The sequence below is a fragment of the Oryza glaberrima genome, chromosome 7 (genome assembly GCF_000147395.1).
Source record: "Oryza glaberrima chromosome 7, OglaRS2, whole genome shotgun sequence".
NCBI classification, from domain to species: domain Eukaryota; kingdom Viridiplantae; phylum Streptophyta; class Magnoliopsida; order Poales; family Poaceae; genus Oryza; species Oryza glaberrima.
Genome location: NC_068332.1, coordinates 12,062,273 through 12,134,361, shown reverse-complemented (window position 1 = coordinate 12,134,361; position 72,089 = coordinate 12,062,273). Strand labels below are relative to the sequence as shown.

General features: G+C 42.6%; 2 protein-coding genes, 1 long non-coding RNA gene and 1 pseudogene across 4 annotated transcripts; 3 read left to right on the top strand and 1 right to left on the bottom strand.

The window, feature by feature from the left end:
• Positions 1-11,731: 11,731 nt before the first annotated feature.
• On the top strand, positions 11,732-17,630 carry LOC127780007 (fatty acid desaturase DES2-like). Its single transcript, XM_052306949.1, has 2 exons — positions 11,732-11,845; positions 16,177-17,630. Exon 2 carries the CDS (start codon positions 16,185-16,187, stop codon positions 17,355-17,357), a length of 1,173 nt encoding a protein of 390 aa, XP_052162909.1. The 5' UTR covers positions 11,732-11,845; positions 16,177-16,184; the 3' UTR covers positions 17,358-17,630.
• A 17,913-nt stretch (positions 17,631-35,543) lies between these two features.
• On the top strand, positions 35,544-38,453 carry LOC127779117 (fatty acid desaturase DES2-like; annotated as a pseudogene).
• A 3,434-nt stretch (positions 38,454-41,887) lies between these two features.
• On the top strand, positions 41,888-58,215 carry LOC127779116 (fatty acyl-CoA reductase 1-like). Its single transcript, XM_052305813.1, has 10 exons — positions 41,888-42,101; positions 42,200-42,303; positions 55,767-55,969; positions 56,034-56,134; positions 56,224-56,416; positions 56,528-56,689; positions 56,785-56,866; positions 57,254-57,520; positions 57,605-57,729; positions 57,817-58,215. Exons 1-10 carry the CDS (start codon positions 42,023-42,025, stop codon positions 57,983-57,985), a joined length of 1,485 nt encoding a protein of 494 aa, XP_052161773.1. The 5' UTR covers positions 41,888-42,022; the 3' UTR covers positions 57,986-58,215.
• On the bottom strand, positions 56,546-60,463 carry LOC127779119 (uncharacterized). 2 transcript variants are annotated; one of them, XR_008018623.1, is made up of 5 exons: positions 60,152-60,463; positions 59,743-60,062; positions 58,278-58,356; positions 56,755-56,837; positions 56,546-56,667 (listed from the first exon to the last, which is right to left on the bottom strand). It is a non-coding gene; the product is annotated as an uncharacterized LOC127779119 (long non-coding RNA). The 2 variants fall into 2 exon arrangements; XR_008018622.1 differs by having other exon boundaries at positions 58,278-60,062.
• Positions 60,464-72,089: the final 11,626 nt, after the last annotated feature.

Genomic DNA, 72,089 nt, shown 5'->3' with positions numbered 1-72,089 from the left:
AGAGAAGTTTTTCGGTAGAGCTTTGGAAAATTCCACATGCCACATATTTCGTCCGTTTGAGTTTATTTTTTACATGGTTGGTTTATGTGAGTTCCTAAGTGTGAAAAAAAATATCAAAAAAATAAAATAAAAATAAAAAAGTTGCACATCTCTCTCCTCTGCACTAGTTCGGAGAGAGATGAGAGGAGAGGAAAAATTCTACATGTCACATATTACGTCCATTTTAGTTCAATTTTTCTATGGTTGGTTCTTGTGTGTCCCTAAGCGTGAAAAAAATATCAAACAAATAAAACAAAAATAAAAAATTAGGTGTCCCCCTAGCCACCTCAGCATCACCCCGCCACGTCGGCAGGGGAACGGCGCCACAGAGGCTGGCGCCGTCCTGTTGAACGACGGCGCCAGCCACTCTGGCGCCCCAAAAAGGACCATTTTTGAGATAAGTTTTTCTAGGGGTGTATTTACGAAATAAGTTTTTCAGACCAAAATGTGAAAAATCCAGCTCAACACCAAGCTTGTCACCGTCCATGACCCCCCCCCCCCCTCCCCGGGCCTAGCCTTGCTGTGGCAGTTGCTGATGCATGCCAGAGGTGAGGTGAGAGAGAGAAAGAGGAATGAATGAGAGGATGGAGGAAGAAGACGAGGGCAGTTTGGTCAGAAAATTTTGGAATTTGTATTGAAAGGGTAAGTAGTGGCACATCTCAAACATATGTAAAATTATAATGGTATGGTTCTAATTTCATAAATTGTAATAGCATATTAAAATATGCAAAATTATAATGGTATGAATCCAATTGTGAATCTGATGCACTTGTCCATGTACAAAGGCAAGATTAGTTTTTTTTTAGGGGGAGGGGGGGAGGTGTATGTGCTTGCATAGAAAACCCGTTTCAGCACTTATTCCTTCGTAACTACAAAGTTATGCAATGAATTCGTGGCAAAAAAGTATACTAGGGGAGTTCAAAGATAACGGCCAAATTGAGTTGACAAACTTGAATTCTTAAACTTTGTAACAAATATTTTTAAATATATAGTTCTATAATTTGTTGTTGATGAAATGAATTAATCATAAATGCATAAAAAACTGATGTAATGGATATTTTTACTTAGACATATATGCTGGTCCTATAGAGCCAAGGCACCCTCATGATCTCTTACTCAATGAGGAACATAGGCGCCTTGCACCGGGCACCAACTGCAACCCCATAGTAAGTAAAAGATGAAATGATATAAATGGTTAACGCTGAACTCTAGTTGAGAGTGGCATGCCTTTTTACAAGCATCACTATCTCTATGGTGACAACCCGACTGGTTCAAGGAATATATCCAGGGTATACATTTCTTTTGATCATAATATATTACCCAGAAGGCGCTGAGAAGATCAATGTACGCATCACAGGCTTAGAGGCACAACAAAAAGGTATGCCAGGTTAGTGCTGTGAGAGAAGTGCCAACCAGCTTAAGAGACAAATTAATTCTAGATTTTAGTTATTTCAAACTAAAAGCATTTTAAGATAATGATGATGTGACAATATGCCTCTCAAGGTTTCCAACACACATCCGTCTCTAAATTAACCATGTACTTTTGTAGTTATTAGTACAATATTTCCAATTTTATTATTTATAATATAGTCATTGCATTTGGTTGTGTATGAGGTGTGAATAGGAACAACATGCATGCTAACGGAAGATAGCTTGCACTTTACCATAGTTGAGGCGATACTCGAGATAGGGTATCAGTTCACTTACCCTCATCCCTATCTAATTGGAGGCGGCAAGTGTCAGGTCTACATCTATTTTTATTTGACGCAAAATGATTTCACAATCTTTGGAAGATGCAATGGATCAGGAAAAGGAAATGTGTTCTTACATGCATTATATATGTAATGTTGAAGCCTTATTGGATCGATTAGACATTATCGATAGGATTTTTGTTGCCCATGTCGTGCGATTCCACCTTGGGTAAGAGGTTGAATATTGTATATGAGTTTAAATCTTTGACAATATATGTGTAGGTGAGTAGGTGATAATGTGAATGTGTATGTAAATATGAATGTCTAATGGTATTATGGTAGCCATGAATGTGTATGTGAAATATATGTGTTCGGTTTTGGCAGAGGGTGTGGGTAGCAAATACTAAGACTAGCCATTATTAAAGAAATATATAAATGATAGTAAGACTATATCAGTGTAATAAATATGGTATATCATGTATACATATACTTACCACCACTATGAATATTGCATACCTAAACTTGTATTATACGAGAAGGTGTCCCTAAGTATGTATATACATATATATAAGGAAGTAGCATTGTCCATTTAAGGGAGGAATCTACGGCCTAAGAATGGAAAGGTCTTATCTGCCCATATCCTATTTGGGCTCTGCAAGTTCTATTTGAAGAAGCGGTTATATTCCAGGATAAATATAGAGCCACCTTAGGAGTAGAGGAAATTAAATTACAGGTCATAGAAATAATCCATATATTGAGATTACGCCAGAAGAAAACCCTATAGCAAGCCGTTGACTACAACCCGCCATGTTGCCTGTCGAGATTAATTTGCTAGGCTATATCAATTATTGTGTTCCCCCTTTTACTTGGTGTGATACATTCTAGATCGATACATATAAAGCGGAGTAGGTTATTACCCTTTTCAAGGACTAAAGTAGTACAAAATCTTTGTCCCTCATTTTTTTTTATTCCATACTCGCCTGTACCATGGTATCAGCCGCACCATACGCCTCTCAAATACCGAGTCAAGTAAAATCCACCAACAAGATGTCTATAATGGTTCACAACACCAAAACCGTTAAAGAAGAGGTGCTGACACTTGTCACCTCTCATGTAAAAGGGCTAGTGTATAATAAGTCACTATAGTACAATAATTATCTATAACAGTTTGGAACGACAACTGCGTACCATTACAGATGAGGCTCTACATCTGTGACCAATATTTTGTATTGGTAGGCTTGTCTGTTATAAATAATGGTTTTGGCTTCTCCGCTCGCTTCACCCGCCGTTTGCTCGCACCTCCAGCCCGTGTCACCCGCCATCCGCCATCAGCCCTCCTCGTCCGCCCTTCCCCCTTCCCCCTCTTTTATCACAGTCTCTTGCTATCCGTAGGTACCGAGAAGAAGAGGGAGAGAAATATGCTCGGACAGAGTTATAGAGTATTAATTGTTGACTAATTAGTATTTAATAATAGAGCATTAGTTGTCTACTAATTAGTATTTCATAGATTTAGAAGACAGTAGGTTTGGATTTTTCAGTATGAATTATTACAGATATGGTTATATAAAATAATATAAATGTATAGGTAGTTATAAGATATTAATAAAATAAAGAAGGTTGTGATATGAAGAATGTAGTATGGATGACCTGTTGGAGCGAAGAGAAATATGGAGAGGGAATCTTTTTTAGATGACCATTCAAATGGGGATATGGATTATTAAATTTGGATAAGCTACTGGGATGCTCTGCCGAGTTAATAAGATAAGGCAAAATTGTATAAACCACTACAGTTGTTACTCTCTTGTTTTAAAATTCCCTCCAACAGCTAATTTGTTAGAAATGTCCACAGTCCACAGTCCACCCAACCAAACTCTTTCCCCTAAGTGAATAGCCGAGTCAGCCTGTTTCCACCGACTTGTACCTGCAGAAGCCCTAATTAGCTGGCAACTCTTGGTTTTAGGTGCATCCAATTCAAGCTCGACCCTCGGTGTGGTTCAAAGCACGAAAACGACCTGGACCAGCGCAAGGGCTGAGGGCGTGGTAACCACTAGCAGCAATTGACTGCAATCGAGTTATGTTGCAGAACAACGGGTACACGACAATAAATGGAAATGGTCTGACTTGACTAACTTGTGGAGGGGTCCGGGTGGATGGTGGGCATGCATTTTCAACAAATTAGTTTTTAAAGAAATTTAGACGTAGGATAAAAAGATATCCAGTGATATGATCAAACTCAGTGTATATATCTAGTTTAATTTCCTTCTCCAACTAGATTAAGCTTATCCAGACCGCTTTTGAATTAAGCCCCAGTCAAACGCGCGCTGAGTGCTGTTAGCATTATGTTAGAATAAGGCAAAATTAACGCGTGCCACGGTGCTGAAGAAGCATGATGGTTGGTCGTCGCTCATGTTTGACTGGCCAGGGCCACCAGTCAATGTCATCATCGGTCTAACATGTGGGGCTGCGAGTACACACGAATGAAGATATAATTGCATTATCTTGAATCCACGGTCTTTCCTGTATTATTTTAATTAAATAATATCTAGGAGTGAATCGCAGAGTTACGTGTGCCATGACGCTATAAGAGCCAGGTTAGAATAAAGCAAGGATATGACGCTATAAAAAATGATTTTCCTATACAGGAGCCTTGAATTTTCATATGCGGACCGTAACTGGTTACATCTGAAAATCATCATCCATTTTCACATACGGCTTCTTAAAATAACCATACGAAAAAATCGATTTTCTTAGACATTTTATTTTCACGTGCGGGTCTGATATGTGACCTGCACGAAAACATAGCCCACACCACTTAATCTCCCCTCCTCACTTTATTTCCGCGTCGGCCTCCGCGCCTCCACTCCACCCACTCCCTCTCTGTCTCCCACTGCTCACTCCTCCTCCACCCACTCCCTCTCACATTATCTCTTCGTCTTCCCTCTACTCTCTCCCTTTCCGCCTCCCTCTCTATCCACTCCTGACGATAGCCGCCACCTCGGCTAGGGCGGTAGTGGCGGCGGCATTGGTGAGGGCGACATTGGCGAGAGCAGCAACGACATCGGCTAGGGTGGTGGCGGCGGGGCGGATCCATCGCCGGCCACCGCAGGGAGGGCGGATCCGTCGCCAACCACCGCGGGGAGGCCGGATCCATCGCCTGCCACCGCGGGGAGGCCGGATCCGTCGCCTGCCACCGCGGGGAGGTTGGATCCGTCGCTGGCGACCGCGGGGAGGCCGGATCCGTCGCCTACCACCGCGGGGAGGCCGGATTTGTCACCGGTGACCGTGGGGACGACGACGATGGGCCTCGTGCAAGGCGGCGACAATGACGGTGGTAGCGGAGAAGACGACAGTGGTGACGGCGTGACGGTGGCGATGGCCGCTGGATTAGGGTTTGTTTTTTTCTATTTTTTATTTTCGATTTTTTATTTTTCCGTGCCGGCGGCTTAAGCGCCCTCACTCAAAAATCACAATTTTCACAGACACCTCGTTCTAGATGGGTGGAAGATCCGCACGTGAAAACCAATTCCGACCGCACGGAAAAATCGTTATTGTACTAGCGTGAGCTATAAGACAATTATAAAATTACGTGGAGGAGAGGGATAAAAAATATGATGTGTTGATTCTAATGTAAATACTTGCTCTACACGTACTGTAAGATAGGTGCATTAAGTTTAACAACGAGAGAAAGAGAGGAGAAAAGAAATGATGTAACCTTATAGCTAACCGATTATACATATTTACTCTAATATATGTAAACTTATCGACAATAGCTAATACTAAACTTACTATTGATAGTGTGTTATAAGCTCATATGGAGGAGAGAAAAAAAGAGAAATGTGGGCTATTATCCCAGAATTATCTCTACATATATCCTTTGAAATAAATACATAACAGGTATAAGTGAGAGAGAGGAGTAAAAAATTGAGATAAATTTATAGCTAATCTATAAGCTCATAGCTTAATAGAACAAGTCTAATACTCCCTCCGTTTCACAATGTAAGACTTTCTATCATTATCCACATACATATAGATGTTAATGACTCCAAACACATATATATGTCTATATATATGTCTAGATTCATTAACATCTAAATAAATATGGACAATAATAGAAAGTCTTATATTGTGAAACGGAGGAAGTAGCATAAGTTTATAGCTTTATAGATAGCTAGTAGTCGACGCTATTATGAAGCTTGATCTAAATACTTATAGCACGAGCAAGTTCAATAGTAGAGCTAACTAGCTATAAACTAATACAAAAATAGAATTAAAGCTAATATATATAATAAATTAGTTATATGGTTATATCTAATTTTCTTCTTCTTTTCTTAATATCACCTACGTAATAAATGCATTTACCTAATGGGAAGAGTTAACTCTTGTACGAAACCAACGGTTCTCTCTTTTTTTTTTCTTTTTCTTTCGAGTTAGGCTGTGTTTAGTTCCATGTTGTGGTTATATAGGTTGTGTTTAGTTCACACCAAAATTAAAAGTTTGGTTAAAATTGGAACGATGTGACGGAAAAGTTAGAAGTTTGTGTGTGTAAGATAGTTTTGATGTGATGGAAAAGTTAAAAGTTTGAAGAAAAATTTTGCAACTAAACACGGCCATAGTCGATTTGTAGACTACAGTTAAATTAACTACCTCTGCCCAGAACAATTCAGTTCGTCTGCTTATTTAGGCCTATCTAGTTCCAGGGGTGAAAAGTTTTGACATATCATATCGGATATACGGATATACATTTGAAGTATTAAATGTTTAAATGTATACTAATAACAAAAATTCTACCTGCAAACTGCGAGATGAATTTATTAAGACTAATTAATCCGTCATTAGCAAATGTTTACTGTAGCACCATATTATCAAATCATGTACTAATTAGGTTTAAAATATTTGTCTCGCAATTTACACACAATATGTGTAATTAGTTTTTTTCTATATTTAATATTTTATGTATGTATCTAAACGTTCGATGTGACAGGATGAAAAGTTTATGCGTGGTAACTGTTGGTCTTTACTCTCCGAAATTATGCAGGCATGTATATATTAATTGTGCAGGCCGCTTTTGAATCTGTTGTCGCATGCCTGTATTTAGGCCATGTTTAGATCCCACCCTAAATTTTTTTACCCTATCATATTAAACGTTTGAACACCTATACAAAATATTAAATATAGACTAAAAAATAACTAATTACACAGATTGCGACTAATATGCTAGATGAATGCTTTAAACCTAATTGCTCCATGGTTAGACAATGTGGTGCTACAGTAAACATTTGCTAATGACGGATTAATTAGGCTTAATAAATACGTATCGCGGTTTAATGACATATTTCTGTAATTAGTTTTTTTATTATTGCCCGGATACCCTATACAACACTCTATATAATACCTGACGTGACACTCCAAAACTTTACACCTCTGTATCTAAACACCCCTTAAAATGGGAAAATGCTTTGTATTGCATGTCCGACAAAACAGAAATATCCGGCGTCTCATCTACCCTACTAAAAAGCTCGATGGATAGGAGGAACCTCACTGTAACATACATGCTAACGGTTTCTTTTCATTCTTTTCTCTTCTCTTTAAATATTCTTTTCTTTTCAATTACTTATTCAATCTATGAACCGATCACACCATTGTATTCGTTGCAATCAAATCTTTACAATAAGATATCATATGATTATATTATGTCAAAAGAAAAATATGTGTTTCAACCCGTTAAAACTAAATGTTTCATGCTATCAAGTTTCAATGTGCATTTTCAGTGTGTTTCACAAAATTCCTGAAACTAACTGCTACTGCTCTCTCTCCTCTCTCTCCACCTCATCCATGCATATATTTGTGTATTTTAGCAAGCTTCAAAATGTTTTTTCTCTTAAATTACTTATCCAATCTATGATCCGATCATACCATTGTATTCGTTTTAATTAATCTTTACAACAAGATATCGTATGATTATATTTTAATAAAAGAAAAACATATGTTTCAATCCGTTTATACTCGTTGTTTCATACGTGACAGCGATATGTTTCAACGTGTATCTTCACCATGTTTTATAAAATATTTAAATATTTCAGTTGCTGATTTTTTTTTATTTTACCATATATAATTTAATGTTTCACTTATTAGTTAACAATAATATTTGACCGTCCGATTTTTTTTTAAGTGATCAGACGATTCTCCCTTTCAAAGCTGCCGATGAAGCCCCAAGGCTAACGCAAGTTCTGTTAGCATTATTTTAGAACAAAACAAAATTAAAAGGCGTGTCACGTACGCTACTGAAGAAGCGTGATGTTTTGGTCGTCACTCATGATTTATCGGAGTCATGCTAGTCTTGCACGTGATGCTCTGAGTCCACACAAATCAAGAGGATTATGCACTGTCTTGAATAACCGGTCTTTCATGTATAATTAATTAATATACACTAGAAAAATGAATTTCGCAGATAACCAATTTCACATGTGGACAACCTCGCCGCCTGTGAGTTAAGGCATATATTTTCACAGGTGAACAGCCGGCAACAGTCGGCCAAGTTATATTTTCTAACTAAAAAAAAATTTGAGCCGGCTTCAGCTTTCATCCCATTCTCATTCCAGGATTCCCCATCCGATCCAATCCCATAAAAAATTCCCATTCACAAATTCAAAGATCAAAGTTTCCAAATCCACAGCCTCACTAATTCGTTGAACAAGGGCAAAACCACATCACAAATTTATAAATCCAAAGCAAGTAGAACAAATACATAGCATCATGAATCTAGTCCAGCCGGATCCACCGTCCCTCGCCGAGCGCTAGAGGTCACTGTCATCCTCGACACACTTGATGTCGTGGTCGTCGTCGTGGTGGATGGGCAGCGCTAGGCGGCGGATCCGGTGCTCCCCAACACTGCTAGTGTTGGATCTGCCTTCTCCGCAACTCCCTACATCCGCCCTTGCTCCCCCGCCCTCTTGAGCATTGTCGATGCCATTCGAATCCAACCTTCCTGCTAGTGGGTATGGTGACCCGCCGCCAATCCACAGTCCCCGAGTGGTCATTGTCGCCATCCCCTCTTTGGCTGTTGCCCTCTACCGGTGCCATTGCTTACCTCCACCCCTCTAGCTAGACTTGGAGGGGGAAGGGGAGGGGAGGGTCGCTACGGTCACCACCGTCTGCTGCTGTTTTCACCATCGTTGCCGGTCTCTGTTGCTGAAGCCGAGGCCCACCCAAGGCCCAACAACGATGGATCTGTGATGTTGACGTCGTGCCATCATTGTTGTCGTTGTCACCATCACGGTCATCATCGCAATTGCTGTTGCCGTCGTGGCACAGTCATAGGCGGGAGTGGAAGAGGAAGATCGGGAGAGGGAGGAGTAGGAGAGGTGGATAGGGATCGAGGTGGGGAGGAGATGGAGCTAGGAGAGAAGTGTGAGAGAGATGTAGTAGGTGACATGAGAGAGCCGAGAGAGAAGAGATGGAGGACTTAGCCGCTAGCTATGTTTGGTTGCTGGGATGAGATGGGATGGGATGAACCCACTTTTAGGGGTGTTTGGTTGAGGGGTGAGTGCAATGGGTTGGTTCCAGGAGAGGAATATTCGTCTCAGATCCGGTACCAATCGATCCGGTAAAAAGAGCCGGACGAACTAGTCCCACTTGGGACGAGTGCACGGCATCAGCTCGTCCACGATTGATGCTGCTTGTCCGCGACCGCGGCCGCCTCCGCACCCGGCCACCGCCACCGCGCCCAGCCACCGCCTCATCCGCAACCGTCTCCACCTCCGCGACCGAACCGCCACCGCTCGTCCACGCCTCGCCTCGCCTCTGCGACCGCCTCTGCCTCTAGGACTGGGCGCCACCTCGTTCGCGACCACCGCTGCCTCCGCGCCTAGCCGGCGCCTCGTCTGCAACCGCCTCCACCTCCACCTCCGCGACTGATCGCCGCCGCTTGTCCGTGCCTCGCCTCGCCTCCGCGACCGCATCGCCTCCAGGACCAGGCGCCGCCTCGTCCGCAACCACCTCCGCCTCCGTGCCTGGCCACCGCCTCATCCGCGACCATCTCCACCTCCGCGCCCGGCCGCCACCTCGTCCGCAACCGCCTCCGCCTCCGTGAAACACCGCTGCCGCTCGTCTGCCCCTGCCGCCACCTTTGCGACCGTCGCCGCTCGTCCGCGACCCGCCTTCGCCTCTCCTCTGCTTGCGCCGACGAGCTCCTCCGCCCCAATGCTCGCCACTCGCTGCGAGCTAGCCGCTGGGAGCTAGATGGCCCTAACGGTCCGTGAAAGCCGTCCATCCCATCCCACCTCAATCCCTTCTACCAAACAAAAAAAATTATAACCATCCCATACCATAAACCAAACAGACAACTGAAACTATCCCATCCAAAAAAACTAGGATATGTCTAACCCATCCCACTTTATCCCCAAACCAAACACACGCTAATAGTGCCTCCATATTTTGCAGGCAGAGCACTTAAGATCCTACTTGTGAAAATCATGTTTGCTAAATTTGATTCACAGCGTGCCTTGCAAATCGATTTTCACATAAAAGGACTCGATCTATGGGGTCTCGCTCTATTTTTGCAACTGGTTACATGCGGAAATTTTTTTTAGTCAACCTGAGAAATAAAGTCAGACTTGGAAAAAAAATCATTTTTCTTGTCGACGTTTTAGTTTCAATGGCAGAGTGTGCCATGACACTACAATGACCAGTAAACCTTATTTATTTATTGAGCAGGAATGCAGAGACCGTAGCAATTCAGTACACTGCGCTAAATAATTATGTTCATCTCCTCATCTACTCTCGGAAATTTTGAATTATAGTTTAGTAAAGAGTACATCAACGGCCAAAATTAGACACCCACCTAGCAGGGCGCCGTCGTTCCTCCTACTGCATCCGCCCGCATCCATCCTGGTGAGTGCATCCTCCACCACCACCGTCCGTTCGTCTTATTTAAAATTTTTTTATAATTAGTATTTTTATTTTTATTAGATGATACAACATGAAAGTAGATTATTAGATATATTTTATCATCTAATAAAAATAAAAATACTAATAATAAAAAGTTTTCAAATAAGACGAACGAGTGGCGGTGGCGGAGGACGTGCTCACCAGGATGGATGCGAGCGGATGCAGCAGGAGGAACGATGACGCCCTATTCGCCTTGAAAATTTTGTATGGTTAATATTTTTATTTTTATTAGATGATAAAATATAAATAGTACTTCATTTAACATAAAAAATATAAAACTGCACTACTTATTTTGGGACGAAGAGATTACTATAAATCTGAAATAATGAATTTAAATAAGAGGTGTGTCTAAGCTCGTAATATTAAAATGTGTCAGCGTGTACTTGTAGTACCATCTGTGACATTGTCTTGGAATAAGGCCTGGTTTAGTTACTAAAACAAAAATTTTTCACCCATCACATCAAATGTTTGGAGACATACATAAAGTATTAAATGTGGACAAAATAAAAAACCAATTACACAGTTTATGTGTAAAATACGAGACGAATATTTTAAGCCTAATTGTGCCTTGACAATGTGGTGCTACAGTAAACATTTGCTAATGACGGACTAATTAGGCTTAATAAATTCGTCTCGCAGTTTTCTGGCGGAATTTGTAATTTATTTTGTTATTAGACTACGTTGAATACTTCATATATGTGTCCATATATTTGATATAACAACAAAACCTAAATTTTTTTCCCAGCTAAATAAGGCCTAAAACAAGGGAGGCAGCTGCTGGTCTGTAAACATCAACCTTCTTTGATTCTTTCAATACCCATCTGTATCCATTCCAACACTCCATGGTAGTACTTCAAAATATAAGAAAAGGCGAGTCTTCAAAAGAAAAATCGAAAAGATGACATGTATCTTCCTCAATGTGTATACGGTGACACACCTTAATTTCGTTCAATCCAAAATAATGTCAATAACACTCCGCTAGCGTTCGATTTGGGGCTTGATGGACAGCTTTTAAATAGAGGCTTGCACCAACTGGTTCAGAGGCGCGGCCAGCATAAGCTACCCCGTTTCGTTGTATCCTTGGGAGGAAAAGGGAAGGGACAGGAGAAACCAGAAAAGCATCCGCCCTATCTGCTCTTCATATATACTTCTCAGTTCCAGTCTTCCAGGTCGCCTAGCCTTCTCGGGTTTCTTGTTCTTTCTTATCAGTTTTACATACATATATATATATATATATATATATATATATATATATATATATATATATATATATATATATATATATATATGCAAGTTTTCTTTTTGGATATCAACCGTTGTGAAATTAGTATCTATTCATCATGGGGAGGTAAGTTGATTTGAAGGAAATGTGCGCTGGGCCGGGTATGCAGTGCGAGGGCCTAGCTTCTTCCTCGGCTCCTCGCACTTCAACCCTTTTGTCTGTCATGGTAGTAGCATTTCATTACAAGAAAAATCTCATGTTAGAATAAGCTTCCATAATTCCATTATAAAAAAAAAATATGAGTCTTGTTTATTAGAAGCCAGTCACGTTTTGACACAACGTAACCGCACGCCATAAAAGACACCATTACACATGCTTCAATATATATAGCCCTCTAACATTCAAATATGATGTTTGAGATCGCGTCAAAGTTACATAATATTATACACTCGTCTATATGCTCTTCACTACCCAAATTAATGATGTCCTACACGTATTCACGTAAAATTGGAGGGTTTCATGAGACTTTTTCCATTAGTAGAAGTGTTATACAAAACTGTTTACATATTTATTAGCACGCAACAAATGACCAGTGTATATCGTATCACTACTAGTAATAAACACATAATGTAAATGCGTCTACATGTAGCGCATGCATCTAATTAATGTGTCTAAGACTTTAGAGAAGATTATCTTACATTTGCTCTGAACTAAAATAATCTCTACACACCCTTTAAAGGTCCATGTGAAGATGATCGTAACACACGTATTTTATAGAAAGGACGCAGCTACACGTGCAGGGCAACCACAGAAACATATTTTGTGGTTACATCTTATTCATGTGTAAATTACTCCCATATGTTAGTTCGAATTATGTTAAAATTATCTCCAGCCACTATGATATGTGACAAATCAGGCCGAAGGCACAAGCAACAAAATAAAACAAAAATGCACTATAACATTCTCAAATCTACTTGATACTGTGAAAGTTTTATGCCTTCTACTTTCAGATTTACTATATCAATCAATCATTATAATTTATTCATGTTCTCCTTTAGCAGTGTAGTTATCTGTAATACTGTGAAAAATTACTTTTAATATTATAAAGAGTTACTTCTCTATTCTTTTGGAGTTAATTCCCTCTAGCAGTGTATTAATTAATAGCGTGAAGAGTTACTCTCTTCTAACAGTGTAGATACTTCTAATACTGTAAAAAAGTTACTCATAATATAGTGTAGTTAGTTCCTATATAAAACATAATTAGGCCTTGCTCGGTTTGAAGGATTCTTAAAGGAAATCTTTTTGGAATAAACACTATTCATGCATTCGGTTCATAAGATTCAAAGAAAATTTTTTTATAGAAATACTATGTCAATCCTCCAAAATATATTAATTCCATAGGAATAAAAACATCCACACTATCCTCTTTTGTTTAGCTTAGTGTAAGAAAAATTCATGTATTCCAATCCTTTATTTTTCACTTGCATTCGTACATTATTCCTACGCTTTCCTATTATTGTGATTTGGAAATCGTGTGAACCGAATAGGCCCTTATTTTTTAAAAAAATAATACAGTGATTACTTCAAATAAAAAATCCTTGTGTGTATCTTCTTTATATTATCCATATGAACTTAATTACCTTGCATAGTTTATTTTAAGTCAGCCACCACGTGTTACTTCTAATGTAACATTAGAAGTATATTACTTTGAAATTGTTTGAATATATTCATTAATATTAAACTTCGAGTAGAGTACGATAGTTCAAACAAATCTAGAAAATAATACAAGAAATAAATTGTCAAAAGTTGTATTAATAAAAAATTAGACTAGTGTAACCTACCCTAGTTCTGATTGTTGACGTACGTTGGCTTTGAATATGGATTGTTGCATCTAAAACTGATCAGACGAAGAAAACAATCTCACGTGTTTTAGACTAAATAGTGCATACGCAATAGTTACATTATACGCCTGAATAGGCATGCTTGTAGCATCTAAAACCGATGAAAAGAGAAAACATCACGCATTTAAACTAAGAGAGTGTTTGAGAGAAGAGGATTGGAGAAGATTAAGATAGCAAAACGCGGTAAACTATTAGGCCATTCCCAACCCAATAACTAGGATGGTGTCCATAGTATTAAATAAACTGTCACCTAGGATGAAAAATGATGTGGCAAGTGAATAAATGAGGAAAAGAGAAGAAAACCATGTGTTGCATGAGACATGGTTTATACACAATATCCAAGACATCGTGTGAGATAAAGAGCATTAAATTTAAGTATGGAATAGTAGTGTTTGCATTGAAAGAGTGGTGTATAGTACTAGTTTCTTGATTCTTGATGATGTGAAGTTTATAGAAACCATGTCAGGTGTTTTGGGTTGAGAATGGCCTAGGGTACGATTAATTGAGTACTAATTATTTGACTTAAAAAATGAATTAATACGATTCTTTAAAGTAACTTTTGTACATAATTTTTTTTTATAAAAAATATATCGTTTGGCAGTTTGAGAAGTGCTCATGTGGAAAATGAGGAATCTTTCCTCTCAATCTGTTGTAATGAAAGCAACCTAAATAGTGCGTACGTATTGACTCGATTATACGCTATAAAAAGATATTTTCTTCATTTATTGCGTGCTGTTCTCCTAAGTTCACACCAACCACTTTATTGACTATAGATTATCTCACCATCTAAGCTCCTTTCCCTTTCGGAGATCAGAAGCTAAAGCAGCAAAGTCCAAAGTTAATCTGCACACGTCAACACTGCCGCCGGCTGCGTTCGACATAGGACCAAAAGTTATCTGCTAAACAATATATCTTTTGAAGAATATTCTATATAAACGTATGAATCTAATTTTTAAGTTTGAATATTTAATACTGAATAAACTATATGCTAATATTTTCTCATGTTTTATTAATCTTTTTCTTTCTCTTTTCTCGAACATAGCTAGGCTGCGTTCTTTTGGAGGGGTTGGGAACCCCTCCCGTCTACACAGAAAACGGAGCGATTGATTAACACGTGATTAATTAAATATTAGCTATAAAGAACTTGAAAATAGATTAATATGATTTTTAAAGCAAACTCTCATATATAATTTTTTTGCAAAACGTGTACCATTTAGTTGTTTGAGAAACGTGCATACAGAAAACGAGAAAGATGGATTAGGAACATGGGAAAGATATATATAACGATATAGCTATACCATGAATGACACAATGAACCCAGACCGCCAGTCACGCCACGCCAACGTGAACAGAATATGGAGATGGTGACAGTATCTTGTGCGGTTGTGCCGCACTTGCTATTTTAGGACTGTTTAGTTCGTGGAAAGAAATTTTTTTTTCGTCTTCTATCGGACATTTGACCGGATGTTAGAAGGTTTTTTTCGGACGCGAATGAAAAAACTAATTTCAGAAGACGATCTGAAATGGTTCATCTTCATGTTTCCACGCTTTATATTTTTGTGTTAAATGGTTCTGTCGAGCACCAGTAGAAGATAAGACGATCTGAACAAGCTAGTAAAGAAAAGTCATTTTTATGACTCACGCTTGCTTTTATGTTAAATTAATGTTCCTTTGGACATGAAAAATCTAAACCAACAAACTAGCTAGCGAGAAAAGATGATTACATGTCATAATTAGAGACTAGTGTTTTGCTTTTTTCCTGTCAAATGCTTCATTCGAGCCCGTAAATGTTCAGTCCAATATACAATATTAGGCACTGCAAAAATATTTAGACCGTGTTTTTACAATAGTTAGTTAAGATGATAAAAGTTATAACCATTAACTTAAACATATTTATTTTATTTTTATTCGTTTTCTTTTCACTTCATGAAAGCATGTTTTCATAGAGAATAAGATTTAATGTTGAGTTGTTGTTAAGCATAACAACGATATTTTGTCTCTTCACTATCTTTTCATTGTCAGCAAACATTTCTAATTAGCAAGCAAAAGAGCTCCTTATTAATGACGATTGCACATACCCTAAAACCTTAAAAGATATAACATTAGACAATCTAAACCAAGTAAGATGAGTCAAGTGTTGTGGTGAGTCATTGTCATATTATTCTTAATTCAGACTTACTTGATCATGTCATACCAGGAACGACAGAAGATGGCGACTTCCCTGTGTGCTAGATGCACACGTCAATCAATGAAAAATTAGTGTTTTTCCCTTAATAATTCGTCTTCTGGTCTCCCCGTTGCTTATTTTTTTCGATTCGCCAGTAAATTAACACTATGAACGTGTTGACTGATTGCTTCGTGTAATTGCGGTCAGCAGCAGTACGTATGGGTACCAGCAGCCGGCCGACGACGGTGAAGGAGGGGAAGAAACTAGAGGCGCCCCGCCGTGCCGGCAGCCATGCAGCCGTGCAGCGCTCTCCGGTGGACAAGCCGCCGTTCACGCTGGGCGACATCAGAAAGGCCATCCCACCGCACTGCTTCCACCGCTCCGTGATCAAGTCATTCTCCTACCTGCTCCACGACCTTGCCATTGCCGCGGGCCTCCTCTACTTTGCTCTGGTCGTCATCCCTGCCCTCCCAGGCGTCCTCCGCCTCGTCGCCTGGCCTTTCTACTGGGCCGCTCAGGGGTGCTTCCTGTTCGGGGTGTGGATCATCGCGCACGAGTGCGGGCACCACGCGTTCTCGGGCCACGCACTCCTCGACGACACCCTCGGCCTGGTCCTGCACTCGTGGCTCCTAGCGCCATACTTCTCGTGGAAATACACCCACCAACGGCACCACTCCAACACCAGCTCACAGGAGCGCGACGAGGTGTTCGTCCCCAGGTTCAAGTCCGACCTGCCGTGGTACTCCCCATACGTGTACAAGTACAACAATCCCGTCGCTCGGCTGCTGCTCCTCGTCGTGCAGCTCACCGTCGGGTGGCCGATGTATTTGGTGTTCAACACCTGGGGTCGCCAGTACCCAAGGTTCGCCAGCCACTTCGATCCCTCTGGGCCCATCTACAAGGGGCGGGAGCGCGTCTTCATCGCCATCTCGGACATCGGCATGCTGGCCGTGTCGCTCGCGCTGTACAGGCTTGCGGAGGGTTACGGGTTTTGGTGGGTGGTGCGCGTCTACGGCGTGCCGCTGCTTGTCGTCAACGCGTGGCTTGTGGTCGTCACGTACCTGCATCACACTCACCGGGCGATCCCACACTACGACTCCAGCGAGTGGGACTGGTTGCGCGGGGCGCTCGCCACCGTGGACCGCGACTACAGCTTCCTTAACCGAGTGTTTCACAACATCACGGACACACACGTCGCGCACCACCTGTTCCCTACCATCCCGCACTACCACGCGGTGGAGGCGACCAAGGCGATCCGCCCTGTCCTCGGCGAATACTACCAGTTCGATCCCACACCCATCGTCAAGGCGATATGGCGCGAGGCTAAGGAGTGCATCTACATTCAGTCCGAGGACCACAAGGGCGTCTTCTGGTACAGCAACAAGTTCTAGTTCCTGTAGCAGCGGCAAGCGGGCGTATAGGAAGGGCTGACAGAATAAGCCATGTCGGTCTTGCCTCATCGCTTCATCTAAACCCATAATCTACTTGAAGTCTTGAATTAATTGTAAACTCAAATGAAATTCTCAATAAAAAAGAAAAATGCCTCTCTATATATCTTGCAATTTCCTTAACTGTCTGTAATAGGGAGCGCCATAAATGCAGCTACAAATTACAAGAATTACTCTATTTATGCTTGGTTTCATTACGATACAAAAGAAACAAGGTCCCCCTCTGTCTTCTAATGTGTAAATTACAATAATACTACTGATACAGAGCTATTTCCTACTACTACATTCAACCTCAGATTCATCTCTATAGCAACTCTCGTTGTATAGAGCATACAAGATTTGATTAACATAATTAATATTATAGATTGCTTATCTTTACATTCGTTCCAGCACTTTGCTGTAATCGATCACAATTCACAAGTGAACCTGTCAGATATATCGCATCGATGCAATTGTCATCGACCAAGTTGTTTCCAATTGGTTGGCCTGTAGTCAGGGTCAGGCTTGATGAACAGACTGATCGATGCGGCATTAGAGATTGTTTCACCCTTTCCATGGATATTAGTCAAACTCAATCGGGCATGAGGTTGGACAAAATTGTCCATAAATAAAAGATAACAACTGAATTAACCGAGACCAAAACCAAAGTAACCAAGATCAAAAGGCTATCAGTTGTAACCAATCAAATTTAATACAGCCATTTCAGTTATCTACCACGATTAATTGAATTGACCGAAATATCACCAAGCCAACCTGTATAGCCCATCCCACTGACAAAAATCTGATTCCCCCCCCCCCCCCAGGTCGTCTATTCCTCCTGCTCTCATCTCCTACGCTCTGGCAACACCTCTCCAAGACCCCACTGACCCATCGCCGCCTCGCCCAACACCCGCGCGCCGTTCGGCGACTTATGGCTAATGCCAACGTCACATTGGTCTAAACAGCTCGTAATGCGTCTTGCCTGATGTCTGCACTAGCCAAGAGGACACCGCTGCAACAATGAGGAAGAGAAGGCCTCCTTGATCGTCAACCACGACGGCGGAATTGAGAGGTGTGGAGTCGACCACGACGAGTTGATGAACTTTTTGCAATTATTTTTTACGATTTTTTGGCTCAACTGAAATCAGCTAACTAAACCGAATAGCTGAGTCTTCAAATTACCATTACACTTTGGTCCCCATATTTAAATGACCGAATTTTTCGAATAGAGGATTGAATCATCAAATCGAATTGTTTGGTCTGGCCCATGAATGCACCCCCGGGCGGTCTCCTCTCCTTCTCGTCATTTCTAAATAAAACAATGTCTGCTCGTTTTTACATGTCACTTAAAAAGTTATAAAAAATTTTAGTAAGATAGTAAAATATGTGACATGTCACTCCACAGACATACACTCCACAGACATACATGTTCAAATTCAATTTATACCGGTAGAAGAAAAACAATAAATTTGACTTTAAACAGATCGTGTAATTTGATGTCAAATTTGTTAATTTATTTTTCAAATTAAACAAGTTAAATTTAACGGTAGCGCTATTCCGCGCTCTACAGCGTAAATAGTTCGAGCGCCGCACAACGTCCTTTCCTTCCGGTTTTCCCGTTTTTTACCACCCCACCTTTCCACCGCGTCCTACCTTTTCTCGGTTTTTTTCCTTTTTTACCACTCCACCTTCCATGTTTCTTTTTTTCTCTTTTCTATCTCATCTGTGCTTCATCAATGGGCCCAATAAAATATTAACCATCTAGTTTTTTCTGTTTTCCGTTCCTTCTCTGTAGTTTTTCTATTTTCGCGTTTTAGTAAAATATTTACCGTCTTATTTTTCTTTCCGAGTTTTCTCCGCACGTTTCAAAAGTAATGAATTTACTCAGTGGAGTTTTTCATTTACTCCCAGCCTTCCACATCTGCCCATTCAAAAGTAACAAATTTACTCGCATGAATGCCTCCACATCGTATGGCACCATACCTAGATGGTTGTAAAAGAATTACTACCAGCTTACAACGCTAGTAATTCTTTTACCAATATTATAAATATTGTTTAGATTTCGTGGTCTGTGAGTAAAAGAATTACTACCTTCCTCTTGATATAGCCCATGATCTCGTAGCCACCGTGTAGTAATATTGTTTACTGATATGTTCAATACACAGTATAAAAGTAAAAACTGAGATTTCGTGGTCTGCGAGTAAAACAAGTACCACCTTCCTCTCGATATATCCATGATCTCGTAGCCACCGTGTAGTAATATGTTTACTGATATGTTCAATTTACAGTATAAGAGTAAAAAACTGATACTAAGAGTATTGTTGATCTATATCATAAAATAGTCGTATGAATGAAAAAATTACAGGCTCAATGACACACAAGCGATAAAATTACTCACAGGTGAATCAAACTAGAAAAGAAAAAAATGATTCAGCCAAAAATCCATCGGGTGGCTTTGCTGGATCTTGCTATATGGATCTTGCTATAAGGATGAAGAGAACGGTCTATGTCTTGTGACTGGTTGTGGAGAGGGCAACCGGGTGGCGAGCTGTAGTCGACGATGGAATCATGGAAGGATGTAGCAGTGTGGTATAGAGATGAGCTCGACGTTGCGCAATAGTAGCCATCCATCATCTAGCAAGCATGAAAAAAAATGCAAAAACATTCTCGTTCATGTCAATAAAGATGACGAGCAAAACAAAAATAGCAAACAACCTCCATCACCGGCGGACTCCACCCTATCCTCTGCAGCCAGCGACATGGAGCACGATGTGTAAATGTAGGACCTGTTTAGCCCATCAATTGAGATTAGGTAATATTGGAGATTGCACGTTAATTTGATTTGCAAAAAAAAAAAAATTGGGGCTTCATGCGTGAAGTTGAAGGAGAGTACACAGATGCAAATCAGAGTGTCATTTCCTTAGTTGTTTGTTCCATCAATGTCGTCGACGTGGAGTAGCCGCTAGTTGTTGCTATTAGCCTAGGTGAACACCTCCTTACTGGTTAAGGTGTTACACAACGTCTGGCAGCGAGGCCCAGAGCAGTGCCTTCGCCTAAACCGCCACCGGCCACCGCTCGCTGGCGACCGCCATCAACCGCCACGGTGTCGTCGTCCTCCTCCATGGTGTATCGCCGATCTGTGGGCTAGGATGGTGGATCGATTTAGATCTGAAATAAAGGAAAAAAGGAAGTGGGGCGAGAGTGGTTGGTTGGGTACGGGAAAAATAGAATATATACCGGAAGCAGAGAAGTTGTTTTTATCGAAGTAAATCATTTACTCCGACAATGGTGAGAGCACGATGCGGGACATGGGGTGGGATCGGAAGCAGGGGAGTTGTTTTTATTATTGAAGTAGATCGTTTACTCGAATAAAGGTGGGTGGTTGAGGTGTGCGATAGGAGTAAATCGTTTACTCCGATAACGGTGGGAGTGGGATGACGGGACGTGGGGTGGGATGGGCCTAGGCTGATGCATGTTTGGCACTTGGAATATTAGGTGTGCGCTGCACTCCTAATAGTAGTTCTATAAAATTAAACCTGCATGTTTATGGAATATCATATCATATATTGATTTATCTTACTAATTATTTTTAAATTTTTAGATAACTTTCAAAATGACATATATAAAATATGGATATCCCCAAAAAAATCATCTTCCATTTCTTCATGTTTTTCCAGAATACGCAAAAGAGTTGCGCATCATTGAATTAAGACTTTGAGAGAAGCAAATTAATACAAGATTATACCCCTAGGAGGCTATACTCAGTATAAAATAGAAAACACACCCCGCCACGTGCCCACACACCACCTGTCGGAGGATGATCTCCTTGAGCGGGGGACTGTGTGGCCCCCCTTTATTGGTTCGGCCGGGGGCAGCGGGTGAAAGTTGAGGAGTTGGAAGAAAGGAAGAGTATGGCTATGTCAAGGGGTCGGGGCCCCTTGGCAAGAGTGAGACCCTAGAGGTTTATATAGGTTCGGGCCGCTAAGAAGCGTAATACCCTACTCCTGTGTATGATGATTTTTCCGAGCTTACAAAGTCTCTAAATCTCTAGTGAGCAAGCTAAAGTTCAACCTCTCATCCACAGTCTGGGGGGAGATCCTCCCATCCTCAGTAGGCCTGGAGCTCCTTTTATATCTCAAGGGGTTACCACATGTGCCACGAGAACTACCTAGAGAAGAGGGAAATATTCTCCACATTAAATGTGTGTCTTTTGCCTTAACTCGGAAGTCATCTGTGCGTCGGCTGCCGTGCGGGGCCCATCAAATCATGCCGGCTGACACAGGGGACATCCCTCTCACTCACCTTTTAATGGAGGAAGACTTGGGGGCATGCATGTACCGGGAATACAATCTAGGGCACATCTGGTGCGGCCAAACCGGCTACAGATTGGATGAGAGGCCCAGAGCCTCTCATCATCACGATGGACGGGGCATATCTGCCACACGCCGCCTGACGTACGACCAGGGCGTGAGCAGCTTGTTGCCGTCCCATCTGTCATTTGGCCTATGACCGACCGGTCACAGACCGGTCGTAGGCTTGTCAGGCACGCAACATGCCGCATTCAATGCAGCATGGTGCGCTCGCTCCGCCTGCATTAAAGGTGGTTAGGTGGACGCTGGAGAGCGTTCACCTAACCTCACACACGTGGCGGCCACGTGGTGATTGTGGAGAGGGGTCGGGGCAGCCCAACCCCTTGGGCTCAGAGGGGACGGCTGCCACCTATCCACGGGCTCGACCCCCTCGGGGGAGCACCACGTGGACACTGGGGGCGGCCTCTTTCCTCTAAGCTTGGTACCCCGGGCCCATATCACCGACACCACCACACCCCGAGGAACACACGGCGTGAAGAGTTCCTCTCCTCTAACGGTGTAGATACTTCTAATACCGTAATAAAGTTACTTTTAATATAATATAGTTTAGTTAGTTCCTATATAAAACACAATTATTCAACGATTTCTAAAGGAAATCTCAATTCCTTTGGAGTAAACATTATTCATGCATTCGGTTCATAGGATTCAAAGAAAAATTTTCCATAGGAACACTAAGTAAATCCTCAAAAAAATCCTCCAAAATATACTAATTCCATATGAATGAAAACATCCATTCTATCCTCTTTTTTTCAGCTCGGTGTAGGAAAAATTCATGTTTTCCAATCATTTGTTTGTCACGTACATTCATATATTATTCCAACGTTTTTCCTATTCCTGTGATTTGGAAATCATCTGAACCAAATAGGCCCTCTTTTTTTTAAAAAAAAGTAGTACAGTGATTACTTCAAATAATAATCATTGTGTGTATCTTATTTATATTATCCATGGGAACTTAATTACCTTGCATAGTTTATTTTAAGTCAGCCACCACGTAGTTACTTCTAATGTTATGATGTATTACTTCTACCATTGAAGTATATTACTTTGAATTTTTTGAATATATTTAATATTAAACTTCAAGTAGAGTATGATAGTTCAAATGAATCTAGAAGATAATAAAAGAAATAAATTGTCAAAAGTTGTATTAATAAAAAACTAGACTAGTGTGCCTGCCCGAGTTCTGATAGTTGACGTTGGCTTTGAATATGGTTTGTCGCATCTAAAACTGATCAGACGAAGAAAACAGTGTCACGTGTTTTAGACTAAGTGGTGTTTAGCTCCAGACGTATAAAGTATTAGCATATCAAATCAGGTATTATATAAGATGTTATATAGGGTGTTTGGGCACTAATAAAAAAACTAATCAAAAAACTAATTATCCGTCAGTAAACCACGAGACAAATTTATTAAGCCCAATTAACCCGTCATTAGCAAATGTTTACTGTAGCACCACATTGTCAAATCATGGAGCGATTAGGCTTAAAAGATTTGTCTTGTAAATTAGTCTTAATTTATATAATTAGTTATTTTTTAACTACATTTAATACTTTATGTAGGTGTTCAAACATTTGATCTGACAGGGTTTAAAATTTTGGGTGGGATCCAAACGCCCCCAAAATAGTGCATAAGCACTAGTTACATTATACACCTAAATAGGCATGCTTGTAGCATCTAAAAGTGATGAATGGAGAAAATATCACGTATTTAAACTAAGAGATTGTTTGAGAGAAGATGATCGGAGAAGATTAAGATAGCAAAACATGGTAAACCACTAGGTACGATTAATTAAGTACTAATTTTTTACTTAAAAAAAGATTAATACGATTCTTAAAGCAACTTTCGTAGATAAATATTTTTTGTAAAAGATATATTATTTAGCAGTTTGAGAAACGTTCATGTGGAAAATGAGGAATCTTTCCTCTCAATCCGTTGTAACGAAAGCAGCCTAAATAGTGCGTACGTATTGACGGCAACATATCCTATGCACACATGCTCTCACGTGTACACACGTGCACACCAACTAAAAAATGTCACCAAAAAATCTAGAAAAAATCATACACATACTTTCAATTGTATTACACCTAGGGTTAAAATCTTAACGTCAAATTCATTATATTTTAGCCGTAACAAAAAAAACAAAAAATCTGACAGTTTTAAGGTTGCAATTTTGTCAGAATTTTATCTTTTTTGTTATTCTCTATGTAGAATGAATTTGAAGATGCGACTTTGCACGTAGATGTAATACTATTGAAAGTACATGTATGAATTTTCCTAGAATTTTTTGTGATAATTTTTAGTTGGTGTACATGGTGTGTACACGCGAGGGCCTGTGTGTATAGGATACGCTCCCCGTATTGACTAGATTATACGCTATAAAAAGATATATTTTTCATGTATTGCGTGCTATTCTCCTAAGTTCACAGCAACCAAGAGAAATTTAACAATATGCCACTCCATAGAGGTGGCTTTAACAGGATGCCACTCTATACTATATCCTTATAAAAATGCCACTCCATAGAGGATACTTCTTAATGAAATACCACTTTGAGGTGATTAGTGGTATTTAATCACATTTTGGGATGACTAGAGGCATTTAATCGTACTTTGGGGTGACTAGAGGCATTTAATCGCTCGGCGGGGTGGGATTGGAGGCGGTCGCCGGCGGGTAGCCGCGCGAAGCCGGCGAGGTCTGGGAACGCCGCGAGCACCGCTGCCACGTCCACCCCGGACGCAACAGGCGTGCGGCGAGCAGCAGCGCGGCCACCGCCGGGACGACGACGCGGGAGGACGACGGCTACTCGGGTGACGGCGGGGCGGTGCAGGGGGGGGCGGCGTGGCGGACGGGCGACGGCAGCCGACGCCGGGTGGGGGGGGTGGGGTGGACGGACGACGGCAGCCGGGAGGGGGTGACCGGACGGGCGGCAGCGGCGGCCGGGGACCGGCGGCGACAACCGCTAGCGCTGCCGGCCGAGAGAGAGGATGCGCCAGGAGGACGATGCAGCGGTGGGAGGAGGATACCGGCTACCGTCATCCGTCCGCCGCCGCCCGTCCACCACGCCGCACCCCCCCCTCCCCCCGGGCACCGCCCCGCCGTCGGCCGAGTCGCCATCGTCCTCCCGTTCCCGCATCCTCCCGCGTCGTCGTCCAGGCGGTGGCAGCGCTGCTGCTCGCCGCGCGCCTGTCGCGTCCGGGGTGGACGTGGCGGCGGTGCTGGCGGCGTTCCCGGACCTCGCTGGCTTCGCACAGCTGCCCGCTAGCAACCGCCTCCAATCCCTCCTACCGAGCGATTAAATGCCTCTAATCACCCCAAAGTATGATTAAATGCCTCTAATCATCCCAAAATGTGATTAAATACCTCTAAGCAGCCCAAAGTGGTATTTCATTAAGAAGTATCCTCTATGAAGTTTTCATAAAGACATCCTACAGGTGGCATTCTGTTAAAGCCACCTTTATAGAGTGTCATATTCTTAAATTTCTCCAGCAACGATATTGACCAGATTATCTCACCATCTAAGCTCTTTCCCTTTCGGAGATCAGAAGCTAAAGCAGCAAAATCCAAAGCTAATCTGAATACGTCGACATGTCACCGCAGGCAGCTGCGTCCGACATAGGGCCAAAAGTTATCTTATTTTTCACACGCATAATTTGTAAACTGCTAAATGATATATCTTTTTAAAGAATATTCTACATAAGAGTATCTACTTTTTAAGCTTGAATATTTAATACTGAATTAATTATACGCTAATAGTTTCTTATGTTTTATTAATCTTCTTAATCTTTTTCTTTCTCTTTTCTCGAACACAGCTAGTCTAGCAGGGAACATGATATAGTTGTGCCACGAATGACGCATTGACGCCAGACCGCCAGTCACGCGACGCCACTGTGATAGGGGGTGTTTAGATCCCACCCCAAAATGAAACACAACTAGACCTTGTTTGGTTTGAAGTATTCTTAAAGGAAATCTTTTTGGAATAAACACTCTTCATGCACTCGGTTCATAGGATTAAAAGAAATTTTTTTCATAGGAACACTATATCAATCCTCCAAAATATATTAATTTCATAGGAATGAAAACATCCACACTATCTTCTTTTGTTTAGCTCAGTGTAGGAAAAATTCATGTGTTCCAATATTTTATTTTTCTCTTGCATTCGTACATTATTCCTACGTTTTTTCTATTCTTGTGATTTGAAAATCCTGAGAACCAAATTGGCACTTACTTTTTTAGAAAAAACAATACAGTGATTACTTCAAATAAAATCGTTGTGTGTATCTTCTTTATATTATCCATGTGAACTTAATTACCATGCATAGTTTATTTTAAGTCAACCACCACATAGTTACTTCTAATGTTTAATGTTATGATGAAGTATATTACTTTGAAATTTTTTTAATATATTTATTAATATTAAACTTCGAGTAAAGTACGATGGTTCAAACAAATCTAGAAAATAATACAAGAAATAAATTGTCAAAAGTTGTATTAATAAAAAACTAGACTAATGTAACCTACCCTAGTTATGATTGTTGACGTTGGCTTTGAATATGGTTTGTCGCATCTAAAACTGATCAGACGAAGAAAACAATGTCACGTGTTTTGGACTAAATAGTGCATACGCAATAGTTACATTATACGCATGAATAGGCATGCTTGTAGCATCTAAATCCGATGAAAAGAGAAAACATCACGTATTTAAACTATAAGAGAGTGTTTGAGAGAAGTGGATTGGAGAAGATTAAGATAGCAAAACACGGTAAACCATTAAGGTATGATTAATTGAGTATTAACTATTTGACTTAAAAAATAAATTAATATGAATCTTTAAAGTAACTTTTGTACATAAACATTTTTTATAAAAGTACATCGTTTGACAATTTGAGAAGTGTTTATTTGGAAAATAAGGAATCTTTCCTCTCAATCCGTTGTAACAAAAGCGGCCTTAATAGTGCGTACGTATCGACTAGATTATAGGCTATAAAAATTTATTTTTTATATTTTTCTTCATGTATTGCATGCTGTTCTCCTAAGTTCACACCAACCACCTTACTTACTACATTATCTCACCATCTAAGCTCCTTTCCCTTTCGGAGATCAGAAGCTAAAGCAGCAAAATCCAAAGCTAATCTGAATACGTCAACACTGCCCCCGGCTGCCTTCTACATAGGGCCAAAAGTTATCGGCTAAACGATATATCTTTTGAAGAATATTCTATATATAAGATTATGAATCTAATTTTTAAGTTTGACTATTTAATACTGAATTAATTATATACTAATAATTTCTCATGTTTTATTAATCTTCTTGCTTTATTAATGTTTTTCTTTCTCTTTTCTTGAACACAACTATGTTCTTTTGGAGGGGTTGGGAACCCCTCCCCTCTGCATGGAAAATGGAGCGATAGATTAACACATGATTAACTAAGTATTAGCTATAAAAATTTGAAAATGGATTAATATGATTTTTTAAAGCAACTCTCCTATATAATTCTTTTGCAAAATCATATACCATTTAGTAGTTTGAAAAGCATGCACTTGAAAAATGAGGGAGATGGGTTGGGAACAGGGGAAAGATATAACGATTTTGTTGTACCATGAATGACTCATTGAACCCAGACCGCCAGTCATGCCACACCGCTGTGAACAGAATATGGAGATGGTGACACTATCTTGTGCGGTTGTGCCACACTTGCTTTTAGGCTATTCACAGTGCGTCATGGGGTTTTCCCGGACCTGAGGTGCCACGTTGGATGAAGCTCCTACAAAGCAACTCACTCCACAATGCGAACAATACAAGCTACTAATGGGTCCTACCACCAAACCCTTTTTCAATCTCCTCTCTCTCTCCCAAATCGACCCCATCCCTGTTAGATAAATGGGCTAGGCCCAATTAAATCCTAATAAATTCCATTGGCCCACATTAAGTGCTATGGGTAATAATACCACCTTGGAAATCTAAGTGAAGACGTCTCAACTTAAATACGAAGCTAGTGGAGAGTCTCTGTTGACCGGTTGAGATGGTGCGCGGACAGCTAGGCGGGGCGGGGCGAGGCGAGGCAGGCAGCTGCTGCTGCACTCTCTCGTTTTGTAACGGACGATAATAAACACGGAGAATTGATTTCGTATCAATGAACGCATAGGTTACGGAATTAAACGTCGTGAATTGATTCCGTCTCGTATCAATGAACGCATAGGTTACGGAATTAAACGTCGTGAATTGATTCCGTCGGTTACGGAATTAAACACCGTGAATTGATTCCGTCGGTTACGGAATTAAACGCCGTGAATTGATTCCGTATTAATGAGCGTGTCGGTTACGAAATTAAACACCGCGGTTGATGACTCCGAACGTTACTCTCGCGCTCGCATATATATACTCCGCAGCGACCAGAAGGACGGAGGAAGTTCTTCTTCCCGACCTCTCTTGCACTTCGAGTTCCTCCTCCTCTTTTCCTGAGCTGCAGAATCCTTCCCCGGATCTGTTCACCTGCCCGCACAGGTGTACGGGACAAGCAGGTGCCTCTGAAACTCCGTCCGCTTGAGAACCTGCACGGGTAGGCGGGCGATCAAGTTTTTGGGTAGCGCTTCAAGCGCGACTGCTCTTGTTCTTCACGGCTACTACTGCTGCATCGACGCCTTCACCAAGATGTCGACGGAGATTGGAGACAAGATGATGAACGACATCAACGGAGGCAATACTGCATCAAAATCCGGCGGTGGGACGTTCTCGGGGTATACTTTCATTCTCCCGATTCTATTAGATGTTTCTTTGTTAATACTCTTCGCAATGGCAGCATTGCGTTATGTAAATGTTGATGCTTATTTGATATTAAGCATATTCAAGTTGTATACATCTAGCACTGTCACTAGATCTACTCATATTGCAATTGTCATCTTTATTGTCTTAATATTTTGGATTAAAATATGCCGAATTGTGACCAAATTTCCAACAATCCAAAAACTTGATAGGTCTTTTTCGGTAGTTGGCTTTGCTGCATCACTAAAACCACATGCTTTCGATGGTTCAAATTATAAAAGATGGAAAGCACGTGCACTTTTGTGGTTGACGGTGATGCATTATTTCTTTGTCTCACGGGGCAAACCGAGTGAACCGCCTCTCTCTCCTTAGGAGGAGGCTAAGTTCGAGGCTACGGATTGCTTGTTCCATGGAGCATTGATCAGTGTGCTCGCCGATAATATTGTGGATGTGTATATGCACATACCTTCAGGGAAGGACATGTGGGATGCTCTTGAGACCAAGTTCGGGGTTTCCGACGCAGGCAGCGAGCTGTATGTCATGGAGCGGTTTTATGACTACAAGATGGTCGATGACCGTTCTGTAGTGGAACAGGCTCATGAGATTCAGATGCTGGTAAAGGAACTTGAGAACAACAACTGCGAGTTGCCAGACAAGTTTGTGGCTGGAGGCATTATTGCCAAATTGCCACCTTCTTGGTCGGACTTTGCTACTTCTCTAAAACACAAGAGGCAAGAGTTCAGTGTTACTGATCTCATTAGCTCTTTAGGTATTGAGGAGAAGGCGAGGGCAAAGGATAACCGGGGCAAAAAGATCGAGGGAGGTTCTAGCACCAATTTGGTGCAGAAGAAGAACCCTCACACATCCCACAACAACAAGAAGAAAGTCAAACCTGACGTCAAACCCAAGGCTACAACCAATTTTAAGAAGAAAGGCAAGGGAAAGGCAAAAGGAGATTGCTTTGTGTGTGGCAAGCCTGGGCATTGGGCCAAGGATTGTCCTGAGCGCAAGGACAAGAAGTCTGCAAACATGGTTATTAGTGAGGGCGAAGGAACATTGGGGTATGGTAAATTTTTACCTATAGTTCTCTCTGTCTGTCACTCACCTGATTGGTGGGTTGATACTGGTGCTAATATTCATGAGTGTGCGGACATTTCCCTGTTTTCTTCTTATCAAGTCGGGAGAGGTTCCTCCTTGTTGATGGGAAACGGATCGCTTGCGGCTGTTCATGGTGTTGTACGGTCGATCTGAAGTTTACTTCGGGAAAGATCGTGCAGCTGAAGAACGTGCAGCATGTCCCTTCAATAAAGAAGAATCTAGTTAGCGGCTCTCTACTGTGTAGAGATGGTTTTAGACTTGTGTTTGAATCCAATAAATGTGTCGTATCTAAATATGGAACGTTTATTGGAAAAGGTTATGATAGCGGAGGTTTGTTTCGCTTTTCCTTGGATGATATGTGTAATAAAGTTGTGAACCATGTAAGCGATGATGATGATGAGTCCAATGTGTGGCATTCGCGACTTTGTCATGTGAATTTTGGTTGTATGACACGCTTAGCCAACATGAGTTTAATTCCAAAATTCACTTTAGTCAAAGGCTCTAAGTGCCATACTTGTGTTCAATCGAAACAACCTCGCAAGCCTCACAAGGCATCTGAGGCGAGGAATTTGGCACCACTAGAACTTGTTCATTCCGATCTGTGCGAAATGAATGGTGTGTTGACTAAAGGGGGAAAGAAATATTTCATGACACTGATAGATGATTGCACTAGATTCTGCTATGTGTACCTATTGAAAACAAAGAATGAAGCATTACATTACTTTAAGATCCATAAGGCTGAGGTAGAAAACCAACTGGAAAGGAAAATCAAACGGTTAAGGTCTGATAGGGGTGGAGAGTATTTTTCTAATGAGTTTACTTCTTTCTGCGAAGAGTATGTAATTATTCATGAGAGGACGCCTCCCTATTCACCCCGGTCAAACGGGGTAGCCGAAAGAAAGAATCGCACTCTAACTGAGATGGTGAATGCCATGTTAGACACTGCGGGACTTTCCAAGGAATGGTGGGGTGAGGCAATATTGACTGCGTGTCATGTCCTGAAAGAATTCCTACTAAGCATAAGGAAGTAACACCATTCGAGGAATGGGAAAGGAAGAAATTAAATCTCTCTCACCTACGCACATGGGGCTGTTTGGCCAAGGTAAATGTACCTATAGCCAAAAAGCGTAAACTTGGACCAAAGACCGTAGATTGCGTGTTCCTTGGTTACGCTATCCACAGTGTGGGATATAGGTTCTTAATAGTAAATTCTGGAGTTCCCGACATGCGTGTTGGTACAATTACTGAGTCCAGAGATGCCACATTTTTTGAGAATGAATTTCCTATCAAAAATGCACCTAGAACTTCTAGTCAAGAACCTATTTTATCCCCTGAGCACTTTGTGCCGATAGAACACATTGATCAAACGCTTGAGGAAAATCCTGAAGAGGATAACATTGTAGCAACTCGAAAGAGTAAGAGACAAAGGACTGCAAAGTCTTTTGGAGATGACTACATTGTATATCTTGTGGATGATACTCCAAGAACCATTGAAGAGGCATATTCATCTCCTGACGCTGACTATTGGAAGGAAGCGATACGTAGTGAGATAGACTCTATGTCTAATGGTACTTGGGAAGTCGTCGAGCGTCCATATGGGTGCAAACCTGTAGGATGCAAATGGATTTTCAAGAAAAAGCTTAGGCCTGATGGTACAATTGAAAAGTATAAGGCAAGGCTTGTGGTCAAGGGTTATACCCAAAAATAAGGCGATGATTTTTTCGACACTTATTCACCAGTTGCTCGCTTGACCACGATTCGAGTACTACTCGCTCTGGCAGCCTCTCATGGTCTACTCATCCATCAGATGGATGTTAAGACAGCTTTCCTCAATGGAGAGTTGGAGGAGGAGATCTATATGGATCAACCAGATGGGTATGTACTAAAAGGTCAAGAGGGAATGGTGTGCAAGCTGTTGAAGTCCTTGTATGGTCTCAAACAAGCGCCTAAGCAATGTCATAAGAAGTTTGACAATACACTTACATTTGCTGGCTTTGTTGTGAACGAAGCTGACAAATGTGTGTACTATCGCTATGGTGGGGGAGAGGGAGTGATCTTGTGTTTATATGTCGATGACATAATGATCTTTGGGACCAGCCTCAATGTGATTGAGGAGGTCAAGGACTTTCTGTCCAAAAGCTTTGAAATGAAGGATTTGGGAGTGACTGATGTTATTCTTAACATTAAACTACTGAGAGGAGATGAGGGTGGGATTACACTTGTGCAATCTCACTATGTGGACAAGGTCTTGAGTCGCTTTGGTTATAGTGACTGCAAGGCAGCTCCTACTCCTTATGATCCTAGTGTGCTATTAAGGAAAAACCGAAGAATAGCAAGAGATCAATTGAGATACTCCCAGATCATTGGTTCATTGATGTACTTAGCTAGTGCAACGAGGCCTGATATCTCATTTGCTGTGAGCAAGTTGAGCCGGTTTGTTTCAAATCCGGGAGATGATCATTGGCATGCTCTTGAAAGCAGAGATGGTATACACCTTAAGGTGATCCGAGTGGCTTTTCATAAAGCAGAGATGTTGGCCTACAGAACATCTTAGAAGGAAGACACCTATATGAGTCCGACTGGTAGTCACAGTCTATGAGATCTGGGTGATCTCTAGATACTCATGAAAAAGGCCAGGAGTATGACTTATACGCTCCAAACAGAGGGGATGCAAACGGCAGCCTAGTACCAGTAAAGGGTTTGAGTGAAACCTGAATCGCACAAGACTGACAATTCAAGGCATAGTCCATTGTTCAGTTGTGATCTGGTGTAGCTCTTTTCCTAGGTGGAAGTTCAACTTAACAGTCTCCACCGAAACACTGGTATAACAAACATGATCAGAATCGAGAGCATTTGCTGTGAGCCATGAAATTTGGTGGGGATTGTTAGATTAATGGACTGGGCCCAATTAAATCCTAATAAATTCCATTGGCCCACATTAAGTGCTATGGGTAATAATACCACCTTGGAAATCTAAGTGAAGAGGTCTCAACTTAAATATGGAGCTAGTGGAGAGTCTCTGTTGACCGGTTGAGATGGTGCACGGACAGCCAGGCGGGGCGGGGCGAGGCGAGGCAGGCAGCTGCTGCTGCGCTCTCTCGTTTTGGAATGGACGGTAATAAACACGGAGAATTGATTTCGTACCAATGAACGCGTCGGTTATGGAATTAAACGTCGTGAATTGATTCCGTTGGTTACGGAATTAAACACCGTGAATTGATTTCGTTGGTTACGAAATTAAACACTACGGTTGATGACTCCGAACGTTACTCTCGCGCTCACATATATATACTCTGCAGCGACCAGAAGGACGGGGGAAGTTCTTCTTCCCGACCTCTCTTGCACTTCGAGTTCCTCCTCCTCTGTTCCTGAGCTACAGAATCCTTCCCCGGATCTGTTCACCTGCCCGCACAGGTGTACGGGACGAGCAGGTGCCTCCGAAACTCCGTCCGCTTGAGAACTTGCACGGGCAGGCGAGCGATCAAGTTTTTGGGTAGCGCTTCAAGCGCGACTGCTCTTGTTCTTCACGGCTACTACTGCTGCATCGACGCCTTCACCAAGATGTCGACGGAGATTGGAGACAAGATGATGAACGACATCAACGGAGGCAATACTGCCTCAAAATCCAGCGGTGGGATGTTCTCGGGGTATACTTTCATTCTCCCGATTCTATTAGATGTTTCTTTGTTAATACTCTTCGCAATGGCAGCATTGCGTTACTATGTAAATGTTGATGCTTATTTCATATTAAGTGTACTCAAGTTGTATACATCTAGCACTGTCATTAGATCTATTCATATTGCAATTGTCATGTTTATTGTCTTAATATTTTGGATTAAAATATGCCGATTTATGACCAAATTTCCAACACTCCCAAGACCTTAACCGGCCTCTGCTGACAGCGATGGACATGGAGCACCAGCAGTGGACGTGGAGCTCGGGCGGGCGGTGGAATTGGCCCCCCTTTTCTCGCACACCGCCGCTGCCTCCACCGACGGTTCGCCTCCTCCGCGTCTTCCTCCGCCCGGCGCAGTCATCCTCGCGGAGCCGGGAAGAGCGGCGGCGGTGGCACCTCTTCTCCCTTCCGCCACCGTCTCTTCTCTCCACCACCGCTGCTCCTCCTCCTCACTCCGCCGCCACCGTTCCCCTCTCCCCTCCGACGCTGGGTGGCCCTAGCGGCGACGGCGCCGGCCGCAGATCGAGGGCGGCGCACCTCCACGCCGGTGCCCCTCTCCGCCCGCGCCGCTCTTCCTCCCCTTCTGTCGGTGCCCCTCTCCGCCCGCGCCGCTCTTCCTCCCCTTCTGTCGGTGCCCCTCCACCCCGGTGCATCTCCCTCACCCCTCTCTCCGGCGCTCCTCTCTCCGACAGTGGCGGAGAAGAGGAGGACGACGGTGCCTCTTCGGCGGGAGCAGAGAGGAGGACAATGTCCGGCTCAGATTTGGCGGCGTGGATCTTGGGGATGCCCTCTGCTCTCTCTCTCTCCTCCCTCTCTCTTCCTTGACACGTGGAGCACGAGCGTGGGTCCCACCTGCGACGCCAGGAACCTGTGGCCAGTTTGCTCCGCGTTCTTGAGTAGGCCGCGTGGATGGACGATGTGGCAGCGAATATTTCACTTTTGGTGTTGAGGCCGAACGCTAGCTAGGCGCATTGTGAATGGCCTTAGGCCTGATTTAGTTTCCGAAAAAATTTTCCTAAAAACATCATATCGAATCTTTGGACACATGCATGGAGCATTAAATATAGACTTCAAAAAAAAACTAATTGCACATTAGGGAGGAAATCACGAGGCGAATTTTTTGAGCCTAATTAGTCCATGATTAGCTATAAATACTGCAGTAACCCACATGTGCTAATGACGAATAAATTGGGCTCAAAAGATTCGTCTAGCGGTTTCCAGGCAAGTTATGAAATTATTTTTTTTCATCCATATCCGAAAACCCCTTACGACATCCAGTCAAACATCCGATGTGACACCTAAAATTTTTCTTTTCGCGAACTAAACAGGCCTATTTTGTTCTCCAGATAACTGTAGAACAAAGAAAATCTAAACCACCTAGCAAGAAAAGTCATCTTCATGTGTCCACGCTTTAAATTTTTGTGTTAAATGGTTCTGTCGAGCACCAGTAGAACATAAGACGATCTGAACAAGCTAGCAAAGAAAAGTCCTTTTTATGACTCACGCTCGTTTTTATGTTAAATTAATGTTCCTTTGGCCATGAAAAATCTAAACCAACAAGCTACCTAGCGAGAAAAGATGATTACATGTCATATTTAGAGACTGGTGTTTTGTTTTTTTTTTTCTGTCAAATGCTTCATTCGAGCCCGTAATATGTTCAGCCCAATATACAATATTAGGCACTGCAAAAATATCTAGAGACCGTGATTTTACGATAGTTAGTTAAGATGATAAAAGTTGTAACCATTAATTTAAACATATTTATTTCATTTTTATTTTTTTTCACTTCATGAAAGCATATGTTTTCATATAGAGAATAAGATTTAATGTTGAGTTGTTGTTAAGCATAACAACGACGATATTTTGTCTCTTCACTATCTTTTTATTGTCAGCAAACATTTCTAATTAACAAGCAAAAGAGCTCCTTATTAATGACGATTGCACATACCCTAAAACCTTAAAAGATATAACATTAGACAATCTAAACCAAGTGAGATGAGTCAAGTGTTGTGGTGAGTCATTGTCATATTATTCTTAATTCAGACTTACTTGATCATGTCATACCAGGAACGACAGAAGGTGGCGGCTTCCATGTGTGCTAGATGCACACGTCAATCAATGAAAAAAATAGTGTTTTTCCCCTAATAATTCGTCTTCTGGTCTCCCCGTTGGATATTTTTCTCGATTCTCCAGGAAATTAGCACTATGAACTTGTTGACCGATTGCTTTGTGTAATTGCTGTCAGCAGCAGTATGGGTACCAGCAGCCGGCCGACGACGGTGAAGGAGGGGAAGAAACCACTACTAAAAAAAATATTTTCGCTGAAGTGGGGTATTTATTTTCTTAGGAGGACAAGACCTTTTGAGCCAAATAGCCGCCAAAAAAATACAAAATGGGGTAATGCTGGCTGTCCGCCTGCGAAAATCTATTTTCGCAGGCGGACCACTTTAAGCGGTTCGCCTAAAAAATACTCCCTCCGTTTCACAATGTAAGTCATTCTAGCATTTTCCACATTAATATTGATGTTAATGAATCTAGACATATATATCTATCGAGATTCATTAACATCAATATGAATGTGGGAAATGCTAAAATGACTTGCATTGTGAAACAGAGGAAGTACCCTTTATTTTTGCAGGTGGACCTCTTATGTGGTCCACCTGTGAAAATAGACTTGGAACATAAATAGAGCAAACCTTGGGCGATTTTTTCTAAGTCCTTCCCTTCTCCCTCACTCCTCTCCCGCGTCCATCCCCTTCCCCCTCCCCTCCAGACCACTCCTCTCCCCTCCCCTCTCCTCTCCTCCCCTCACCTCTCCTCCTCTCCCTGGCCGCCGGCTGGAGGCGGCGGCAGTGGGCGGCGGTGACTCTCAACGGCGGGCGGCGGCGACTCCTAGCTCCTCCCTCCCAGATCTGGCCGGAGGGGGCGGGGGAGGGCGATGGCCGGCGGCGCTCCCCTCCCTCGTGACATGGCAGCAGCGGCGGCCTCCGGCCCCTCCCTCCCTCCAAGATCTGGCCGCAAGGGGGAGGTGGAGGGCGGTGGCCAGCGGCGCTCCCCTCTCTCACGACATGGCGGGTGGACGGCGGTGGGGCGGATGGTGGCGGATCCCCTCCCTCCCTCCCAGATCCAGCGGCTCCCCTCCCTCCTCCCAGATCCGGCGGTGACGACGAGGATGGTGGAGGCAGCGGCGTCTCTCCTCCCTCCTGCCAGATTTGTCACAATTTGTGATGTGTTAATTTGTGATGTGTTTGTTTTGATTGTAAACTATTTGTGATGTTTTTGTGAATTTGATTTGGATTGATGGGGAATGGACACTAGATTGGATGGGGGAATGGGAACGGGAAGCTGCTGCCGTGGGCGGTGACTACCAATTTTTTTTTAATGCTGAGAGCTATTTTCGCAGGCGCTGCAAAAACCAGTTTAGCCCACCTGCGAAAACCTCTTTTCTTGTAGTGAACAGGAGCCGCCTCGCCGTGCCGGCAGCAATGCAGCCGTGCAGCGCTTCCACCGCTCCGTGATCAAGTCATTCTCCTACCTGCTCCGTGACGTAGCTAGCCATTGCCGCGGGCCTCCTCAACTTTGCGCTGGTCGGCATCCCTGTCCTCCTGCAGGCGTCCTCCGGCCGCCTCGTCGCCTGGCCGTTCTACTGGGCCGCGCAGGGCTGCTTCCTGTTCGTGGTGTGGATCATCGCGCACGAGTGCGGGCACCACGCGGTCCAAGACGACACCCTCGGTCTGGTCCTGCACTTGTGGCTTCTGGCACCACACTTCTCGTGGAAATACAGCCACCAGCGGCACCACTCCAACACCAGCTTACAGGAGCGCGACGAGGTGTTCGTCCCCAGGTTCAAGTCCGATCTGCCGTGGAACTCCCCGTACGTGTACAAGTACAACAACGGCCCGTCGCCCGGCTACTGCTCCTCGGCATGCAGCTCACTGTCGGGTGGCCGATGTATTTGGTGTTCAACACCTGGGGTCGCTGGTACCCGCGGTTCGCCAGCCACTTCGATCCCTCCGGAGCCATCTACATGAGGCGGGAGCGCGTCTTCATCGCCATCTCGGACATCGGCATGCTGGCCGTGTCGCTCGCGCTGTAAAGGCTTGCGGAGGGGTACGAGTTTTTGTGGGTGGTGCGCGTCTACGGCATGCCGCTGCTCGTCGTCAACGCGTGGCTGGTGGTCGTCACCTACACCTCCATCACACTCACCGAGCGATCCCACACTACGAACTCCAACGAGTGGGACTGGCTGCGCGGGGCGCTCGCCACCGTGGACCTTGGGGCTGCTGATCCGCAGCTAGTCGCGCCGCCGCGCACACGCGCGATCAGCTGCCCCCCCCACCCCAGTCTCTCTTCTCCTATATATATACAACTGTATATATGTATGTACATACCATATACGTACGTACAAATTTGTATACGTAAATATAAAATTTATACATATATATATTGTATATACATATGCACTTTAGTGTATAAAAATATACACATGTATACAAAGTTGATGTACGTACGTACAAAAAGTATAAAAAATACACTTATACAAACTTTGTATACGTGTATACAAAGTTTGTGTAATTACATATGTATAAAAAGCCAAAATATAAACGTATATAAACATTGTATACACGTATACAAACTTTGTATGCACATACGCATTCAAAGTTTGCTTAAGTACATATTAAAAAACTGAAAATACTAAAAAGATACGGAAAACGAAACAGAAAAAAAAACAAAAAAAAGGAAACTGAAAAACTGATAAAGATACGAAAAAAAAAGAAAAAACAAAAAAAAATACCGAGTCCAAAAAAAAAAAGAAACCACGCCGTCCGCCACCCTCCTCTCCGCGCACGACATGTCCAGTTGCGCGGGGAGGGCGCGCGCAACCAGTCGTGAATTAGCCTTCTCACCGTGGACCGTGACTACGGCTTCCTCAACCGAGTGTTCTACAATATCACGGATACGCACGTCGCACACCACCTGTTCCCTACCATCCCGCACTACCACATGGTGGAGGCGACCAAGGTGATCCACCCGTCCTCAGAGAGTACTACCAGTTCGACCCCACACCCGTCGTCAAGGCGATATGGCGCGAGGCTAAGGAGTGCATCTACATCCAGTCCGAGGACCACAAGGGCGTCTTCTGGTACAGCAACAAGTTCTAGTTCCTGCAGCAACGGCCAGCGGGCGTACAGGAAGGGCTGACAGAATAAGCCATGTCGGTCTTGCCTCATCTCTTCATCAGAACCCGTAATCTACTTGAAGTCTTTAACTAATTATAAACTCAAATGAAATTGTCAATAAAAAATAAAAACACCTCTCTATATATCTTGCAATTTCCTTAACTGTCTGTAACAGGGAGCGTCATAAATACAGTTACAAATTACAAGAATTACTCTACTTATGCTTGGTTTCATTATGATACAATAGAAACAAGGCCCCCCTCTGTCTTCTAATGGGTAAATTACAATAATACTGATATACTCCCTCCGTACTAATAAAGGAAGTCATTTAGGATACTATTTAAGTCAAACCTTGGAAATATAAATCATAAATAACTCTCAAGTTGTTGAGTTTGAAAATGTAAAAATTATATGAATAGATTTGTCTTGAAAAATACTTTCATAAAACTATACATATATCACTTTTCAATAAATATTTTTATAGAAAAAAGAAGTTAAAGTTGTGTTTTGGAGAGCGTGTCGCTGTCCTAAACGACTTCCTTTATGAGTACGGAGGGAGTACAGAACTGTTTCCTACTAATCCAACTCTCAGATTCATCTCTATAGCTACTACTCTCGTTGTGTAGAGCATACAAGATTTGATAACATAATTAATATTATAGATTGCTTATCTTTACATTCGTTCCAGCACTTTGCTGTAATCGATCACAAGTGAACCTGTCAGATATATCGCATCGACGCAATTGTCATCGACCAAGTTGTTTCCAATTGGTTGACATGTAGTCAGGGTCAGGCTTGATGGACTGATCGATGCGGCATTAGAGATTGTTTCACCTTTTCCATGGATATTAGTCAAACTCAATCGGGCATGAGGTTGGACAAAACTGTCCATAAATACAGCCATTTCAGTTGTCTACCACGATTAATTGAATTGACCGAAATATCACCAAGCCAACATGTATATCCCATCCCACTGACAAAAACCTGATTCGCTCATCGCCCACCCCCCCCCCTCCGCCGTGGCGGTGCCCGTCGTCTATTCCTCCTGCTCTCATCTCCTACGCTCTGGCATCGCCTCTCCAAGACCCCACTGACCCATCGCTGCCTCCCCCAACACCCGTGCGCCTTTCTGCCACTTATGCCTAAGAGCAAGTATAATAGGAGGCTATAAGTCGGCTAAATGCTGAGATGGAGGAGAGAAGAAATTAGAGAGAGGAGAAGCAGGCCATAGACTTACAGCTGGCTTGGACACAAGAACCAAAAAATTCTGTGAGAGAGACAAGTGGGTCATGTATTAATTGTAAATAGCTAACTATTATATGTGTGGGCTAAGAAAAAGCTACGAAGAACCTTATAGCCAACAAGTTGGTTGTATTATTAGCCTTGCTTTAATGCCAACGCCACATTGGTCTAAACAGCTCATAATGCGTCTTGCATGATGTCTGCACTGGCCTAGAGGACACTGCTGCGACAATGAGGCGGAAGAGAAGGCCTCCTTGATCGTCAACCACGACGGTGGAATTGAGAGGTATGGAGTCGACCACGACGAGTCAACAAACTTTTTGTAATTATCTACTTGAAGTCTTAAATTAATTATTATAAACTCAAATGAAATTCTCAGTACAGAAGAAAAAACACATCTCTATATATCTTGTAATTTCGTTAACTGTCTGTAATAGGGAGAGCAATAAATGCAGTTACAAATTACAAGAATTATTCTACTTATGTTTGGTTTCATTACGATACAATAGAAACATGCCCCCCTCTGTCTTCTAAGAGAAAGTTTAATAGTATAGCTCACTACTAGCTCCAATTTATCTATAGCTAATATAATAGCCAATTCATACAATACTTACATGCGATACCATTAATATATGGTACCACCTGTCATACACACATTGCGTCTTAGAGTCCGCGCTGTAGCTGGCTACAGATCTATAGCTCGCTGCTCTTCTATCTCATCTTTTATCTTATTAAAATATGTTTATAGCTGACTAATAATTTGCTATTGTACCTTCTCTAACGAGTAAATCCCTTCTTACTATAAAGTTATAACCCACTAGGTGCAATTAAGATCCTAAAGCTCAAACCTCAATGTGCCATGTCATCGTTAATTCTCAGTCGCTAGATCAATAGATTTAATTATCTTTGAACCATTGGATGAAAAAACACAGATTGATCCATCTCACACAGTCACCACGGGAGGCCCATCTAATTTGATCGTGGCCCAATTCAATAGTGATGGATTTTTATACCACTTCAATTTACCAAATGCAACCACCAATCTCAACAAAATATCCTGCTGCAATAATACTGATATACACAGCTATTTGCTACTACTACATTCAGCTCTCGAATATCCTCTCTTACTATAAAATTATAACCCACTAACACCTAAGGATTAACATGCAAAGATGCCACATCATCATCTACTAACAAGATGCCACAACATCATCCACTAACAATCAATAAATTTAAACATCATTCAAATATGCTATATTAATCTATGGTCCAAATTATCTCTCTTCTTTTCTTTTCTCATTAAGCCATATCACCTCAATTATTTTGAGCCTTTAGATGATTAACTATCTTAATATTTTTCTTTTTTCATAAAGTCATATCACCTTAATTTTACATTTGAATCATCATTCTATATACTTTTTAAATTTAAATTATCATAAACCACTTTAACTTACATAATCTTATGTTATCTAGCTATGTTATACATTATTTTTACCTATTGTTATTATACTAAATTCATGCAGCAACGCGTGGGATTTTACCTAGTTCATCTCTATAGCTACTACACTCGTTGTATGGAGCATACAAGATTTGATTTTTAACATAATTACTTTTTGTAATTACTTTCTACGATTTTTTTTGGCTCTTCTGAAATCACCTAATTATTTCGATCGTGGCCAACCAAACCGAATAGCTAAGTCTTCGAATTTGTTTCCACTATATTTCGGTCCTCAGATTTAAATGGCCAAATTTTTCGAATAGAGGATCGAACCGAATTGTTTGGTCTGGCCAATGAATGCTCACGCCGGGCGGTCTCCACTCCTTCCCACCATTTCTTCGTAAAACAATGTCCACTCGTTTTTACATGTCACTTAAAAAAAAGTTATAAAAAAATTATAGTAAGATAGTTAAATATGTGACATGTAACTCCACAGGCATGAAGGATTAAGTTCAATTTATACCAATAGAAAAAAAATTGACTCTGAATAAACATGTACTTCGAAGTCAAATTTGTTATTTTTTTTTAAATTATACAAGTCAAATTTAAACCTGCATGTTTGTGTCATATCACATATTGATTTACTTACTAATTAGTTTCAAATTTTGAGATAACTTTTAAAATGGCATATATAAAACAGGGTATGTCACGAAAAAAAATCCATTTCCCATTTCTTTCAAGTTGTCGACTCTAATAATTGTTAAGGTCCATCTAGCAGAGCTCCTACTCCGGCTTCTATACTGTCAAGCACCCCCTCATCGTTCCTGCTCGCGCAACCATCACCCGAGTCGGTTGCTCGATCAGTCTGGGCATGGAGCTCGCCGGTGTTGCAGAGCGCTTCCACAGCCGGACCGTACTCATCACGGGCGCCACCGGTTTCATAGCGAAACGTACGTAACACCAAACCTTGATCAACTCTCACTGCTTTTCAAGAACACCCCACGCACCTGATCGAATCTTGATACTTTAACGCATCTGCTGGATGCAGTACTTGTGGAGAAGATCCTGCGGCTGCAGCCGGGTGTGAAGAGGCTCTACCTTCTCGTGCGCGCTGCGGATCAGGTTTCCGCGAACAGGAGAGTCGAATCCGAGGTATGCCTTCTTTTCTGGACTACACTCTGTTCATGGTGAGCAGAAACTTTGATTTTTTTTCTATGTCCTACTCTTTGCTTACTCGCGCTTGAGATGGAAAAATTACAGAGATGATTTAATCGGAACTCTGAATTGTAGAATAGGAAGCATCAGTTGGATAAATAGTAGTATAGTACTAGTATTGCCTGCCGGCGGGGAAAGGGGTGGAGAAATCAGGTCGCATAATCTTTTCCCCAATCATCAGAAACCCAAGTTCTGAAGTTCATCAAATCCTCAAATCAGACTCAAAGTAAAGAGGGATTTGCACCTTCGCGGTTCGGGTTTATGCACGGTATAAGCACCGCCGTCGCCGGAATAAGATAGGGCCGGCATCACCGACGGGCGCCAACGTCGCCGTCTCGAGGGCTCGGCCGGCATCAACTCCCGCCAGCCCCACCAGTCTTGATTGCGAGCATTAGCAGGTTCTCGCGAACGCGGAGCGCGCGCCGTCGCAGGAGCCTGTCCGGCACCAGCTTTCGCCGCATTTGGTCGCAGGCTCGCAGCGCCGGCGATGGCTTCAGCGTCGCCACTGAGTCCGAGCCGCCGCCGCCGCGGCGTAGCCATTAGCCATCGATCTCGCGGGACGAAAATCACCTCTACTGTTTCCGTCTCCAAATTTTATTCGGAGTAGACTACGAATCAGAAACACTGACACAAAATCGGAATCAATATGAAAACGGAGAGACTACGAATCGGAAACCGAAATCGGAACCTAATACGAAAACAAAAGGAATATGGTAACGTATAAGTCTCAAATTAAACTCGTCAAAACAACGAGATATACCTCATTATTTTGTTTAAAACAATAAATCGGCTTTTTTAATTTTATCAAATAATAACTAGTTGTACAGTTCACTTTTCATGAGAAGAAAAACTATAATCGTTTTTACCTGTAAGCTGTATCTGTAAGCAAATATGACATGATGTAATCTTTATCTTTACCTACTGAAAAAATGAAATCTGCTTCCATCCGTCGATCCGTATCCATCTCGGTTCGTATCGCTTCTAATCTAAATAAAGGTCGAAATGATATTTTTTTCGTTCGTCCGTCGATTTCTATGTCTTGGTTCGGATCGCTTCCAAACAAAGATAGAGGATTGGTTAATGGGAGGGGAGCCGGTTTTTCTCAGATTCGGTTACAAAGGAGACGGTTTTCTAGGGAAGACCTATAACTCGTTTTCTTCTAATTTTCTTGCGCTTGGATCAGGAGGGGAAAAAAAAAGAGGCGTTGTGCTGGTTTGTTCAAGGAAGAGATCGATCAGGAGTGAGTAGGAAGTAAGGCTAGTGCCGGTGGTGCTGCTAGTTCGGGGGAAGGAGAGACAGGTGGGAGAGGCGCGTTGGCTTGGCGCGGCAAGGAGGGAGCGATGTTAGGTTCGGTTGGTGAGGGGTTGGGGATTGTAGAGTAGTTAGATATTTTATAGGGGGTGTGAATTAGAGCTGTATTATTCCTATCTTTATCTCTACTAATATAAAAAATAAAGTTGTTTTTGTCGGTATTTTCGGTACATATTTGAGTCAGTTTTTGTGCTCGTTTGGTCAAGTTGTATGCGTCATAGACCGATCGTTTCATCCATCATCCACTGAACGCGTGGCATAATCGAATATGTTTTGAATTCTTTTGTGTCGACAAGGGATATCCGTAGACCGGATAAATAAGGAAAAGAAGAGACAGCAGTGATCTTGTGGGCTTGAAAGTAGTGGCACAGCTTTCTCAATGTCATGATCACAGCATAGAGCAATTTTTGGATCTGTGGGTATCTGGCCTTGGCATTGTGGAGGGTCTCGCTGACATAGTACACTGGGTGTTGTACTTTTTCCCTCTCGACGATGATCACCGTGCTCACAGAATAGGGTGTGGCAGCAATATATAGAAAGAGCTCCTCATTAGGTTGTGGGGCAACGAGTACAGGAGAATTGACAAGTAGCGCTTAAGCATGATGAACGCGTTTTCGGCCTCTTGAGTCCACTCCAATTTTGCTTGCTTTTTAAGTAAAGCAAATAAAGGTTGTCCTTGCTCTCCTATCCTGGCTACGAAGCGGCTTAGTGCTGCCATACATCCGGTCAGTCTCTAGACTTCCTTGAGTCTTGTGGGTGACTTCATATTCTCGATGGCCTTGATCTTCTCGAGGTTTGCCTCAATGCCTCGTCCGGATACGAGGAAACCGAGTAGCTTCCCCGACGGTACTCCAAATATGCACTTCTCCGGATTCAGCTTCAGCCGATGGCGTCAAAGGTTGTTGAATGTTTCCCTAAGGAAATCGATCACTGTGTCGCCCATCTTTGTCTTGACGAAAACATCGTCGACGTAGGCCTCGACGTTCCGTCCGATTTGGTCACCGAGAACTCTTTGGATCTCCCGCAGATACGTGTTGCCTGCGCTGATCAACCCGAAGGGCATCTTGGTGTAGCAGAAAACACAAAAAGGTGTGATGAATGTTGTCTTCTCCTCGTCCTCTGCAGCCATGCTGATCTGGTGGTAACCAGAGTAAGTGTTGAGAAAGCTCAATATCTCACAACCAACCGTTGAATCCACTAGCTGGTCTATTCGAGGAAGAGAGAAGTGATCCTTGGGGCACGCTTTATTGAGATCGGTGAATTCTACGCACATTCTCTACTTCCTGTTGGCCTTGCAAACCATGACTGGGTTGGCGAGCCACTCTGGATGGAGAACTTCTCTGGTGAAGCCAGCTTTGAGAAGTTTGTCCAACTCTTCTCATATGGCTTGTTTTCGGTTAGGTGCAAATCACCGCGGTCTTTGCTTAACTGTCTTGGCATCGGGTCGCACCATGAGTTTGTGCTCGATCACCTCCCTGGGGACTCCGGACATGTCTGACGGCTGCCAAGCGAACACGTCTGCATTGTCGCGGAGGAAGGTGATGAGCTCGAGTTCCTATTTGCTGTCGAGCATTGCCCTAATCTTTACAGTCTTATCAGGGTTGGTGCTGGTCAGCGGGACAATTTTGATCGCGTCATCAGGTCTTGGCGCCTGGTTGGGCTTGCTCACTTTCTTAGGTGGCTCAGTTGTGGTGAGTGATGTGGGAGTATGCTCGACCATGTCGAGGCTCCGCTTGTCGTACTGTACTGCCAACTTCACATTTCCCTGAATAGTGATTGTCCCTTTTGGCCCTGGCATCTTGAGCAATTGGTACGCGTAGTGGGATGCCGCCATGAACTTCGCGAGTGCAGCCCTCCCTAAGATGGCACTGATATCAAATGTGATCTGCTCTGTTCGAAAGTTGTCGACTGTCCGAAAGTGACAGCTAGCGTAATTTTGCCCAATGGCTTGGACGACGATTACGGAGTGATCCCGTGAAAGGGCTGATCCGAAGGGACTAGCTCACTTCGTGGGATTCCCATTGCGTCCAAGGTGCCAACAAAGATAAGGTTGATTGAGCTGCTGCCGTCGATGAGAACTGGTGCGACATTAATGTTCTGAATAGTGGGTTTAACCACTATCGGATATCTCCCTAGGATAGTTGTAGTCGTCGGGTGGTCCTCTTCAGAGAACTCGATCTTCTGTTCGAACCACTTCATCTTAGTAGGAACTCCTTGTGATGTAGAACAGATTCCGCGCTCTACCTTCTTGCATTCCCTCTTTGAGGAGTATGTTGTAGAGCCGCCGAAGATGTGTGTGACATGAAGGTCGAACTCTAGGAAGACGAGTTCGTTGTCGGGCGAGAGTACGTCAGTTTCTGCTTCGACGACGTGAATTCGCTTTCCTTTATCCGCTGCCATCTGTCTTGCTAACGCCTTCTTGAAGATGTGACATTCTTCTAAAGAATGAGCGTTGGTTTTATGAATCGGGCACCATTGTCATCGCGAGTTATCACCTTGGGGTTCTGGGTGCTTGGGTGGGTTTGCCTGTTCTGTGGCGAGAACCTCCATTATCGCTTTGCGCTTCCCGTTCTTCCTGTTTCTCTTTTTGCTAGACTGTGGTGCCTCTTTGTTGGCTATTTTCTTCTCGTCGCCCATCTTGTTGTTTCCGTCCTTTCGCCTCAGGGCGTCATCTGCATGGGCACATCTGTCCACGATGTCAAATAGCTTGCGTGCGGAAGTATTTCATCTTGTTGCCAATTCCTAGGTGGTGTAACGATCTCGGATGCCCGACTTGAACGCTCATATAACCGAAGCATCGATGATTTCAGGGATCATATTTCGGCATTCATTGAATCCCCGAATATAGTCCCTCAAAGATTCACCTGGATTCTGAGTTAAGGTGTGGAGGTCATCCTCGATTGTGTGACGCTTGTAGTGCCTCAGAAGTTGGCGATGAATTGCTGCCATAGGTCTTCGCATGAAGAGATTGAGCAAGGCGGGAGGTGAACCAACCAAGACCGAGTAGATCCTTTCAACGTAGCCAGCAAATAATTTGCGAGTACATTGTCATCTGCCCTAGTAGTGTAGAGAACTGTGGAATAGACATGAAGGAACTCTTCAGGGTCAGTGCTTCCGTCGTACTTCTCTACCGCTCCTGGTCGAAATTTCTCGGGCCACCGTACTTCTCGTAACATCAGCGTGAACACTCTGCATCTGCCTCCTGGTACAAGTGGTGGTCGATGACTGTGTTGTTGTCGGGGTGGGCCAGCTGACAATGAGGGTGACGATGATGATGACGAAGGGTCGCTTGGGTTAGGTGTGCGACCCCTGGATCAGTGTCCTCATTGTTGATCTCGACGGTCGTTGGGAGAACGTGAATTAATCTCACAGTCGTCGATCATCGTCGTCTTGTCATCGACCTCGACCGTTGTCACCCTGTGGTGGCTTTGGCGATCCTGTCGGTGTTGGTCTCGCTGGGTCAGCCACCTGGGTTAGCATTGTTATCGCGTCGAGGTGGAAAACGGCGCTGACGATGCCCGGCGTCGTCCTGTCCTCGCTGTTCTTGCCGGCGCCCATTCAGGTGGTCGCGTAGATCGCGATTACCTTGAGGCGGTGGGGTCCGCTGACAAAGTTCATGTGATGAGGTGTTGCAGGGGATACGACGTAGATTTCAACTCTTCTTCTCTAGCGGGAAGTGGAGGTGGGTTCTGAGCCGGTGGTTCAATTACCGCTGCAAAAGCACTATTGAGACTCGCCACTGTAGATCGTAGTCATTGAACCCACTGATCACCATTAGGGTGCAAGACTGGGTCGAAAGGGCTTTCCCTCAAGATTGAGGGCCTGTTTGGCACAGCTCCAGCTCTAGCTCCACCCCTCCTGGAGGGGGAGCTCAGCCAATCAATTTCAGCTCCACTAAAACTGGGAGTGGAGTTGGGTGGAGCTCTCTCACAAAATGTACTAGAGTTGTGGAGCTGGGTTTAGGCAGCTCCACAACTCCACTCCAGACTCAACTCCTGGAGTTATATTTAGGAGTTGGAGCTGTACCGAACAGGCCCTGAGTTGATAGTGTTTAGATACTGGGCACCGCAGGGGTACGAACAGGATCCGTTGTTGCCCGAGCAGCTGCACCACTGGTACCTTCTCCGTCGATTACGTTCCACTCGCACGGAGTGTGAGAAGCCGAGGACTCTTTCCAAAACTTTCGTTTCCAAAAATGTACACTAACTCATAAATAACTTTTGGAAACTCCTCGCAGGGAAAAAAAATCTGAATCTGCTTTCATTTCCAAAACTTTCAGAAAAAATTCTGACCGACACATTTTGTTTTCGAAAACTGGTACTGAAGGATCAAAATGGACGACTAGCGGCATGGTTGACTCAATTGACCAATCAAGCCTGATGGGTGTAGATAACGAGTCAGCTTAGCTTGGTAAGGCTCGGCTTGTTTGAGCTTGTAAGCTTAGTGAGGTAAAAGCTTGACTCGACTCACGAGCTGGCTTGTTAACAAGCTTTATTTAATTTATACCACCTTCATAATTTATTAATTTATTGTATACTAACACAATAATAAACACTAACTCATAAATAACTCACCAAATATATATATAGTTTAAATGTTAATTAACATACTAAGCACTAGTTAAGAAGCAATAAGTATATAAAGATAGGGAGATTTTTGTACTAGCGAGCTAAACGAGCTGCTCACATGCTAAAACCCTAACTCGGTTTGACTCATTATGACTACGAGGTCAAACTGATCCGAGATGAGCTCACTTTGGGCCGATCTGAGCCACGAGGTTCAAGCTTTTTTTCCACCTCTACAGGCGGTAAAGGTTTCACCGAGTTGGGTCAATGGCACAATTTGGGAAAATTGCAAAAACCACACTAAATGTCATCCTGATTTTGAAATTCCCCTAATAAGATTATTTGCAAATAACACAGTCCTAATTCACCTTGATTCGATATTCCTCAACATTTGCCGTTGTTCGCATTTTTTTTCCTTTTCCCTCATGTGTTATATGACTTAGCGCATCTAACTCAGTGTGACATTTGGGATTGTTTTTACAATTTTCCCACGCAAACAAGATAGCCCATGTGTTACGCCCACATGTGCGATTAGGTATGACCGAATTAAGCAAAATGCCCATGGTCGAGCGCCCTCCTGCTCCACAGCTACACTCAGGGCCGGTCCTGGGATTTTGGGGCCCCAGGGCAAAAACTTATATGGAGGCCTCTATATATATACATAAACTAATATATACATATTTATATAGTCTTATAAACACACACACAACATTTAATATTCGATGTGATAAAATTATCTATATATAACATTTTAAAACTTCAAAGAGAAATAAATAGCAGTAGCGAGCAGAGAAGGCGACCGGCGGACGATCGACACGAGCGTGGCTACTAGCGAGCCGCGATTTGCCGACTTGTTGTTTCCGTTTGCAAGACGCCGAGAAGTCCTTGAGAGCGTAGGAGCAGCGAGCGGCGTGATGTGATCGAGGCGGCACGACGCGAGTGGCGTGATGTGATCGAGGCGAAGCGACAGGAGAGTCAGATGAAGATCGCTTCGGTTTCGCTGAAACAAGCCTAACAATGGACTAAAATTCATTTTCTGTATTCAGCTATTCAGCTGCCTAACTTAATATGGACCCATGGCCCATGGACTTTATATACTATATGTGTATAGGGGCCCCTAGATTTGGGGGGCCTCGAGCGGCTGCACGGCCTGACCCCCCCCCCCCCCCCCCCCCCCCAAAAAAACACACACAAGGGCCAGCCCTGGCTACACTCAACCTCCCACAACTCTCCTCTCCTTCCCTTGCTCTAACCACTTCATTAGCAAACTTTAAATGTTTTCTTCTAAATTATTTTTTTTTCAATTAAACCCTTCTATTATTTGCAATTTCATCTTTATAACAATATATTGGTCGACGGGTTATATCTGACTATGGTATTTGAGGGACGTAGGATATGGCTCATACCAACATATGCATGAGTATGGAATAAAAACATGGGAGACATGAGTTTTATACTGGTTCAGGCTCTCGTAAAGGGTATTGGACCTCTCCAATTTATATGTATTGAGCTAGGGTATATCACAAAAGAAGAGGAAGCAGGCTAGCTAATCTAGCCTACCAAACTAATCTCGATGAGCAAGACAACTGGTAATACTCGGTGGCTAGCAGAAAAGGCTTCCTCCTAGTGTGAACTCGATGTGGCCTGATGGAAAGCTTATAATTCGATACTCCTCCTCGGAGGCCCTATATTTATAAGAACATGACCCATTGTGTAAGTAGAACTCAGGATCCCAAATAGGATATGGGCAGATAAGACCTTATCATCCATATATTGGACTACACTGTCCCTCATTAAGTGGATCAGATTCCTTCATTGTCCATATTTTTATTCATACGTAGGAACACCATATCGTATAAGAATAGATAAATACGGTATTCCTGGTGATAATAAGTGCAAGTATATTGGGTATGTCATATCTACAACATTGACAATATCACACAATTATATCCCGCTGAAAATGATATAAATATTTCAACCGTTATAATTCGTTAAAATTCAATGTTCCATGTAAGAGAGTGTAATATTTCAACATAAATACTAATATGTTTCACACTTAATGTTTTTGTAGTGTTCTTTTGGATATTTCAATAACTATTTTCTATGTTCTTGTGGTTCCTGTGGATATTTTATAATGTTTCGACAAGTACAATTCGATGTTTTCATGTATAATATAAAATACTTCAACTAGAAACATAATAATTTTTTATCCAAAATATATTTATGTGAGATCTTACTGTAAAGACTTATTTACAATAATAGAACAGTGTAGTTAGATCTCATATCAGATAGACAATATAGTAAAAATTAGTTTAAATTTTGCTTAATAAATTATTAAGGGAAAGAAGAGAGAGAATGGAAGCGGAGACAAGCCGTGTGTGAGAAGTATGCATAGCCTGATGCACGCAGAAGTCATCATGCAAAGAGTGGATAGAGAAAGAACAAGTGCGGGGAGAGGGGTGGGACAAATATTTCGTGTTTTTATTAGGCCAAGTGTGTAGGCGTCTCCGTGAATTAATGAGCGAGATGATTAATTCGTGTTGTGACTAGAGTCATCAGGCCTTCATGCCCATATACATGCAATCATTTAGAATATATTAAAAGTTATCTAAATAAAATTTCTATTTGCAAGACCTTTTTGATATATTTGAAAAAGAATTACAATATTTTAGTCATTACTGAATATTTTTAAAATTTGGGTAAAATTTTGTAATAGATACTTTTTCCAAAATAAAGTTTCATTTTAAATTTACAAAATTCAATTAATTTTCTACTAAAATTTTAAATTTTCAACTCAGTTGTTGAAACTTTCAACTCAAAACTCAAAATTTGAAAAATTCTACCCAATAGTTGATTCTTTTCACTCCAAATATAAAACTTTCTAACTCATATTTTAAAACTTAACTGATATTTTTAAAATAACTACTATCCGTTGAGGTCGGAAATGGAATTGGTATTGGACTAGCGTCGAAAAGTCTGATGCGCAGTCGAACACGGTCACAACAAGAGGGGGCGAGGTGGAAGAGGAGCCGCACTGCTAGTATGGGCATGCATAGGTCAAGGTTCACAACAGCGGCGGAGCTGGAACAGAACAGAGGGGGGTGCACCACTTTGCTGAATATATGGGCACATTAATCTAACAGATAGTGTTTTTTTTCATACATAGAGGGGATAATAATGCTCTAACTAATGGTATTTTTTTTCTGTAGCAGCACATTGCTCTAACTAATAGTATTCTTGTACAACTTTTAACATAAAAAATTGAAATGTGATAAGCAAGAAAAATTCTTACCAAAAATAAAGGGTAGAAGGAAGCCTCGAAGGAAAACACCATGAAGAGAAATTTAGCCAGTGCAGGTTGCAGAAGTCCTGAAGCCAAGGGCGAAGCCAGGATAAATGATCGCCGGGGTCATTACTAACCGGGTCTATGTTTTCAACCAAAACGGATTGAAAACAACGCAATTTCGATGTTCCAACTTGGGACAAAAGTAGATTTTGAGTGAAATTTGGAATAGTTTTTCAAGAATTCAAATTTGAAATTGTAAAATTAAACCAAATTAATAAAAAAATATCAAATTTTGGTTAAAAAAAAGCCATATTGCTATATTTGGAATCTAATTTTAAATCGAATTGGTGAACCCTGATACAATCTGGGTGTGTTCAGACCTAGCTATGGGATCTGAACCCTTCCCTCTCAGCACGCAAAATAGAGCGAGGTTACCACATGATTAATTAAGCATTATTAGCTTATAAAAAACTTGAAAGATAATAGATTAATATGGTTTTTAAAACAATTTCCTATAGAAATTATTTTGTTAGGGAATTTGAAAAGTTACGAGCCGCTGGCCTTATGCATGGTCTCAAATCTCAAAAACTCAAAGTATATGCATATTCGGCTGACGTATAACCATAAATGCTAGGTAATTTTCTATTTGCTGCTGCTAGTATCGTTTCTAGTTGTCAATTGGAATTTAACACAACAGTCAACAATTAATGTCACCGGGGTCTAATATTTGTTTTCACCGGGGTCATAGCTGGTAAAATAAAGAGGATATGAGAGGTTAAAATAAAATCATTGGGGTCTACTGACCCCGGTAATTGACTGTACCTTCGCCCCTGCCTGAAGCAGATGCCTTCGGTTATAATCTTACACCAGTTATTTAATAACCACAAATTTAGATGTTCAATAGTTCAAACCCTAACCTATAATATGGATAAAACGAAAAAGCACTATCAGTATTCAGTAATCACAATACCTTTTGATTTTTGAGATTTATTTGGAACAAAAAGTAAATTAGATTAGAAGAAGAGTAGAAAGTCGATACCTTTCCTGAAAACTTTTGGCCTGTTGGAGATAACACTAGAGGATGTCATGACGAGTTGAGATTAGAGAACACGATGATGGAGATGTGTATAGCTTGAGATGTGTCTAACCACGAGATAGCAATTGATTTCCACTACTCGGCGTCGACGGCGATGGCCGATCAGGGCTGCTGATGTCGAATCGACAAGCATCGGGTCGGCGACAGGAAACGATTGAGGAGAGCGATTCAAGTGGTATAGAAGGAAGAAAAGGAGAAAAAAAAAACAGAAAGGTGAATGGGCGGGCGGGGCGGCGCGAAGCGGCGCGACAAAGTCGCGGGGGTATCGAGGCGTCGCTGCCCTCTCTGGACGACCACAAGATTTGGTGCTTGCGAGCAGCCTCTGGGCCGGCCAGCCCATGCACCAGTGCCTTTTACTTATGGGAAAAAAGTGCACTTAGACTCCCTTAATTGTTCACCGAATCTAATTCATTACCCTTAACTGTAAAACCGGGTAGAATGATTCCCCGAATTATTAAAACCAGCAATTTGACTCCTCCAGCGATTTTGGAGAGCGGTTTTGCTTACGTGGCGCTAATGTGGCAGTGCTAACCCGGTTTTCATTACACGTGGCGCTTATATAGCATTTAGAATTAAAAAAATATATGTGGGGCCCATCTGCCATTCAAACGCAAAATATATCATGGAACCCACCGACATATGGACCTTGTGTCATCCTTTTTCCTTCCCTTCTTCCTCCTCCCTCTCTCTCTCTCCCTTCTCTCTCTTCTCTCTCCCCCTTTTCTCTTCCCCCTTTGGAAGCATCGGTGGCGGCGGCGGCCGGGGGCTAGAGTGGCAACGGCAGGGTGCGGGCGAGGGCTGGAGCGGCGATGACCGCGCCACCGCCTGCCCCGTCTCCAAGCAGTCCCGCTGCCGCTCCCCCTCTAGGCCCGGCCGGTGCTCGGATCCAGCGCGAACCCGGATGTTGGAAGCAAACAGTAATTATGCATGTGCTACTTAATTGAATGTGGAAATGTAGATGAAATCGATTTTTTTTGACTGAAATGAAATCGATTGTGAAAATGGATGAAGAAGCACACAAACCTGTGAGCTGCAGGTGCTGACGCAGCGGGCAATCCGGGAGTAGACAGGGACGACGAGCTTGTCGAAGTGGTGCTGGTCGAGGATCTCGACGATCTCCTCGAGCTCGTTGATAAGCAGCACCTCCTTCTGGCAGTTGGTCGCTGGCCAGTGGCGGAGGAAGATGTCCCGGACGACGGATGCTGCCGTAGTAGGAGAGCTGGCGGTAGCATGTGTGCACCCACCGCGTCCGGTGCAGCGGCAGCAGCACGCGCGCCATGAACGCCCGGTGCTCCTCCTTGAGCGGCACGACAAAGCCATTGATGATGCTGCCGCAGATCTCGAGCAGCTCGCCGACGCCGTAGTGGCGCTCGGGCTCCGCCGGGGACGTGCCGTAGACGAACCGGAGCAGCGCGGCGGCCATGGTGCACTGCATAAACGCGCGCTCGATGGTGAGCTTGGAGTAGAGCTGGTGGTAGACGGTCTTGAGGCGGTCGCGCTCGCGCGGGTCCTCAAAGGCGAAGAGCGCCACGAGGCCGGCGAGGAAGCTCCGGTCGACGTGGTTACGGAGCGTCCTGGCGTCCGTGGCGACGACCGCAGCGGTGAGCACGTCGTAGACGAGGTGGAGGTGCGGCCACGATCGACGGGAGCAGCACCATCACGGGGACCTCGTCGTCGAGCACGTCGGACGGCGGCGGGAGCGACGAGGGGTAGGGGGACAGCGGCATTGCCCGGAGGTAGGAACAAGTTGGCGGCGACCATCTTGACCAGCGCCACCATCACCCGGTGGTCCAGCCCCTGCAGCGGCTGCTTCTTCCCGCTCGCCACGTCAGCACCACGTGAGCAAAACCACCCTCCAAAACCGCTGGAGGAGTCAAATTACACTGGTTTCAATAATTCAGGGAGTCGTACTAGCCGGTTTTACAGTTAAGGGTGACGAATTAGATTCGGTGAACAATTAAGGGAGTCTAAGTGGACTTTTTCCTTTCTTATGAGGAGGTACACTAAGTTGGGCCAGAGGGGTTCCCATATGACAAAAAGGAGGGTTAAGCACTAAAAATTTAAATTGGGCCGGGTGCCTGGGAACCCCTGAGCCTATTGAGCTCCACCCTGGTTCACAAGGTTTGTCATGCCAACCCCAAGCCGACAACCTCCTGCAGCACCGCCACCGCCTTCTTGGATCACACCACCACCAAGCTCGAGCACACATAGCTCTGTTTATGCATGAATATGAACTCGTGCATGGACCAGCCACCATTAATCTGAGTACCCAGTGCAAGCATCGGGAATTGGGGATGGGGTGCACAATGATAGAAACCACATGAGATTGCAACAATTCAACAACATAAAACGCAAGTTTTGATGTTGTGGATCGGTAGCTTTTCTGAATCTCGATCGATCGGTAGGCACTGATCGCACTACCGCTGCTTGTGCGTGCCACGTCCTTTTGCCACATGTTACCATCACATGATCCAGGGCACGTTATGCACGACGCTACAAGCTCCACGTTAACGCAGCTGGTTAACAAATTGTGCACTTGATCAAGAAACAGATCTGCAAGCGAAAACAGAGCAAAATAAAACTTGGAGTAAGCATGCAGAGTTATTCCAAGACGGGATTGGAGTTTTGGGCAAGCCTCCCGATTGGTTTGAACCAACCAAGGAGGAAACATGATGGAGTGGCCAGCATGCTGAGTAGGGGATTGCGAGAAGTGCAGGCCGGGGGCCAGATGGGAGGCTTTGGAGCTAAACGTATGCTCGTGGACAAGGGGATCGAAGGTGGATGAAAAGATTGGATGGCACAGAAGAGAAGCCCTGTAGCAACGCTAGTTGCACTGAGATTCATCGTGGCACTGTTGGTGGGGTCATGAAAACTAAGGATCCCATATGATATGATATTGATTCATGGCAGGAGTGTTGTGTTCAAAAAGACATGTGGATTGGGGATCATATACTAGTGTGAAGCGTGGACTGAATGTAGCAAATTGAAATTTCCATCCTCCATATAGTGTAAAAGCTCAACATGGATTCTCCCCCACGGCATGCATATTGTCTTTTATTCAGAAAAAAATTAAGTAAGTTGAATTGTTGAGTAATTGATTAAGATCTGATCTAGTTCAGTTCTCTTCTACATGTCATATCAGATCATGCAACTTCCGATATTTCAACCCTTGCGGGAGAAGTATCAAACGCACTTCAGTTCATGGTTCTGGGACAAGGTTTTTCCTCTAGCAGGAGATGTGTCCTTGAAGAATTTCGGTATAGGAGACGCTAGACTGGCTGAAGATATCAGGAAAGAAACAAATATTATTGTTCACATGGCTGCGACAGTAAACTTCGCAGAAAGGTAAAACAAGGTTACTGGTTACTTTAAGATTTATTCAAGTTATTAACGCTAATCATAAGTGCAGATATGATACAGCGTTGGCAATAAACACTATGGGTGTGAAGCATATGATAGATTTTGCATCAAAATGCACAAACCTAGAGCTCGTTCTTCTTGTGTCAACAGGTGAAACCTAAAATTTACCTATGGCTATGCTACTTATATCCAATAACAATGATTTCTTGTTAAATGACATATTTGTTTCTAAATTTCAGCTTATGTCAATCTAATGAAACAAGGGATCATGATGGAGAAGCCGCTTCAACAATGGAGGAGTTATGATGGTCGATCAGATCTAGATATTTCAGAAGAGATGGCATTTAAGGATGAAAAGTTGAAGGAGCTAGTTTACAACAATGCTTCAGAACGTACCATAAGACACACCATGAAAAAGATAGGCGCACAAAGGTTTCACACATAATTTTATTCATTGCTATTCGCTAGACTTCTAGTACTTTTTATGTGATACATCATTAGGAACAACATTATTAAGACAACCGTCGCATGATGACTAAATAGAGCTAAGAAGTTTGGATGGGCGAATGCCTATGTGTTCACAAAAGCAATGGGTGAGATGCTGGCATATGAACAAAACTCACGGCTCCCAATTGTTATCATCCGTCCATCAGCCACAACAAGCACATGGAAGGAGCCTTTTCCTGGATGGATAGAAGGAGCCAAGTCAGTCCATCACTGTCCAGGACCATTAATTAATTACTTGCATTATTAATCAACAGCAAACTCACTTTGAAATACACCCTGTGGATTTGGTGCAGAGCAATTGACACATGGATCACTAACTATGGTAAGGGGACACTGAAGTTTTTTCCTACAGATGTGGCAACAGTCATAGACATTGTAAGATACTATCTTCCTGTACTATTGGGCATAAGGAATTGATCGATTGGTGTAGAGCAAGACTAGGATTTAGGCTTTGTTTGAAAGCGGGTTTAATTTTACTTTTTTGCCGCACGTGAAACATAAATATCATTAGCGTACGATTTATTAACTATTGCAAACTTGAAAGATTTGTTTATTTGATTTTTTAAATAAATTGATGAAAATACGTAGTACAATTTAGCAATTTGAAAAAATGCTCACGGTAAACAAGGAAATTTCAAAAGTTAAACGTGGAAAGGAATGGAGCCTTAGTGTACCACCATCATCTATTTGACCTATATAATTGTAAAATTTAATACATATGGACTCAATGTATTACCATTTTTGAGTAATCTATCCTTGCAGGTACCTGCAGACATTGTGGTCAATGCGATGCTTTGTATTATCAGCTACCATCCTCAAGGAACAGCAGACTTCATCTATCAGATTGGTTCTTCCATGAGCAACCCGATCAAGCTTGGCCAGATGTCTCAAACAACGTACAAATACTTCTCGCAGATACCATTCGTCGGTGCAAAAGGAGATGTAGTCAAGGTGAAACAACCGAATTTTCTAGCAACAATGGCCAGCTTCTACGAGACCATGGATAAACACTACAAAATGCCTTTGCAGGTTAGTTTGTTCTTGTTAAACCTCACTTCGACAATGTTTTTTTGGCTACTTTCTCACAGAGTGGGTCATTATTTCCGCTTGCAGGATATGTTGCGCCGTGGGTTATCTACCACTGAAGACCGTCATATTTACAACCATCTCAAGAGAGAGTATGATTTTACTGTTGCCGTGGCAGAGGTATACTGGCCATTCACAATATCCAAAACGAGGTAATGTAGATGTAACTCCAAGAATAAATAAAAAAGAAAAGATTTCTTTGATCAAGAGCTGGTCCCATTTTGTACCCTTTCTTGTAGGTTCGATGACTTGAAAATGCAGAATCTTATGGGAATGGTTACTGAAAGAGACCGAGAATTGATACCCTGTAATATAAAGTTCATCAATTGGGACAAGTACTTTATGGAAACTCACATCCCCGGTGTCATGGATTATGAGTCAAGGGAATTGACAAGAGCTAGGCTATAGAAGTTCCTCATAAAGCTGCAAGCCTTCTCTGAATGCCACATAGATTGAAATAAATCCTTTCAGGTGCACCACTCACCGTTGAGGATTTATCCGAGACATTTATATGTTTTAGTGAGTCGATGTTTGTGATGTACTCCTCCCTTCCCAAATTATAGAGTACCTTTATTTTAAGGGAAAATCAAACTTGATATTTTTTTTACTACTGATTATACTAACAATATCTATGCCAAGTATTATGCATGTTATATCACTAAATTCGTAGTTTAAAATACTTTCATTTCAAATTGGTTACCTATATATGAAAATCAATAATTATGGCGCTCTGTCTTTTCCTGTCCTCCTCGGTGGCGATTCCTAGGGATCATGGCGTGCTGTAACTCCGAGCAAAGGGAAAAAAAATGTGCACTGAGAAAAAATGAGCAAAGGGAAAAAAAATGTGCACTAAGAAACATGAAACCAGCTAGGCATGCATATGAAGCAATCTTAGAAATAATTTGTCATACTCTCTGGCAGCTAGCAAGTGGACCCAGACAAACAGAGAAAATATCAATAGTTGTTCCAATTAATTTGGGGGGCCAATTTCTATTCATATTAACAACTTCTCGGAACCAATGATGGCAAGAGTTTATAACAGTAAAATAATTTAAAACTATAGAAGGTCCCTAATCCAAACAGTTGTCAACTGGCACATGCACCAACTAAGATGGTCACTGATATTCCCCGCAAAAAAAAAAGATGGTCACTGATATGCATGTTCTTGGACCAACCAGAAATAATATTTTTTTCATTCAATCAGCTCCTATTTACAAGGAAAACTCTTTGAGAAATTGAGACCATGGACACAGGAAACCTACACACACCAAGTTCAAAGGGTATACACACAAAATTCACTCAAATCCAAGAATAATCATCACTTATGCACCATTTATGTAAGAATCAGCACCTATACATCACATATACACACAAAATTCACTCAATTCCAAGAATATTCATCACTTATACACCATTTATGTAAGAATTAGCATCTATACATCGCATATACCTCATAATTTGACGTCTCTACAATCAAGAAGCACCTAATTGCGTCAAATAAAGATAAATATTGCAATACTTCTTTTAAAAACTGCTTTTTCTACATAATACTGTATGAATCAGGAAGGACAAATACTGAACATCACATGCCCAAATTTTGATCTTTCCCAGAAAACATATAGGAATCAGAAGTTTATAAATTAAAATCTACTCCCTTCATTTCAGGTTACAAGACGTTTTGACTTTGGTCAAAGTCAAATTGTTTCAATTTTGACTAAGTTTATAGACAAATATAGTAATGTTTATATTACTAAATTAGTTTATCAAATCAATATTCGAATATATTTTCATAATAAATTTGTCTTGGATTAAAAATATTACAATTTTTTTCTACAAACTTGATCAAACTTAAAGCAGTTTGACTTTTGACTAAAGTCAAAACGTTTTATAACCTGAAACGAAGGGAGTAATTCTGTAAACAGATATTGTTGCCTAGAATATTTCTTTAAACACCATCACTTGTATAGTTGTAAGAATCATTTATATGACACCACCATTTTATATGAGGCGGCAGTGCAGCACCTAAACATACCTCCTAAATCTACTTCTTTAGAATGAATTAGCACCTAAATGTCCTACTGCAGCCTGCAGGATCACAATAGTACCAGAAAATCACAATATCTCTGTTGTGTGTCAACAAGTGAAAAAAACAAACAAACACATACCAGCCTTATATCCTCCTCTGTTGATAGTACATTTTCCTCTTAGGATCAACAGCAGCTTCTGGGGAAGCAGTCACACGGTGACGGCGTGCAGATCTGGAGCTCGAAGGCTTTGCCTTGGCTGTGTTTGGGGGCGATGGAGGTGGAGCTGGCGGGCCCGGCGGCTGCGTACAGAAGGGGGAAAACGATGGAGGTTGGAATGGGATCACCGGGTGTGAGGGGAAAGGAGAAGGCTGGCTGGCAGATTGAGATAAACTAGCCACTAAGTTCGGACCTTGCAAAAAATGAGCGAATGCAGCAGCCATGCTTGGATCCATCGCAACCTAGGGTTTACATCACGTTGAGAGGGGAAAAAAATCAAAAATTGAAGAATCAATTCGACCAAATGATTTAGGGTTCCACACCGACGTACCTCCGTCCGCAGCGAGTACCCCGGCGATGGGCGAAGAGGCCGGTTGCTGCGAGAGGGAGGGCAATGGTGAGTTTGTGACCGAGGGCGAGCACGGGAGGGGGGCAAAATTATGGCACGCGTGGGAGGGCGACTGCGGGCGCGGGTAGGGGAAATAGAATGCAGCGAGTGCGCAGGAGGGCGAGCGGGGGCGCGGGAAAGAGGGTGATGGCGAGGGCGAGGGCACGGGAGAGGGCGAATCCGGGATGCGGAGGTCGGTGCACGCGCCTGGGAACGAGGGAGAAGCCATTCGTCCCACAGCGCACCCACCACCCTTTCTCCTAGTTGCGCGCGGCTTCGATATCGCCCAAGAACACGTTGCTTCAGTTGGACGCGTGGACTTCATTTTGGTGGGCCCGGCTGTAAACGTGGCATCGATGTCACACCGGGAGTTTCCTTTTCCGTAGTTTCTAATTCACCAATAAATTATCTATAGAAATTGTTTTGGTTAACTAGAAGAAAACCCAAATTAACAATGTGTCTAATAATCGGAATTATCAGGGAGAATTTTTTTTTAAATTCTCTTTGCTCTGAAATCATTAACATGACTTAAAGAGGAATATCCAGAGCATCGGAATTAACGTTGTTAATGTAAATTCACAAGATTTGAAGTTATAATATTTTTTCTCTCCCGTCTTTGGTCTCGAATCGTGCCCAATTCACTCACCTCTCTGTCCGCGGTTCCATTTTGCAAGACAAGTCGTGTCTGTTTTTGTTCGCGGGTTCTATTTCCGTTCTTTTCCTAAAACGGCACTGTATTTCTTTTCCAATTTGAGGAAGTTCCTTTACTAATCCTTTTCCTATTTTTCCTCCCCCTCTCCCCCTCCCACTCGCCGCCGCTCCCCCTCTCCCCCCTGCCGCGCGCCGCCCTCTCCCTGTCTAGTCCAAGTCAGCCTCCTCCTCTCCCCCCTCTCCCGACTCCCCTCTGCCCCACATCCTTTAGTTTTTCTCCTCACCTATATAAGTTAGAACACCCCCCCCTTTTTTTCCTATTTGTTTTGTTTGTCCCTAGTCCTAGCTAGCCGCTGCCGCCGCCTAGCCCTAGTGCCGCGCCGACGCTCACCGCTGTCCCACTACCGCCGGTCGGTGCCGCCACCTCCCGTCGTCGCCATCATCACCCTAGCGTCGCTGGTAATCCATTTTCCTTCTCTTTGTCATGGCTATCACCATTATCTATCCGGTTCTAATTTGTCTCTGTCTTAGGTTTTGATCTAACCTCGTCGTCGTCTCCGCGTGTTGTCGCTGGACCGTCGTTGCTGTCTCCTCCTCGCAGATCATCTCGGTTTGGTGAGGAATCTATCCGTAATCTCCTGTTTAGGGTGTTAATTCTTTTTAGTGTCGTTGTTGAAACCCTAGTTGTTTAGCCCATCAAAACCCTAGCCGCCCTGCACCGCCACTGCTGCTCTGCGCCGCCGCCGCTCTATGCCCTAGCCGGCCGAGCCCTAGCCGCCACCGCCCTACTGCCGCCGCCGGCCGTGCCCTAGTGTCGCCGCTGTGACTTAGCTCAGTAGCCGAGTTGCAAAGCCATGGGTGCATCCCTACACTCATTCCAGCCTACGTTTGTCGTACCGAGACTCTGCCGTAAGCCGTGCCTAGTTTTCCGTTGTCGTTCTGAGCCACTGGTTCCGTTCGCCGGTTTGGTTGACCGTTTGCATGGTCCCGTGTCACGAAGGATTGGCTCGCTGAGTCGTTAATTCGTGAGACTTGCTTACCGGAGGTTTATTTCCATTGATCTATTTATCTTTGGGCAATAATATGTAATAATTGATTAAGGTTTTTCGGTTATTAGTAATAACGCAGCTCATATTGTAAAATTCATAACTAAATAATCCGAGCTCCGTTTTAACCCATTCAAATTGCAGTGAATCCACAAAAATGTATAGAATTCATAAAATCGGTTTCTTTTGTTGTTTCGGTAGCCTTATTGCTTGTATTTCTTCTGTGCTTTGTTTGTCATTTAGATTTCGGCAATTCTGGTGATCACGTTTACTTCGAAGTGGTCGCCATGGTTCAGTCAGCTCAAGAGCAAGGCAAGTTATACATACATCATTGATTATGTGAAGCCTATTTTATAAAATCTCCTGCTTTATATCAACTTGCATTGCTTCAGAATGTCATGTGGGATGGATGCCTATCGTACTCAGCCTGTTGAATATCTTATGCCGTTGATAACTTGGGTTATAATTGATTGGATTCTTGGTTTAGGAATGCTTACCCATGCTTAGATCTATTAGCTCACAATGGGATTCATTATAATTTAGTCCTTAATTATATTATGATGTACCACCATGGTTATGGTTTAATTAAACTAAAATATGCTTTAATGTTGGGTTGTGGGTACATACATGATTTTGGAAGTCGTGCCCATGACAATTAAGGACCAGTTCTTAGGAATCCTACCATAGGCCAGTGTGGGCTCCAGGCTAAATCTAGAGTATAGCTTAACCTAGCTGACATTCCATGGCAAGGGTAGAGGCGATGGTGCAGTTTGGACCTAGATATTGGTCTCTGTTGTAGCCGGATTTACCTAGGCACAAGAGGGATTGCCCGACTTGGAATAAGGAGAGAGTGAAACCTGAGGTGGGTATGTTTGGTTAGGGAGAGTTATATGACGGGTTTTGTCACGATTTCCCTCTTTGCAGTATCGTGGCGGTACTTTGGGGCATGGTAACATGTGTGCAATCGTGTCTTGTTGGTTAAGTTGTACACCTCTGATGAGAGTTAAAATTATTCGAATAGCCGTGCCCGCGGTTATTGGGCGGTCAACCAGCTCACCGTGATTAGTCCCACTATAACAATTTGACCTATAGAACTGGTGTAGTTCAGGTGGTTTGGTTGGGCCTGTTGCAACGTGGTTTTAGCGTTGAACAGTGATGATTTAATACTGCTTTTACTTATTCAAAATATGATTTATAAATCCTGCTTTTATTGCAAATATCCAATGAGCCATTCTTTTGAGAATACCCTTGCATCATACCTTCCTGTTGGTATGACTGGTTGAGTGTTGACGGTCCTTAAATCATAATATTTGACCGTCAATACTTGCATATAATGAAATAAAATATGGTATCCAACTTAGTGGTAGGGTTTATTACTAATCATTTCCACTAGTGTTGGTGAAATATGTGTATGCAGGTAATTTGAGGAGAAAACACATGTCATGTGACAAAATACACCTCCCCGCATTCAGGACGCGTTTACACGGATTGGAGCCCCAATAAGTCAATAAAAACCATTTAGAATTGGGCCAAAACATAGCCCAAGTTGTTGGGGGCCAATTAAGCAACCTCCCGGCCGAAGGAGAGGCCAGGAGGAGTGTTTTTGGGTTCGGCCGAACCCACCAGTTCGGCCGAACCTTTCCTGCCGCTTCTCGCCATCTGCTTCCACATGGACGGCTTGGATTCCTTCCCAAAGGCGGTTGCAGGGTATTTTGGTCATTTCCCATGCCTCCAACCATCATTTGGAGCCTATATAAGGAGGAGTTCACTCTCATTTCCGACATACAACTTTGAGCTGAATTACAAGAGGCTTTATTGTATCTTTTGTACATTAGAATAAGGTAGAGAGTGAGGGGAAGCTCTGGAGGAGTGCCCGGAAGTTTGGCACTCATCCGTCTTCTACCTCGACGAGTGTAGCTTCCTAGGAGGAATTCGGGAGGAGTACCGGAGCTGTCGGTACACTCTGCTCCGGGTTCAAAGAACTTCTTCTATAAGTGTTCCTTTCTTATGTTATTTAATTACTTTGTTTAAGTAAGATAGATTTCCATCTTTACGGGTTCATTGTTTAGTATTTATACTAAGTGCTCTAGTACTAGGACTCTAGATAAAGAAGGAAGTTCTTGTACAAGTATTAGAGTAGTAATTAATAACTTAGACGTGGTGTCTAGGTTAGAGGTTACCTTTGTTTGTTGTGTATCCCACGGATTTGTCAGAGGTAGGCGGCAGGTGGTGACAGCCCTGAATTCTATCCCAGTGATCCTCCACGTTCGGATACATCATAGAGCTATAGCCGGAATCACGCTGGCAGACCAGCAGGGATCGGTGCCCGAAGCAGCAGATAGGAAATTAACTTTGCTTAGCTTAGATAATTAAAACCCATAGAAAGTCCTCTCTAGCCTAGCCTGCCTATCATCAGTTGTTGTCCTTGGATAGTCTTAGCCTTAGGTAGATTACACACGTTCCCTGAGTTCGATATCCTTTTGGGGTCACCCGAAGGTGAAGTGTTACAGCGGTATTCCGTGCGCTTGCGGATTTATCTGTGGTCATAAGAATGAGTACGGTGGTTGGTACTCAATCTTACTTTATCCCCTCCCCCTCCCCAAAAAGCAGAGATTGGATCAGATGATGAGTGTTCCGGACGTCAAGTATTGCCTGTGGTTTATGGAGGAAGCTTCGCTTTGGTCGTGAAGATTAAGTCTAGTTTTATTTGTTTTTCTGCTGCGTATGTGAGTTTTATTTTGTTATTTTTGTAAAACATAGGTCTGTCTATCAAATTGCCGTATGTATACTCTGGCTGATTCTGAACAGAGATTTAATACACATTCTACTTAAAATTTGTGTTAGCGAATTTTTGGGCGTGACGACCGATTTCTCAGGATTTGTCAACGTTTGCGGCTCAGGTTGAATGCCACTGTAAAGAGGCCCTAATACCCATCTCTGCTAGCTTACTGCATGTAATTTGTCAGGTTCATTCTATGACAAAAAAAAAATCTTCTCACACATAAAGTCCACAAATTTTGAACTTCATATTGACCATCAGGTGGCACAACTTCATATTTAATCCCTTCAAAATACGATTATTTTTTATATTTTCGAACTTTTAAAATTTTTAATTTAAAAAATAAACCCGTTCGAAACTTATTTCCAAACCTTTTGGCCACGCTAGCTGGACATGCATGGCAATACAGGCATCGTTATTTGGTCATGCATGTCTGGTTGACATGGCGGCGTTATTTGGCTATGCTGGCGTGGCAGGATAAAACTATCACGCCTGCTATGGGTGGCGTATTATTTTACCAGGCCAGGTGAGCTGGCGTGGCCCAAAGGTTCAGAATGTGGAAATAACTTTTGGAAGGGTATATTTTTAAAATTTTAAAATAAAAAAGTTTAAACAACAAAATAAATTCTCAAACTACTTGTACTTCATATCTATTGCAATTTTAAGATACCGATAGGAATGTCCAACTCTTGAGCAGCAACTCCCTAAGGTCATACGTGTTTATTGCCAGTTCAAGCAGCAGGAAATGTATACAGCTTAGATGGAATATCTGCTTTGCCTATTCAGTCTTTGAGAAAAAAACTCAATGCAATTAGTAATAATTACATTGTTATTGGCATTCCATATATTCATTTACACAAGATTTAACTCTTATATTTTTCATTACTTAAGGGAGGACCTATACAAAGCAGCTCAACTACAAACAAAAAATATCGATTTCAATGAAGATTCCACTGAGCAAACGAAAAGGTATACCCTATTTTGGGAAAATTGGAACCATGCCATTATAATTTTGCAAAATTTGAGATATTACTACATACACCATTTCTTATCCTCTTTTACTATAAAGTTATAGCCCTCTAATTTCCAAAGCTTAACATGCAAAGACACCACATCATCATCCACTAACAACTATTACATTTAAGTATAATGCAAGCACACTATATTATCTATAATTTAATAATTTATTAAATTTTAGAGATTTAAAATGTAAGCATGTTAAATGATTCCACATAATTCACATAGTCTTTCAATATATCTCTCCATCATTTTTTTATAATATCCTATACATCTATATAGTTCATCCTCACTTAGTTCATGTTGGTTTTCTCTTCTCTCATTAAGTCATATCTCATCAATTTTTCTAGTCCTCATATGATTAATCTATGATTCAAATTATCCCTTTTCTTTTTCTTCTCTCGTTAAGCCATATCATCTCAACTTTTTTAGCCCTTAGATGTATAATCTAAATTATCTTCCTACTTTTTTTCTTTCATAAAGCCACATAATTTTACTTTGACATTTGAATTATCATTCTACATATTATTTAAATTTAAATCACACCAACTTATGTAAACTTATGTTTAGGTAAGCTTATGTTGTTTAAGATATCTAACACATTATGTCAGGGTTACGGATAAGGCATACCTCCTATCCTGCGACTTGTGAAATATACCGATATGGTATACCTTTACGTATATGGATTATTTACATATACATCATATGGAAGTTACTTCAAATTAAGGAAAATATCTTTATGGGTCAAGTGATTTCTAAAGTCCTACTCGTAAGGGATAAAGTTTCCGTTATACCGTCCCAGGTCCGATATCCTCAAAACCTTTCTTGGGGTCAAGATGACCCACGGTATAAAAGAAGACCCCTTGGGAGAGGTTCGGATCATCGAATCTCTTCGCCAACACACCCACCAAAGCTTACGAAGACGGAGTACACAGAACCAACTCGTCGAGAGATCTCATCGAAACCTCGACTACAATCTCGTCGGGATCATCTGTTTCGACTACTCTCTTTGGAATCTGTTCTCATCATCATCAATCCCATATAAACTAGACTAGGGCTATTACCTGATAAGGGGCCTGAACCACTATAATCCTTGTCTTTTGTATGTTTTGATGTTGTACTACGTAGACCCTCGTTCCAACGTACCCCAATACTCTACTCATCCGGTCTGCGAGTATCACTCGTCGACACATTATTTTTACTTATTGTTATCATAGTAAACTTCAACAGCAACGCGCGGAGTTTCACCTAGTTATTTTAATTTCAATATTTTGTGACAAACAAATATTGGCCCAAAACCTTCCTTATAGTAATTTTTCCCTTTGTAGTACCAAAGAACTGTTATTAACTATTCTCAAGTGTTAGAAGGACGAGCATGTACTACTTCTAACACCCCTCAAAATAACAAAATCTAACAGAAATACTAACTGCAATCTCTTACGAACTAGTATTTCATACAGCACATACCTCTATTAGCACTACAAATCTACGCAAAAAGGGTAATTATTCTTCACATTGCTAAAGACTTGCTGCATTATCATGCAAGCATATCCTACTATTTTATATTAATACTAATACATTGTTGAACCAAATTTACGGGTCAGCATATCCTCCTCGACCTATAGAACCCATATGATTCCATACAATTACATCCTTCGATTATTCCAAATTATTTGTTTTTTTAGACGCCTTCTATTTTTATTATTGTCATGACTATCTTTCGAAACTTACATGTAACCACCAGCGAAATATATGTCATATTCAAAATTTTGTTTGCATGTTCAATGGAAACACAAGGGATTCATCTGGAAATGCTTACAATACAAACTATTGTTCTCAAAATATTTCTAAAAATTCCTGCAGAAACGTCCCACTAGTACACATGTGATTATGCTGGACGGCGGCTCATTTTGGTTCCAGGCGGGCCATAAATGGCTCCGCCTGGAACCAGGCGAATGCCGAGGTCAGGCAGTGGGCCGCACAGGATAATCGATTATTCCGTGCGGTCCGCTTAGGACAACCGCACGGGATAATACTATTATCGCGTGCGGTTGTCCTAAGCGGATCGCACGGGAGAAACGATTATCCCGTGCGGCCCACAGTAGGCGACTGCTTGCGATGGTCAGGGGGCATATAAGCCCCCAGCCCGACCGTTGCCATGAATTTCCAGCGTTTTCTCTCTCCTAAACATCCACAAATTAGGGGGGAAGGTTTTTGACCTCAAATCTTTGATTGGGTTCCATATAAAAGTGTAGAGCTCGTTCTCCTCCTTCATTTGCTTCCATTTTTTTCAGTTTTCATCGGTGGAATACGAAGAAACTTGCACTTTTATAAATGGAATAGTGTAGGCACCTTTTTGTTTTTTTATTTTTTAAGCAAATACATATTGCAATCTTTTACATGTTTATAAAAGTAATTAGCACCTAAATTGAAACGTTGGGTTTGCCTCTATTAAGTTTATTTTCATTTGGATGAAAAAGGATGAATATTTTTATTTTTTAGAAATGGATAGACAATATTCTATTAATGCTTAAAATTGATGTGCGGCTGTTTAAATAGTCCGTTCAACTTTAAATTACTACGTGATTAGTTCCCTCCAATTTAAATACATTCGTGTTTGAATCGGGCATGGATGTATTAATGGCAAGCTTTATTGTAGGTCATGGATCGGACATGGATGTACAACACGAAAAGAGCTCATCCAACGTTCTTGAAGGAAGCAGCCAAATTTGTTGAGCTCACAAAGGCACATGCTGCGAGGGAGAATTTGAGGAGCATTTTTTGCCCATGCAAAGTTTGTAAGAACGAGATCTTGCTGCAAGATCCGAATGAAGTATTGTCGCACATTGTAGAACGAGGATTTAAGAAGGGATACGAGATATGGACTTTTCATGGGGAAGCCGGTGGTCGTAACGAAGAGTTAGATGATTTATGTTTTGATGATGCAGAAAATTTTATAATTGAAGACATGTCTTAGGGAAACATCCCGGAATACGGTGGCTCAGGTATAGAGAATGAAGGTATTGATTTTGAACTGGAAGATATGTTGCGGCACGTTGAACCAGAGGTCCTAACTGGTACAAGACGCGGGTTGGACAATTGGGAAGCTTTGGAAAAATCAGCGAAGGAGCTTCTGTACGACGAAGCCAAAGGATGAGACAAGGACTATTCAGTCCTGCGCTCGGTGCTCGAACTTCTCATATTGAAGGCCAGACATGGATGGTCGGACACAAGCTTCAATGATTTGATGGATCTTTTGAGAGTAATGCTTCCTAAGCCAAACCTGCTACCGACGAACACATATCAAGCGAAGAAATTGATATGTCCATTGTCTCTAGGTGTTCACAAGATCCATGCATGTGAAAATCATTGCATACTGTACCGCAAGGAATTCGCGGATTTAGACTCTTGCCCAACATGTGGGACGAGTCAATACAAGATGGGCAACGGAGCCTCCGATGGAGAGGTGGTCGACAAAGATGATGCACTGGTAGATGAGAACAAAAAGATTCCTAGGATGGTGATGTGGTACCTGCCAGTTAAATATCGCCTGAAGCGGCTATATTCCAACCGAGACGACGCCGAGTTGATGAGATGGCACCAAGAGGGTAGGAAAATTGACGGTAAGATCCGACACCCCGCCGATGGTCGACAGTGGAAAAACTTTGATGCACTACACCCGGAATTTGCAAAGGACCCGAGAAATGTTAGGTTTGCATTGAGCACGGACGGAATGAACCTGTTCGGTGACCTAAGCAGCACACACAGCACCTGGCCAGTTCTTCTAACGATGTACAACTTGCCTACATGGATTTGCCAGAAGTGAAAGTACATTCTTTTGTCTGTCCTTATATAAGGTCCAAGACAGCCTGGGATTAACATAGATGTGTTTCTGGAACCATTGATGGAGGACATGCAAGAACTATGGGAGGAAGGGTTACGAATGTGGGACGAGTACCGTAGGGAACATTTCACTCTGCTTGCCATCATATTCGTTACGATCAACGACTTACCGGCAAACTTTTCGCTCTCGGGCCAGTTTAAGGGGAAGTTCGGATACCTCATATGTATCGACAAGACGTCGTACAAGTACCTCACCTCGTCAACCAAGGGTGTTTACATGCGTCATCGTCGGTTCTTACCTCAGAGGCATAGGTGGTGTGCGAAGGCCAGATTATTCGACAATACAGAAGAGAACTTTCTAGCTCCTAAAACACGTACAGGTCGTCCTGTCTTCGATTTAACAAAGAACATTAAGGTTGTGTTCGGCAAGCCAAAGAAGAAGCCTGTCAAGAGGAAGAAACGTACGGATCAGGACACAACTGATGCACCTTTAGAGGAAAGTAACCAGTCCTTCAAGAAGCACTCAATTTTTTTTCAGGTATCTTGATTACTGGAAAGACCTGGAGGTTCGGCATGCCATCGACGTAATGCACCTTGAGAAGAATGTGTTTGATAGCACCATTGGCACTTTACTGGACATCCCGAGTAAGACGAAAGATGGGTTCAAGTCCCGGACCGACCTTGTCAATTTGGACATAAGGCATGAGCTTCACCCAAAAGAGCTGCCAAATGGGAAGATCGAAATTCCTCCGGCATGCTACTCACTAATACCTGACGAGAAAAAATCTTTATGTAGATGCTTGCATAGTGTGAAAGTCCCGACCGGTTTCTCAGTGAACGTCAGAAAACTTGTATCTTTGAAAGATTTGACCATCTCTGGGTACAATGCTCATGATTGTCACAAGATGTTAACAGTCTTCCTACCCATTGCCATAAGAGTGGTCAAGCCAGTTCACACTCGGTTAGTGATAACAAAGTTGTGCTACCTTTTCAATCGAGTATCACAGAAGGTTTTTGATCCTGAAGAGTTAGGCCCCCTTCAAACTTTTGCAATCGAGACAGCATGCCAGCTTGAGATGTTTTTCCCCCCAGCTTACTTCAACATGATGGAGCATCTTATTGTCCACATCGTACCTCAGATTATCGAGATTGGTCCACTATACCTACACCAGATGTGGGCGTACGAGAGGTACATGTCCGTGCTGAAAGGGTATGTCCGTAACCGAGCTCATCCGGAAGGATCAATGATAGAGGGGTACACAACTGAGGAGGTGGTCGAATGCTGCATAGATTACATGAAGGACGCCAAACCCATCGGTGTGACCCCCCCTTTACACGAGGGCTGGTTAGCTGGGACGGGGATCGTAGGCAAGAAAAGGTTCTACGATGAGGACTTCAAAGATGTAGCAGAAGCACATAGCAGTGTTTTGCAACAGCTCGCCATCTTAGAGCCGTACATTCAGGAACACATGAATGAGATAAGAGCCTGCAACCCTAGAAGAACGGACATTTGGATTTGTAAAGAACAGAAACGGAAATTTCCTGAATGGTTGAAGGAGAAAGATCTGCCGTTGGGTGATTCGCTGGAGGAAAAAACTTTGCGCAGGCTAGCAAATGGCCCAACTAGCCTTGTGACCTCATGGCAAGGGTACGACATCGGCGGATATAGATTTTACACAATGTTCAAGGACAGGAAAAGCGCAGCTCAGAACAGCGGAGTTCGGGTGGAGGCGTTTGATGCATCAGGTGAGAAGAAGTCTTACTACGGGATCATACAAGACATTTGGGAGCTGGACTATGGCCTTAACATACAGATCCCGGTGCTACGATGCCAATGGGTCAGAGACACAACAGGCGTATTCATCGATGACTACGGCCTGACGGTTGTGGATCGTAGCAAGCTAGGACACAAGGATGATCCGTGGGTTCTTGCTGAGCGGGTTGCTCAGGTTTTCTATGTCAATGACCCTTCCGATGATAAGATGGCCATTGCTGTACCAGGAAAGCAAAACATCGTTGGCATTGATAGCATTGAAGACGTGTCAGATTACAACCAATACGACGACGTCCTTTTGTTTACAGATTTTCCTAACCGGATCACCGGATCAAGGAAGTTGAGACAAGCCTTGACGAAGATCTGTTTTCATCCGCGCGGAAGGATGGTGTTTCCAAAATTGTCAAACATTAGTGAGATGTCGATCCTGTGTACTATCTATTTTGTAAACGATTACTGGATGAAACTTATATTGAGAATGAGATAGGGTATCCATGTTTATCCGTACTATATGTCGTTTTGAATTTATTTTATGGTCCAATATTTTATTTATATTAATCATATCGATGAATAATTAGATGCGAATAAAATTCATGTCTGTTTTAATTCTTTGTTAATCTATATTTGTGTTTTGAATAATTCGTGGTTTAATTAACCCAAACCAATATTAATTTATTGTTTACCGTGATATTAATAATTATAATTATTAATTAACTATAACTTAGATGGGAATATAACAAATAATTAACTATATTGCATTGTGCTATAGCA

Coding starts and splice junctions, on each gene's coding strand:
- LOC127780007 (XM_052306949.1), top strand. CDS start 16,185: ATGGGTACCAGCAGCCGGCCGACGACGGTGAAGGAGGGGAAGAAACTA.
- LOC127779116 (XM_052305813.1), top strand. CDS start 42,023: ATGGAGCTCGCCGGTGTTGCAGAGCGCTTCCACAGCCGGACCGTACTC. Junction 56,135..56,223: donor CGTTCTTCTTGTGTCAACAG/GTGAAACCTAAA, acceptor TCTAAATTTCAG/CTTATGTCAATCTAATGAAA. Junction 57,521..57,604: donor ACTACAAAATGCCTTTGCAG/GTTAGTTTGTTC, acceptor TTCCGCTTGCAG/GATATGTTGCGCCGTGGGTT.